This window comes from Pinus tabuliformis, chromosome 8 (assembly GCF_031772625.1).
Source record: "Pinus tabuliformis cultivar Carrire ecotype Pingquan chromosome 8, CPIR1, whole genome shotgun sequence".
Lineage (NCBI taxonomy): Eukaryota > Viridiplantae > Streptophyta > Pinopsida > Pinales > Pinaceae > Pinus > Pinus tabuliformis.
The window spans coordinates 1,897,753,522-1,897,825,610 of NC_142294.1; the positions used below are offsets into that span (position 1 = coordinate 1,897,753,522).

General features: G+C 34.7%; 1 protein-coding gene across 1 annotated transcript; it reads left to right on the forward strand.

Moving 5' to 3' along the window:
• The first annotated feature begins 21,989 nt into the window (after positions 1 to 21,989).
• LOC149243976 (peroxidase A2-like) lies at positions 21,990 to 24,973 on the forward strand. The gene is made up of 4 exons (XM_089367894.1): positions 21,990 to 22,226; positions 23,626 to 23,817; positions 23,945 to 24,110; positions 24,564 to 24,973. Exons 1-4 carry the CDS (start codon positions 21,990 to 21,992, stop codon positions 24,971 to 24,973), a joined length of 1,005 nt encoding a protein of 334 aa, XP_089224020.1.
• The last annotated feature ends 47,116 nt before the right edge of the window (positions 24,974 to 72,089 follow it).

Sequence of the window (72,089 nt, forward strand, 5' to 3'; positions counted from 1 at the left end):
GATCACTTATGGGCCCAATTTTTCATCAATTCAATTTCAGGGACTGGAGAAGAAAATGGTAAGAAAACCATATGCTGGTGTGGGAGCCGGGGCAGGGGCTGGAGCAGCACTTGGAATGCTGACTGGATTTACAGCACCAATTACCATGCCTGTCATGGCAACCTTTGCTGCTCTTTTAGGCACTACTCCAGGACAATCTATGGTTGACAACGCTGACTCACTTTCATACAGTGATTCAGAACGTGGGCAACATAAAGACACACAGCATGCATTAGCTGTATCAAGATCTACATATGTTACCTTTTCCGGTGGAACAGGGCATTTGAAGCACGAATATCTTTTTGGCTCTGTTGGAGATGATTGTCATTTGCTCATATGGGACATGCGTACACCTGCACCTAACAAGCCTCAACAATCAGTTGTAGCTCATCAGAGTGAGGTTAACTATTTTGCCTTTAATCCATTCAATGAGTGGCTGTTGAGAAAATAAAGCTCAAGACAGTCAAAGTTTAGTATTGAAACTGCGATTTTTGGGAACAACTCAGCAGTTTCGTAGCGCGCTACGAAACTGCTGAAGCTGCATAATTAATGATCAGTGAACCAAATTTTGAAGACTTTCCTATCAGCATTAAAAAAGTTTTTGTGTCAGCACACATGCACATGGGAAAAGCTTACAACACACGAAGGACGTGGCACTCATGACTAATTCAAGAAAATCAACATGGCTAATTACTTCTGAATATCTTTGAGGAAAACAAAGGCATAAAAATAGGGACAGTTTCCTGTTTCTCAATAGAGGTAAAGGGATACGACATTAAGGACCAGTAAGAAGCTTCGAGCATCCATCACAGCTAAACTAAAAAAAGACCAATTGTCAGAGAATGAGCCTGTTTTCTCCTTTTTTTCGTAGGAGCACCATCTTGATTGTAATAAATGCTATGTTCAGCATGATGTTGAATTAGAATCCTAATTGTTTTAGGCTTCTAGAGCTGTCAATTAGTAGTCAGTTGTATTTATTAGTTAGTTAAAAGGGTTAATAAGTGTCATTAGAAGTAGTTTTCGAATTCCCCTCATGCTTGAGGAGGAATCTCGATCAGTTAGAATAAGAGCTCTATATATAGCTGAAACCGCAAGGTAATTGGGGTTGGAAAATGTTAGAGAAAAAGACTACTTTTGTAAATGCTATGCAGGGATTGATATATACAGAAGCAGTTGGACTTTTCTGAAGCTGAGATTCTTAGTGTACTTCAGTGATCTTCATCTTTTATCTTTGAAATTCTTTACTTCCGTAGTCTTAATGCTTACTTCTCAGGATTCATGAAGGATTTTTTATGTTCAGAATATGTGATGTTGTCCTTTCCTTAATTCTTACAGTGGTATGGATGTATAATCACTCAGAATTCACTGAATGTGCTCTGACTTCCTGTATACATTCATAAACTGTGTGGTCCCATATGAGTTTATGTTCTGAATGTTTAAATGCTGAATTCCCTGACTTCCATGTAGGTATTAAACTCTGATCTATCACTTTAAATTCTTTCCTTTTGAATACCTTGATGTATCATTACTCAGAATTCATGCCCACATGCTCTGACTCCTATGAACTTCAAGTTATTGAGACTTTCTTGAATGTGTCACTCTTTCATTGAAGTATATACAAGCCTCAGTTTTATAAGAAGAGCTATTTGTTATCCTTATCTCTGTCACTGACTCCATAGCCCAATGGTAGCAAGTCTCCATCTTCCAATCTACAAACATATAAAATCACAAACCATAGAGTTAGCCATCTATCCATATCTTTAATCAATATCATTAACCCTTTGAGAGAGCCCTCTCAGGCTAAGGAGGCTAAGCCTTAGCTAAAAGATTGGTTTGAAATAGTTACACTGAGATAGTCTGATCAGCAGCCTATTAGGGTCCTATTTTGGTGATAACATTTTGGTGCGTCTGCCGGGAGCCTGAAGATTATTCATTCCCGAAATCATGAGACTGAACTTCTGAAGGTAGCAGGAGCTCAGAAGAATTTTCGAGGCTGCAATCTACCTTGGCGACTCCATTGCTGAAGAATTTAAAATTCATACATTCATGGTGGTTCCACTGGAGTTATGAAGGACCCAGATGCTACCATTCTTATTTCAAGGTATGCATGCATAAATTTTTCAGGAATTCATGGTTTCCCAAATCATTTTCCCAAGGATGCATATTTTCTAAGGAATGGTCCAAAATTCAACGGAGAGGATTTGAGTTTAACTTTGAAGCATATATCAGATTTCTGTGATTTTACTGAGCTTCTTAGAGTTAAACATGAGGATGTTTGCATTATGTTGTTCTATGATTCATTTCAAGGGAAATGTAAACAATGGATTGAAAGTTTTCCTACCAAATCCATTAAGTCATTTGAAGACTTTTGGCTTATTTTTTTGGAGGAATGGATAGATAGATCAGATGCGGTGGCAAACTCTCCTTCAATTCAAGGTTTCAAACAATGGAATAATGATCATAGTAATGGAGAAACAAATGAAAATTTTTCTTTGTCCTTGTCCTCGTATCTAAAATCATTTGAGTGTAAGGCAGAGGATAAGATGAAATTTTTGGATGAAGTTGCTGAGGACATTGAGAAAGACATTGAAGGTTTAGAAGGTCAAATTCAGGCATATAGTTTTCATAATCATGATCATTATTTTCAGAAGCTTTCTATGGTAGAACACAAGGAGAGAGTGTTGCTTCCTTTCTCTTTCACGATTGAGGAACTGTACACTGTTGTTGAAGATCAATTTGCATAACCAGAAAGTTACAAGAATCATCAAGCTAATCATGTATTCTGGGATCCTATAGCTAAATACATGGAAGAGTTTTACTCTCCAGTATTTCAGCTTTTCTATGAAGATCAGAGGCAATTTCAAGGGCACTGGTCATCACAATATCATTGTGGCTCTGAACTCCGATGCAGTCAAAAAACTCAAATATCAGATAAGACAAATGAGTGGCTACATTGGAAATTTCACATTGATTGAGCTGAAAGAAGTTTGAATTGTTAGGGTAGGTAGGTAGGAAAATGCAAATAAGCTCAAGGTTGACTGAGCATTTTTTCAGTAGATGTAGATTTCTTTCTCCTACAGTGATCATCAAGCTTAAGCCCGAGGTGAAGGCCCAAGACGCTGGAAAGGGATGTTTGTCAAGCAAATTTCCGTTTGTAAATAAAAAGATAAAGCACTGGTTCTACGAGTTCTTAGTGTACTACAGGAGCACACTATCCCAAGTGGAGCCACTGTTATCACTCAAGAAAAAATTTTAAATCGTTCACATCAGTTCGATTGTTTGTCAAAGGGTTGGTGTCAATTTTGGGTCCAGTCTTTTCATCTGGTTTTAGAGTCTAAACAGTTTAAATAGGAGTCTTGTTAAGAGTATTGTTGGTATGTCTAAAAAGGTCAATTCTCTGCTTTAGTATGTCGAAGCTCATTTCAAAGATCACAGTGCATAAACCCTATTTAGGTTTGTGTGAATGTGCCCTTTGTTATCGCAAATGCAACAACTTTAACACATGCAGCATATGAAGGGGAGGATGTGTAGTCTATTTTGTATAAACTACTCATGGTCGCTGATTTCAATGTTAAAGCTGTTCAACAGGCATTACTTAAATTGCTAGAAGGAACAGTTGTACATGTTCTAGAAAAGGGAGCTCGCAAACATCCTCGTGGCGATCATATTCAGATCGATACAAAGGATATTCCCTTTATATGTGGCAGGGTTTTCGTGGATCTAGAGAAAACGATTTCTGAGAGACGGCAAGATTCTTCTATTAGCTTTGGAACGCCTATACGAGCTAATATGAGGACTGGTGGCCTGACAAATGCTGCGGTGACATCATCCTTGCTAGAGTCAGTTGAGAGTAGTGATCTTATTGCATAAAAGGCAACGTAGAAGACATTGGTGATGTTATTCGGGAAGGTGGAGGGGCTTTTGCAAAAGGACTCTTTCGCGGAGTTACAGGTATTGTAACAAAGCCACTTGAAGGTGCCAGATCATCTGGTGTGGAGGGTTTTGTTCAAGGTGTTGGCAAAGGTATAATTGGAGTAGCAGCTCCACCAATGAGTGGAGTTCTTGATCTTCTGTCGAAAACTACAGAAGGTGCAAATGCAATGAGGATGAAAATCACTGCAGCGATAACCTCTGAGGAACAACTACTTCGTTACAGGCTTCCTCGGGAAATTAATGAAGACCATGTTCTCTGACCTTATGATGAATATCGAGCTGAAGGCCAGGTTCTGCTACAACTTGCTGAGCGTGGTGCCTCATTTGGTCAAATAGACATTTTCAAAGTTCGTGGAAAGTTTGCCTTATCAGATGCATATGAAGACCATTTTAACCTACCAAAGGGAAGAACTGTTATAATTACCAATCGTCGAGTCATGCTGCTGCAAAATCCAACACAAACAAGTGTCCAGAGAAAAATAGATCAATTAAAAGATCCTTGTACAGTATTATGGGATATAACATGGGCTGATCTCTCAAAAGTAGAACCAAGGCATGGGAAAAAGGATCCTCCAGGTTCCCTACCTTCACAATTGGTTGTTCACTTACGGACTTCACCTCAAGACTCTAGAATATTTGATTCGAAGGAAACAACCCGTGTGATCAAGTGCCATCGTGAAACTCGACAGGCAGAAGAAATATGTTCTGCCATTCAGCAAGCTATGATCACTTATGGGCCCAATTTTTCATCAATTCAATTTCAGGGACTGGAGAAGAAAATGGTAAGAAAACCATATGCTGGTGTGGGAGCCGAGGCAGGGGCTGGAGCAGCACTTGGAATGCTGACTGGATTTACAGCACCAATTACCATGCCTGTCATGGCAACCTTTGCTGCTCTTTTAGGCACTACTCCAGGACAATCTATGGTTGACAATGCTGACTCACTTTCATACAGTGATTCAGAACGTGGGCAACATAAAGACACACAGCATGCATTAGCTGTATCAAGATCTACATATGTTACCTTTTCCGGTGGAACAGGGCATTTGAAGCACGAATATCTTTTTGGCTCTGTTGGAGATGATTGTCATTTGCTCATATGGGACATGCGTACACCTGCACCTAACAAGCCTCAACAATCAGTTGTAGCTCATCAGAGTGAGGTTAACTCTTTGGCCTTTAATCCGTTCAATGAGTGGTTGTTGAGAAAATAAAGCTCAAGACAGTCAGAGTTTAGTATTGAAACTGTGATTTTTGGGAACAACTCAGCAGTTTCGTAGCGCGCTACGAAACTGCTGAAGCTGCATAATTAACGATCAGTGAACCAAATTTTGAAGACTTTCCTATCAGCATTAAAAAAGTTTTTGTGTCAGCACACATGCACATGGGAAAAGCTTACAACACACGAAGGACGTGGCACTCATTACTAATTCAAGAAAATCAACATGGCTAATTACTTCTGAATATCTTTGAGGAAAACAAAGGCATAAAAACAGGGACAGTTTCCTGTTTCTCAGCAGAGGTAAAGGGATATGACATTAAGGACCAGTAAGAAGCTTCGAGCATCCATCACAGCTAAACTAAAAAAAGACCAATTGTCAGAGAATGAGCCTATTTTCTCCTTTTTTTCGTAGGAGCACCATCTTGATTGTAATAAATGCTATGTTCAGCATGATGTCGAATTAGAATCCTAATTGTTTTAGGCTTCTAGAGCTGTCAATTAGTAGTCAGTTGTATTTATTAGTTAGTTAAAAGGGTTAATAAGTGTCATTAGAAGTAGTTTTCGAATTCCCCTCATGCTTGAGGAGGAATCTCGATCAGTTAGAATAAGAGCTCTATATATAGCTGAAACAGCAAGGTAATTGGGGTTGGAAAATGTTAGAGAAAAAGACTACTTTTGTAAATGCTATGCAAGGATTGATATATACAGAAGCAGTTGGAATTTTCTGAAGCTGAGATTCTTAGTGTACTTCAGTGATCTTCATCTTTTATCTTTGAAATGCTTTACTTCCGTAGTCTTAATGCTTACTTCTCAGGATTCATGAAGGATTTTTTATGTTCAGAATATGTGATGTTGTCCTTTCCTTAATTCTTACAGTGGTATGGATGTATAATCACTCTTAATTCACTGAATGTGCTCTGACTTCCTGTATACATTCATAAACTGTGTGGTCCCATATGAGTTTATGTTCTGAATGTTTAAATGCTGAATGCCCTGACTTCCATGTAGGTATTAAACTCTGATCTATCACTTTAAATTCTTTCCTTTTGAATACCTTGATGTATCATTACTCATAATTCATGCCCACATGCTCTGACTCCTATGAACTTCAAGTTATTGAGACTTTCTTGAATGTGTCACTCTTTCATTGAAGTATATACAAGCCTCAGTTTAATAAGAAGAGCTATTTGTTATCCTTATCTCTGTCACTGACTCCATAGCCCAATGGTAGCAAGTCTCCATCTTCCAATCTACAAACATATAAAATCACAAACCATAGAGTTAGCCATCTATCCATATCTTTAATCAATATCATTAACCCTTTGAGAGAGCCCTCTCAGGCTAAGGAGGCTAAGCCTTAGCTAAAAGATTGGTTTGAAATAGTTACACTGAGATAGTCTGATCAGCAGCCTATCAGGGTCCTATTTTGGTGATAACAGGTTGTATATTAGAGATGCTCGGGAACATTACATACTCAACAAAAAGTTGGATTAATGGTAGATGAATGAAAGAAATGATGCATATTCAATCCAGATAACCACTTCTACTATGCTTAACCCCAGACATGGGTGAACACCCCCAGATTACAAGGCTTTAGACCACCAATTACTCACAGTTTTAAAGAAAATGTGATGATGGAGAAGACTGACCACACTAGCAGATGCACAAGACCCTGTGATGGCCAGCTGCAACTAGTTAAAAGTTCTGTAAATCTGTTTTCTAATACACAGATAGGATGACAACTCTCTAGCATTAAAACAATAGAAACCTGCATGCAAATTCAATGATACATGCTAAATCCTAACACTGAGGTGGGATGACAACCCCTCTAATGCTAAACATTAACAGCACATGAATAAATGCAAAACAGGCACAGTTTGGAACAAGAAGAAGAAGTTGACAGTGAGCAATTAACAACAAAAGAAGCTTGCATTAGCTAAAAATGAAGACCAGACGCTGCAGGTATCACAGCAGTTACAATCTCCAGAAGTTGAACATTACAACAAAATAACACTCATCAACCTATTACATTCTATCTTCTGTATATATATAGAGTCTGTTTACAAAATTGCTCTGCTAGGCTACGTGTGGAGGTGTCTTAATGGACCACCAGCCACATTTACATTCAGATATGGGTCGCTGCTGCAATTTAACTGCTTTAATGAACAAAATCGGCCTTTCTGGTACTCTAGTGTACTCCTGGAACAGGTGGAATGTTTCATGAATAAATATCCATAACCGCTGAATGAATTCAACTGCTCAAGGCAGTACTTTCTCATCCTTGACCGTGTTGTTCTTTGAATGAAGTTGTTGAGGATTAAATGTGCAGATTGCTGGGTCATCTCTTCCTTCTTCACGTGCATGGGACAAGCAAAAAGCTCTAAAAAAATGCATTGAAAATGGATGAAAAGCCGAGAAATAACGCTGGCCGTTGGATAGCTCAAATGGACGGCTGGGATCAGAATGCGCGGGCCATCGGAAGACATATGCAGATGGAAGAGTCTGGGCTATCAGATCATGTGAATGAATGGTGGAGATTCTATCTGAGAGGTTATCGGGCAGGTAGGCGAAAAGGAGGATCGAGGGTCGTCCGATTGTGGGATGGAAGATCGGATGGGTGATGGGTGACGGAGGTAATCAACAGTTAATGGGTGGGGGAAACCACTTTCCCGTGGGCTAACGGTCGAGTGATTTACGGGAGCGAGGGCTGCGAACACCATTGGATCTTCACGGATGGCTGCGGGTGAATGCACATATTTCGGGGTAATGTGACAAGTAAAGCCACGACGGGTTGTAATTTCCTTTGTATGTGCGTGTTATAAATTATATTATATGGACTTTAGAATTAAGCGGATAAAGGCTTTAAACGAATAAAGGGACCTACATAGGTTTAATAATGTTAAAACAAAAATGCGCGGGGACTAAAGGGAAAAGGGGTAAACGGGGTTTTTATAGGTTTTAGACAAAAAGAAGCCCGGGAGCCCGAAAAAGGGTTTAAAAGGAAATAAGGGGAATTTATGGGAAAGGAGGAAATGGAGGTGGCGGGAGCTATAAGGGAATAATGCAAATGAAGGGGAAGGAATCAAATAAACTGCTACTAGCCCCTCCTTTTCAGAAAACACCATAGCCAAGCTGTCCTTGACCCTCAAAATGCTCAAACATGTAGAAGAGATAACATTTCCTAGACATCTCCTTACTCGACACGACATACCGATACACTGTCAAGATTTAGCGGAAGTTTAAGAAGAAGAAGAAATACTTTGGATCTGCAAATCTAAAGCAAGGAAAATGCACCCCCAAACCACAGAGAAAAGGCCAAATCCAAGGCGGGGTGACCCAGGACAACTGGCCAAATCTGCAAGCAAAGAAAAACACCTCGAAGACAAAGAAGGACACAGGAAAATGGTGCGAGTTCTATAAGAGCTCCACTCACACCACAAGTGAGTGTCTGGCCAAGAAGTCACTAGTGGCTGAGCTGAAGGATTCCAAATTAGACGCATTTTCTAAATCCGAGTCAAAACCTGAAAAGGGGAATGACAAAGGGAAGAAAATCATTGATGTGGAGCCTAGTGCCACCATGGCCACCACCAAGATGTAGAAAAATGAGCCTGAAGATCTAGAGGAGGGGGAACGCCTCTTCCACTCATAAATGTGGGTGAAGGGTTCTTCGGTGCAGTTCATTATTGACAGCGGGATCCAAAAGAACCTCATATTAGCAAAGGTTGTGAAATGACTGGGCCTACCAACGACAACAAATCTGCAACTATACACCTTCGGGTGCCTTCATCAAGGATGAGATCTCTGCATCAGCCAGCAGTGTTGCCTTCCCTACAACATCAAGACCTTCACGAATGAGGTACTATGTGATGTTGTTACTCTTGAATTTTAAATGTATTATTAGGAAAACCATACTTTTAGAAGTGACATGCTATATATGAGTTTAGACCTCACTTCATGATTATTACTTTGGGAAATAAGTTGTACAATACCTTAGGTAGCCCTGCTTACCACCATCTCTTTGATCATTGCAAGGAAATGCAGTAAGATCATTTCCAAGACTAGGAAATTTTTTTTCCTTATGATTCACCCTTAGGGAAAGAAGAAGGTTGTCCCCACAACTTCCAAATAGGGCTCCTCTGCATAGTAGTAGCAAATGGATAAGGTCGTGGAGGAGTATAGGGACATTTTCACCTCACCTATAGGGGTACATTTGTGTTGTGATGTCAAGCACTCCATCGCTTTGACCCTGGGCGCGCCGCTAACCAATGGACCAATCTATTGATGCTTTGTCCTGGAGAAAGATGAGATCAAGAGGAAGATTTAGGAGCTATTGCAGAAAGGGCACATCAGGCCAGGCTCATCACCTTGTGGGAGCCCAATTGTATTGGTACAAAAGAAGGATGAGACCTAAAGACTCTGTATTGACTATTAGGTGTTAAACAAGATCACTCTCTAGAATAGGTACCCAATCCCACAAATTGATGACCTTCTGGACCAACTCAAGGGGGCCAAATATTTTAGCAAGATTGACTTGAAGTCTGGTTATCACTAGGTGTCTATCAAACCCTTCGATGTGTGGAAGGCTGCCTTCAAATCCTAGGAGGGCCTTTTCGAATGGTTGGTCATGACTTTCGGATTGACGAATGCACCCACAACCTTAATGATATTGATGGACAACATGTTGAGAACATTCACCAATGCATTCATGGTGGTGTATTTAGATGACATCTTGATCTTCAACCATAGTTGGGAAGAGAACCTCCATCATATTCGATAGGTCCTTCAAATCTTGCGACAACACAAGATATGTGCCAATTTGGAGAAATGCACTTTTGGCATGACCCAGGTTTAATATCTGGGGTACATCATTGATGAGTAGGGTGTGCATGTGGACCTAGCCATGATACAAGTCATTTAGGATTAACCAACCCCAACAAATCTAACAGATCTCTGCGACTTTCTGGGTCTTTCCACTTTCTACCTCAGGTTAATGTTGGGGTTGTCTCATATCACTTGGCCTTTAAGTCAAATCACCGAGGGCAGAGTGAAAGAATTTTTTTTTGGTTCGAAACTCAACAGAAGGGGTTTGTCGAGTTGAAGCATCGCCTCTGCTTTGCACCAATGCTCACATTACTAGACCTGAAGTAGCAATTTGAGATTGAGACAGACACCTCCGACTATGCTATTGGTGTAGTTCTTACTCATCATGGGAATCTAATGGCTTACCATAGTGAAACACTTTCTGACATAGTCCTAAAGTATCCCACTTATGACAAAGAAATGTATTCCATTATGTAGGCCTACCGTCTTTGGAAACACTACATTCTGGTGAAGGAAACAGTCATCCACACAGATCACTAACCCTTGCAATTCATACATACACAAGGGAAGTTTCAGAACGATCGTCATCAGAAATGGTCCACATACCTGCAACAATTCCATTTGAACATTAAGTACAAGAAGGGAAACAACAATAATGTTGCATACTTCCTTTTCTGACCACCAGTCATGGTGCTTATCACTGTGCTCGACTCCTATGGGCATGAGACTTCGGGGTGACGACATATTTACAAGAGCAATCCAGAATTCAGTAGCACATACCAAAAACTCCTCGAAGGTAAGAAAGTTCCAAAATTTCACCTCTAGGATGCACTATTATGCCACCTGGGATACATATGTGTTCCTTCAAGAGAGCGTGCCAAAATGATTTGGGAGGCGCACCATAGTCGGGTCACTGGACATTTTGGGGTAGAGAAAATAGTGGAAGTCTTGCAAAAGTATTTTTATTGGCTGACCCTTCATCAGGATTTTGGAAGGTACATTAAATCCTGCATTGCCTACACCATTGCCAAACCAACCATCAAGAAGAAAGGCCTATATACTCCTCTTCCTACTCCTAGTCCACCTTGGGAATCCATCTCCATGGATTACATGTCAAGCCTTCCTTCTTCTAAGAATGACAATGACTGCATTTTCAAGGTCATTAATAAATTCTCTAAGATGGCCATTATCGCACCCTACAAGAAGAGTATCACAGTGGAGGCCACTACTAAACTCTTCTTTGAGCAAGTGTGGGTACACTTCGGGATCCCACAGTCCATTATCTCAGATCAGGACAAAAAATTCTTGAGTGCATTTTTGTCAAGTCTCTAGTCGATTTTAGATACCAAACTTACTAAGTCCACGACTTTCCATCCCCAAACTGATGGCCAAACAAAGGTCGTCAACATGTTGATCATACACATTTTGCGCATGTACAACTCGAAGAATCCACGCACATGGGATGAACGCCTCCCATATGACCAACACAACTACAACATAGCTCTCCACATCTCAATGGGCCACAACCCCTTTCAAGTAGGGATAGGATTTTAGCCATTATGTCCCATTGTTATGCCTATACCATTTGCAGCATTGATATGGCTATACCATTTGCAGCTACTCAGGCATATTCGACTCACATCTAGTCTGAAGCCGACAGGGATGACAACTTCATTGAGCGCATTCAACACATCCGCTAGTAGGTCCATGATATGTTGGACATAGTTAATGCTAAGTACAAGTAGCGCCATGATCAACATCAGGTTCTGCACAAGTTCCAGGAGGGCGAAAAGGTTTGGCTACATTTGTAGAAGGAGCGCCTCGCTAGACCCCACAACAATCTTCATCCACTCTGATATGGGCCATACACCCACACCAAGGCTGTGGGAGAAAATTCATTCGAGCTCAACATTCCACCATTCCTAGGTTTTCACTCAGTGTTCAATGTAAACTGCCTTTGACCATACTTTCCACCATTGTTGGACATATTCGAAATTGTAGAACAACTCACACCAACAGAGCTGAACAAAAACTGTATGGAAAAAGCCACAACTGATCATATCATGTATGCACATATCAAGAACACTCGCCAACAGAGGATCCAGCTATATTGAGTTGTCAAAGTAGGCCAACTCCTTCACCAGGGCATGTGGTTCACCAGGGACCAGATTCAACATAAATTTCCTCACCTCATGGAGGCTCTACACACAATGGGGACCATTTCTTCCTAAGAAGGGAGGACTAATCTAGGTGGATATTGGTGGCCACCCACCTATTCCACCTAGACCTCTAGTTAGTTTCATATGTTTCGTTGTTTATTTCATCATTTACTATTTTAAGCAGTTTTTCGGGTCCTAAACTTCCAGAGCAGTTTTGACTCCCCAAACGATGCTTTTTTGAGGTCCGCAATAGGTCCATAGCCATAGGTAGGGGCCTGCTGCAAATCCTGTATTACTTGAAGACACATTTCCAACAAGGTATTGTATGCACCAAATAGAGATAATATGACCAAGTTATGATCCTGGGAAGTTGGCTGCCCAACTAACCCCAATGGGGCCCACAAAATCTTGGCATTCCATCTCTTGGGGCTAGGGTTTTGGTTGTTTAGGGTTTTCCATTGTTGTTCAATAATAAATAGGCCCTTGAGCCTAATTGTAACACAATTTAGAGGCATGTAGCTGCCACATCTCTTCCCAGAGATAAGATGCCATCACCCGAGTTAGTTTATTTCCATTATGTTTGTAAGCTTATTTCAATATTATGATATGAATGAAATAAAGTGTAATTTCTGGTACATCTCTATATTTATGGTTATATCTATAATTTGTTGCATTCCTATTTAAGTTTAGATCATGCCCTGAATCTTTTAATAAGTCAGGTCACATGATGCCATGTTTTTGTACTTAGATGTCACATCCACAGAGAAAGAGTTCCTGAGAAAAATTTCACTTTCCTCATAATTATATAGTCTTGGAGAGTTCACTGTTATTAGAAACATGTTGTCTCAGACAATTCTTATTCTATAGAGATATATTGTTTCAAATAGTTCTCATTCTTCAGGAAAAACATTACAAAGATTCAATTGAAAGAGGGTATACAAACCATATCTTATCCTTATGTGTTTTGGCCTTCATTATTTTTGTATTTTTTAAAGATTGATAACATGGTTTCATATTATAACTTCCTTGGGATGCTTGAATTGGTTCAGTCCTCAGAGATGAGGAAGCTTGGATTTCCATAGATATATAATTGATACTTTCCATGGCATTGAGTAAGAGTATTCCTTTATCTCAACAACATTTATTATCTTGGCCTCTTAGGTCTTCTTGCATACTAGACTCTTTTTTCCATTTTCTTTCAGACTTAGCCCTACTTAGGGCTTCTTCAATAGTGCTTTGATCTTAACCATAACACTGATACCATGTTGAGAAACCAAATGTAATCTCATCTAGAACTTGATTCATCTACTTAATATTTGCTTGTGAATTTTTTTTTTTTCTTATTGCTTATGTCCTCTTCAACAAGCAATTATACAAATGTTCAATCTTATAGGAAAATATAGAGATCAAAAGAGACAAGAGACACCAAAATTAGGTTGCTAGCCAGGGAAAAACCCACAATGGGAAAACCCAACAATCATTCTCTTATAGAATTATATCAAATGATAGATATCCAAGACCAAGTCAAATACCAAACTTCCAACAACATACCAAGTCCAACCCTCCCCCAATTCACCTCCAAGAGTCAAAGTCAATTCTGGTAAAATATACTTCAATATGGTAAAAAACAAACAATTTTGGTCCTATAATTACTTCAGAAATCTTGGCCTCTTCTATAGAAAGTTAGCCCACATGTGCAACCTGTAATAGGTTAGAAATTCGGTCAATAATGGAATATTATTTTATGCTTTGAATTCTCTTCTCTCTCTCTCTTTTGACGTGGCCTCTTCTCTCCTTTGCTAGGTTAAAAAAATCTTCTTTTTTATGATAAATGAATGTATTCCAAGTAGGTCAAAATTTTCCTTTATATATAGCAATTAAAGAGGGCCGGATAAGTGTCACTCTAGAGGGCTAGGCTGACTTGTCCAAGGACAGCCAACTTGATCCAGGTGGGTATTGGTGGCCACCTGCCAATTCCACTTAGGACCCCACCATTGTTTCTTTCAGTTTTTCAGTTTCCTTAATTGTAGCACAATTTACTATTTTTAGCAGTTTTTCGGGTCTTGAACTTTTGGAGCCGTTTTGAGGCCCTAAACGACATTCTTTTGGGAAAACTAGGAGCAACATTGGGGAAACCAATGTTCTTCATACCAAAGTTGTAGTCCTCAGATAGATCTTTCTAATGAAGTATTATGCATGTCAAATGGAGATCATATGCCAAAGTTACGACCCCGAGAAGTTGATGTACCAATTTACCCAAAACGGGGCCCATAATTTGGCGCTTCATCTCCTAGGGTTAGGTTTTTGGATGTTTAGGGTTTTCCATTGTTTCTCAACAATAAATAGGACTTAGAGCCTCATTGTAAGATAGTTCAGAGGCATGTAGCCGCCACATTTCTTCTCTGAGATAAGCTACCATCGCCCGAGCTAGTTTATTTCCATTTTTGTTTGTAAGCATATTTCAGTATTTTACATTAATGAAATGGAGTATTATTTTTGTTGCATCTATGTATTTATGGTTATCTCTGTAATTTGTTGTGTTCTTGTTTAAATCTAGATCACAACTTGGTCAACTTGTGGACTTATGACTCGATATAAAATTTAAATTTCTTTTTATTACAAATGTCCAAATGGAACATGACTTAAATAAATTTTTCTTTCTGATTCTTTTGACTCTAAGCATGAAGAACATGCTTTGAAAAAATATAAATATAATAAATACATCAATGATAAATTTATATTATGAAGACTAAAACTAGTTCCAACTTCAACAAGCAAGACCTTTATCAAATGGGTATGACATATACTTGACCTAGTCCCCTTTTTCTTTTCAAATAATTTGTATACAAAATACCAATCACGTTAGCCCCTACTTATTATTTTGAAACCCAACCTAATATATCAACATAGAATTTAGAGTATCATACATACTATGGTATATAACTTGCATACTTTTCTTTTTAAACAACAAACACAACCCAACTCAAACCTTGCCTACTTTTACTTTTTTAACAACAAACACAACCCAACTCAAACCTTGCATACTTTTACTTTTTAAACCACAAACACAACTCTACTCAAAACCTATACTTTTTCATTGTATCCTCAAGTTGGAGAAGTAAAACATTTCAAATTTCAATATTTAACCATATATTGTAAAACCATTTATTTCTTTCTTTAACAACCATAACGAATTCCTTTACTACAAAGCCAAGAATTGATTACGTGAAGTAAACAAAATGGAAATACGTGAATATGGATAAATAATGCTTAGAATATAAACATGATATCAATAGCCCAACCATGTTTAATATTTAGAAGACAACTCATTTTACTTTCATAAAATTCTTTCAAAGAGGAGAAGAATGTAGGAAAACATGTTGAAGCAACAATGTAAGTTTAACATCAAACCATGAGATACATAATAAGTGAATCACGATACTTTTATCTCTTCAAGCAAGAGAAGAAGATTGGGAAAGAAAACTCAAAAATGGTGTGCTAACCAGATCAATCTAAAACACTTTATTAACAAATTCATGCTACAACAATGCTAAAATTAACCACACAAAGTACTCACCTTTAAGTCAAGCCTTCTTTTATTGTAGAGTCTAAGCTTAAATCTCTTCCAAAACTTGTGCAACTGCCAAGATTCTAGTCAACTCAAAAATTCAACAACAGAACTTAGAGAAAAGCTTCTACAATCTAAATAATCAAATGGGTAGGGAACATTATGCCTAACAAATTCCAATACTGAGTGGTGAGTTGTAAAACTAACACCATTAATGCACCATTATACCAAAATTAATGCATAGTGGGTGATACCACCTTCAACTACAATCACGACCAACCTTTATCATCTATCAAAACTTTGTATATAATATGCCATATACTAAGCCAATGTTATAATTATAAATATCATATATAACATAACCCTATCAAATTCCATAAAAAGTTGAAAGCATTTACCATAATTCTTAGCTATAAAACTTAATATATATATTCTTGCCACCATATATTTTTTTTTTAATCAAATATTATCACAAGATGTGCACCCTGGTTATACCATAATTCCATAAATCCATATGTTATCATAGTTTTTTCCATCATAATTATCACCTTACTCATGATTATACAAGACATCATTATACCAAGTAACCAAATGTAAATTCAACACAACACTTGCCATGTGTTATTTAACATATATTTCTTAGCTTAAAAACCTATTCAAACTTTGTTTTAGTATTATAACATGTATGATCAATGTGCTTTGTAGGATATTCACCCAAATTTTGTAGCCTTTCATGTGTGCCAAAACTTAGTATTATAACCTGTATGATCAATGTGCTTTGTAGGATATTCACCCAAATTTTGTAGCCTTTCATGTGTGCCAAAACAACGATACATATGTAGACCAACTTTGTACCATGAGCCACTAGTTTTAGAAATGTATTCTGAACTCTTAAAAATTGAAGCAATATACATAGGTGATGAAAATAAACCCTCAGTGATGCCAATGTGAAACATATAATGCTATATAATGATATCAGCCATAAAAACTGAAGTTAATCATTCATACTATGATTAATGGAGCCCCACATACTTCATCTTAAGAATAACACATGGATATTGAGCTTTGCAATACTTTACAAGCTTTAACACAAATGAGCTATATATGGGTCAACACCATCCACATCAATGAAACCTATTCATTCATAAAATCATAGTTCATAAATCATAGTTAGTAAGGGGTATTAACTTGTAGTTTTTTAATAGTAGCATATAAAAAGTTAGGTTCCCCATAGTTTTCTCCCTCACACATTATATTGAAATCTTTTGTTGTACATATTAATAAATACTCGGGAATAATTTATGATATTTTCATTGAATTAGGAGGAAAATGTATTAATATTAAAATTTATATAGAAGTAGTGGATGATTGAATTAGATTAGAACATGCTACTTAAGAGAAATTAAACCTATGTGATGGAATATGTTGTATTGTTCCACCAAGTGATGAAATTTTCACATGATCGCAAGATTGTTACTATTGATCAAATAGAGTTTTGTTATCCACAACCGTTCAATAAAAAAAAAACATTTTACCTCTAGTAGATTTGTTATCCACAACCGTTCAATAAAAAAAAAAAAAAAACATTTTACCTCTAGTAGAAGGATAGGCTATACCCAATTATGTTAAAATGGGGTCTAGTATTTTTAAGGATTAATATTTATTTGGAATATTTCAAGGATATACCTTGATGATCAATTAAGTTGCAACCTTACCAATGTACATGATTTCAATCTCTGACTGTCAGACATTGAAATTATCAATTTGGAAACATGTACACATTTTGATTTAGTAGAGGGGAATTCAAAGTGTGGTACTAACATGATTTGGTGGAGGGGAATTCAAGTGTGGTGCTAACATCCTATAGTGCAATTTATCATGACATTTCACACATATTCATTGTTTCAAAGCATATCCTATTTCTGACCCTTCTCTAGAGTCGACGTTTCTCAATGATGAGTAAATAGAGAAAGCACCATATAAACTTAATTCATCTTGGAATTATTTCCATCCTATATGTTCTTTATATTTAGTGATAGAGAAAGCACCATATAAACTTAATTCATCTTGGAATTATTTCCATCCTATATGTTCTTTATATTTAGTGAGCCTTAGTTCCACATCAGATTAGTATACTATTGACACTAAAGATTTCATCCACGCAAAAAGTCTTGAATGAATTACAAAATCTCATTTAAGCTACTTTTTGGTGGGTCATGTCACGTGTATTTTATAATATGGCGTACACAATTATGACTTACTTGGACAATTTGACTATTGAGTGAAAACAAAGAAACCAAACCAATACTTACATGATTTATGAACTATTTTTTAATGCCTAAATAAACAAGCATGGAATAAAGCTTGACCATTCAAGATAGGACTTCTATATTACCAAACATTTGTTAGGTTCAAACAATTTTATAAATCTCACATATTTAAATTCTTTAAAATTCCAACCCACTTTGCAATTAAAATCTCTTCGTACCATTCAACAATCACAAAGCACACAAAGCAACTTTGCAATTAAAATCTCTTCGTACCATTCAACAATCACAAAGCACACAAAGGAAATGCAAATTTTATTACACATTTTTTTCTTGATTATGCTGCCATACTCCATAAGTTTTACAAAATTTTACAAGAACATAATCCTTTTTAGGATAGTATATTTGATTATGTTGTTTAAACCTTTCCAACACAATTAGTTAACACTGATAAAGATCATACTTTCTAAAGCCATTTTAGATTAGAATTGAACTACAATAATGAATTTACACTACTCAAGGCCTTTGTTATTAAATATTTTTTGACCAAATAAAAATAGTGGGTAATTCCAACTCCATATTTCACATTTTTCTTAGGGAAATGTCATAGTGAAAAAATTGCAATTTTATTTTATTTTATCATAATTTAATTAAAATCTGATTTTATATTAATACAAATGATTTTTACTAAATTATTAAATATTAACCAATAGAATTGTATTGAAAAATACATTTTATAATATAGTATGAGTGTAAAGTGTAATTTTTTTATGTTTAACTTTCATTTATAAAATGAAATATTTTTTAAATTAAAAAATAATGTTATTTAAAAATAAAAATACAAAAAAATGAATATATATATTTAGTTAATTTTAACTAAAAATATTATAAACTACTTAATTTATTTTAATATCAACTTTATATATGTATATAGAAAGAGAAAAAGTGTATATATAAAAAATTATGTGTGAGAGAAAGAACTATAATAAAAAAAATTAAAAGCAAAAAATAGTTAGTTTTAATATAAAATTAATATGTAACATTTAAAAAATATTAATAATAATAAAAAAATTCAATGTGCCTTAAAAAAAATAAATAATATTAATATTTATTTAGAAATATATAAATAAAAAATACTTTAATACCATTAATATAATCCATAAATAAAATATTTCAAAAATATATATATATATATATATATTAACAAAGGCCATCCCGAACGTAGACGTCTGATTTGCATACACCGTACTGGAGAAAGCTCAGAGAAATTACATGGGCGTGGATCTGCTGAATCACCTTGAAATTGTGGCTCAGGATGCCTTAATCACATGGAAGACCGCGCTCTGGTATTGGAATGTGAACGACGATTGCCACTCCACTGATACATGTGAATAAGGATTCGGGGAAATAGAATGCAATGGCGAAAGCTGACGAAGTTAATGACCACATCACTTATTATACCAAACGTGAGATTAATTGGTGCTTTATTGTGTTTATTGTATTTGATTATTATTTTATTTGTTCGTAAAAATCTTATGAGATAAAGAATCAATTATATAAATTAATGGCTGTATAAGGTGCCATAAGAATATATAGTTTATTTGGCTCTATTTACTTTTTGTTATAAAGTTGATGGGTCTGTAAAGCCAAGGAGGTTAGTTACAGGGTATTTTTAAATGTTGTTAAGTGTGTAAAAGTTTGTATGATTAAATTTTGGACACTTTCAATGTTATACAACTATTGTAGATAACTATGAGATATATTTAGCTATGTCATTTGACAGATGGGAGCTTGTCCATAAAATGGTTTATTACTTGGCTACTTATCTTATCCATCAGATGGTTCATTACTTGACTATTTATCTTGACAGTTACAAAGAGCTATGCAATTTCGCAGAACAAAGTGTGTCAATATTGTTGATCTTTAAAGTCGTGAATGATGGTAGAGGCACTTCTGTCTTAAATGAGTCAAGAGGGAAGCTCAAAGATTGTGGTGGTGAAATAGCATTGTCCGCGAGATTGCAGAGTGGGGATAAGTGTTGAGGAAGACTAATGAGACATATGTGACATGTGAATTGCAATTTGTCATTTTTGTGTAATCTCGGTGATAAGTGTTGAGGAAGACCAGTGAGACATATGTGACATGTGAATTGCAATTTGTCATTTTTGTGTAATCTTCGTGATGTTAATTTTGATATGTAAACATTAAGGGAAGGACTTGGAGATAATGTTCACATGATAAGTTTAGAGTAAGTTTGGGATTTGGTTGAGATAATATCTCAATCCCTATATTCATATTTAGAATTAGCTGGATCTCAATCCAACTATGTATGTGTATCATATTTGTGTTTGGATGTGTGAAAAAATAGTTTTTGTGTATTTTTCAAATCAATTTAATGCCCCCAAAGGTGGCTCCCATCTTCAATCGCTCCCCACAAGATTTGAACCTGTGACCCCAAGTGTATATATTATATAAAGCAATTGCAAAAATAAATTCTTATTGTTAAAATGTTTCAAGTAGTCTCACTATTTTTTTTAATATTTCAAGGTCAATTTTCAATCCACTAATTTTTTTACTGGAATGGCATGTTTAAATTATATAGTCTACATAATCCAATTACTCGAAAAGTTTTACAAGGCCCCATATATATATATATATATATCCATTTTAACCACGGACATATCAGGGGTTGAGAGGGTTCAGATCTCTTAAATGCAAGCCTTTTTAGTTTTGCACTCTAAAAAAGTTTATACTCCGAGAGATTTGATCCTTCTCAATACTTACTAAATCAGTAATTAAAATAAATCTATATTAATTTTTTTTTTTCTAATCTATATCTATATATAACTTTATTTTTCCTCTCCTAAATCATTTATGCCTAACTTTATTTCACCCATCTAAATCTTTAGATAAAAAATGCCCAAAAAATGCCAAATCCAAAAGAGTTTAGTAATTTCATTTGTTGACACATGAGTCAACTCTACCACTATCACCTTTCACACTTAGTTGGCCGTGTGTACAACACCTTCCAAATACATTCCTCCCTTCAAGTGGATTAAAAAATTTCCTTCAGGGTTAAGTCGATGTGTTTAGGATCTATGCATCGGTTGTGAAGATTAAATCTCATCAACAGCCTCTTAAATACAATTTACTTAAGAAAGTTTACTTATTTAAGGATCAAATTGATGTGTTACTTATTTAAGGATCAAATTGATGTGTTAAGGATTAAACCTCATCAACTTCCTTTTTCAGTGTCGATAATCTAGCATAAAAAATTTGTGACCTGACTTTCACCGAACTTTCCATTTCCATTGGGAGAAACCGTGGCAACAACCATGAAAAGATCCTCAACAACTTGACCATTAAGGGTGATCCCAAGACTTTCAGGCAACATGCAGATCACGAAGGATGATCCCTAGACTTTCAGGCACGATATTCGTTGAATACGGACCTTTTGCAAAGTGCCAACGTCAGTTTTTCGTTTTATTTGCAATAACAGCAATTTCCACCACTGCTGTAACGAATCAGAGCGGTGAAGCACCAGTGCGCACCAGGGGAGAAGCTTGCAATTGTCGGCATATGAATGGGTCTATGGTGGCCTTTTAAGTTTTATATGATTTTTTCTATCATTTGTCAGAAGCAAATCTCACAAATCTCAGTTCAAGGACAATTCTCATATTCCTTGAAACATGGATCGAAGGATACCAGGACAAAGTCAGAAGCTAGAGAATAGAAAACACATATATCTCAAATAGATAATGAAATCCATTCAGTTTTGTACGTGCTCAGCTAACCAGTGTGAAGCCCTGACATTGACCAGGCTGCACACCATGTGAACCCCAAAGCAAAATCCGGATCAACGTCTGGGTTACGAAAGTTTTCATATAAATAAGGTCTTTGGGCATCTCAAGCATATCCATTGTTGTATAACCAACTGAAGAATTTCTGAGAGATCTAAGACTTTGATGTGATTTCTTGACATGGAGAGGATCTCTAACATGGCAGTTGTTCTGAGAACCAGCTTTGTTTTCATGTTGATTTCTGTAGGTGCAAGCACGAAAACATGCCTTAGTGGATCATTAAAGCCTGATTACTATGCATGGACTTGTCCAGAGGCTGATGCAATTATTTTCGCTGGAGTTGAAAAGGCTGTGATTCAGGAGGCACGCATGGCTGCCTCTCTACTTCGTCTGCATTTTCACGATTGTTTTGTTAATGTTGGTAACTCAAGCTATATCGTTGTCATTGCTTCTTGTGTGCAGAGTTGAATTGTTTTTTCTTACCAATATTCTCGTGTGTGTTTCTCCAACAGTAACGTTACGTTTTTGGTAACCATTAAGTTGGATTTATAGTGATAGTCACTAGTTTTTATATAGGGCTTAGTGTACATCAATTCAATGAAGTATCAATAGTTATGAATTACAAAAAACATGACACATTGAGATTAGTTTTTGATAACTTTAACTAATGTTTTTGGGTAACCATTAAACTAGAGTTAGAGTGATAATCAGAAGATTTGATCTGGGATTAAATGTAAATCACTTCAATGAATTACAATAATTATGAATTTAAAATAAAAATATTGAGATGATTTTATGTGCTTTTTCATGTATGGTTGGTTGACTTTTGAGGTCATTTGCCTTCTCAGTTATGGTTGACTTTTTATTGAAATGAGAGAGACAATAAGAGGTTGCATCTGAAGTTATTTCCTTATGGTTTAGAGTGATAATCCCTAGTCTATATCATTTCAATGAAGTACCGATATTTATGATTAAAGAAAACTAAAACTAACACATTGAGATTAGTCAGTATATTTGAATTTGGTTACTTCAATTAATGTTTTTTTTGGTAATACTTTAGAATGGTAATCAGAAGATTTGATCTGGGGTTTAATGTAAATCATTTCAATGAATTTCAATAATTATGATTTAAAAAAATAACTAACCCACATTGAGATTCTTTGCTGTGCTTTTTTTTGTGTGGTTGACTTCTGAGATTATTTTCTTTTTCATATATGGTTGACTGTTTATTGCCATGAGAGAGTCTATAAAAGGTTGGCATTTTAAGTTGTTTCTTTAAGGTTTATATAAATCGACTGAAATTTAATAAACATATACTTCTTGGTAAGCATAATGTTGGGTTTCCTTCATAAATGAGGTTTTTTTTGGAAAGTTCTTGGATCATGGATTATTTTTACTTCATTTATACATGGGATTTCTCACTGGCATTTATATCCAAGTAGTTTCATCAACATAGAGTTTGCTGGTTCTCTATTTCTCAGTTAAAGTTCTTGGTAACATCATACTGGACTTGCTGTTTCATCATCATCATATACACATCTTTTTTCGTTGATGTCACAGAAATTCTCAGGAGCCATCATGATAATGTTTAGCCTATTCTAATTTGCATTAATTTCGCCAGCTTAGTGTTTATTGGGTTAGGATGTTAAATCTGTTTTGAAGAGAATGGGCCTTATAGGCCAAGTAGATACCTTTGTACATTTGATCTCGCCCTGAGGTCTACGCTGACCATCATTCTAGAGAGTTTGATATTTAAGGGATTATATTTCATAAACTTGTTATGGATAATTAATGAAGAAATGGAAGCTATTTGCAGGGCTGTGATGCTTCTGTGCTGCTGGATGACACGGTCACTTTTGTGGGAGAGAAGACAGCAGTTCCTAACCTCAATTCTCTCCGTGGTTTTGAAGTTATAGATGCCATTAAACAAGAACTTGAGTTTGCATGCCCTGGAACTGTTTCCTGTGCTGACATCCTTGCAATGGCAGCCCGGGACTCGGTCGTTCTGGTAAAATATTGTTGTTATTTTTCTATTGTCTTTATGATTTAAAATACCATTTATCTAATTCAAAGTTTTATGAAGATACTATAGTAACACCAGAAATTGTCTTTTCCCTTTTCTTGATTATGGCCAGACAGGAGGAGCATCATGGGAAGTACAATTGGGAAGAAGAGACAGCCTAACAGCAAGCAAAACAGCAGCAAATAACAACATTCCAGCCCCCACATCAAATGTTGCAACACTCAACTCCAAGTTTCAGAATGTAGGCCTCACTGAACAAGACATGGTCACACTCTCAGGTCCATCCATGATCCATTCACTGTTCGTTTTATCTATGATATATTTATAACAATAAATAGGACAGAATATATAATTATATATCAACACTTCAGCACTAAAAATAAATCTAAGCATAAATTTATTTGTGTTAAAAAGATTCAGATTTATAAATTTAGATTTTTTTTCAATTTACTTGATTAGACTAAGTTGCAGGCATATCTCTTCTCTCTGTCCAACCTGAGCAGTATATACACTTCTTTGTTGGAGGTTATTCTTATAATACCAATTTTGTAATACACAATTTTTTGGTGTTAGCTTGATTCACTGAGATTAAATTTTCAATCTTATAATTTACTTTATAATATGGCGATCACCAATTTAGCTGAGGGCATAAACTTTTGTAACACAGAAGTTTTGACATAAGCTTTTGTGACACAAAAGTTTTGACATCAAGTGATTGATATGTTTCGCAGGAGCCCATACAATAGGAAAGGCGCGTTGTGCAACATTCAACTCTAGGCTCACGGGACAACCGGATCCCACTCTTCAGAAAGAGTTTTTGACATCGCTCCAACAAATCTGCTTTCAAGGGCTAGCCAGTAATAACAACACCGTAACTTCACTAGATGTGGAGACTCCTGTCATTTTTGACAACCAATACTATCAAAACCTGCCTTCTGGTGAAGGCCTACTGAATTCGGACCAGGTGCTCTATTCCACTGGAGGAACGACAAGGGAGTTGGTGGAATTTTACATGCAGAACCAGGAGGCATTCTTCGAGAACTTCAAAACCTCCATGATCAAAATGGGAAACATCCAACCCCTCACGGGCACAAATGGGGAGATTCGTCGCAATTGTCGATTTGTTAATTCATTAGGATGATGCTACACATATGGCAAGCTATCTATATAATAAATTTATATATACCATTATATATTAGAGTGTCTTTACGTAAAAATATGTTGAAAAGATTGCATGTGTGGTGAATGTATTGCAGTGTTATGTTGTATTCATGAACGTATATTATTATGTAGCTCAAGATAGGATTGCTATGGCAAATAGCATAGTGTATCATCCCACCTGGATGTAAGGTTGAATATTGAATAATTTGTTGTATGGAATACATATAAAAATGTAATGGAGAGATACCATAATGTATCATCTCACTCGGATGTAAGGTTGAATATTGAATTCGTTGTTCAGTGGAATGCGTATCAGAATGTGATGTCTCATCTCAGATCTATGTAACCTTGAATGTAGTATAATTTATAACTTTGTCGTGTGAAACACATAGAGGAATGTAGTTTATGATATTCATGTTTTAGTCCTGCCTTTCTCTTAATATTTGCTGGGTGGTGATGGTTTATTTCGATACGCAGTTGCAGTGAACAAGTAAGGGCCAAGTGAAAATCTTAGCGTGTAAAGTAATGTGATTACCTCGCAATAACAAAAGGCCACTCATCTAGAAGTAGAATATAAGATAATAGAACCTTTGTGCAAATTTTCTTTTAGAAAAATTATCACAAATTTTAGACATATATCCCTCCTCTTGTCGTCCAAAAATATAGTATTCCTAGAAATATTTTCTTGTCTATTTTAATTTTTATTTTTTTTATGTATGTTTTGATTCTCACATTTCCCAAAAAGGGTTAGGGTTGTACTTAGCTAATGTTGTCATAAATTAGTGAGATGAACTTGCCCATAAACTTTTCTACTTTAATTTCCATTTTTTAATGTATGTTTTGATTCTCACATTTCCCCAAAAAGGGTTGTACTTAACTAATGTTGTCATAAATTAGTGAGATGAACTTGTCCATATACCTCTTCCATTTATTGGTCAAAGGAGGATGATATGAGTAAAAACAACATGATTTAGTGGGAGATTCCCCTCAGCAGCTTTATTTTTTTTGGTGGAATCATAGACCCTAAATGTTATTATCTTATTATCTTGTATTTTTATTAAATCAATTTGTGTATAAATTACGATGCTAATTTTTCCAACCCCTTAATTAGTATAGGCTTTTCTACCCCAATCATAGTGCCTAACCAACTTACATAACATACTTATATTGCAAATTATGGAGATAAAATTGGGATGTTACAAAGAGGGTTTTAGGTATTTGTGAGGTGCTTCTAAATATTCTATTTGCCATCATAGTGATGTTTTAGGGGAACCACACTCAATATATATGTGTGTGGGGATTTTGATTAGGTAAGGGATGTAGATAAAATGAAATCTACAACTAGATACATGTTTTAATTGTTTGATGGAGTAGATACATGTTTTAATTGTTTGCTAGAGTAGTGAGTTGAATGAACAAGTGATGAGCTTTAGTCACTTTGTTCACTAGAGGCTATGTCTATGGTCGATACTCATGCATATAAGGAGACCATTTTGACCATGAAACTATGTTCATAAGTAGCATTGAGTGTGAAAGGAAGTATAGGTGTGGAATACACTTTCTACATCTATGAAATAATAATGTGCAAAAATTAAAAACATAATAGTTGTAACAAATATAAATGAACAATAAACCATTAACAACATGATATTTTAGGGAAAACCCTTATAAGAGAAAACCTCCACACTTGAAAGCACACTCAATGTATCATTCAACAATTAAATGGTTACAATAAACAGTCTTTGGGGTCTTGACAAGGGTATTTAGTTTTAGCATAATTATCGAGAAATTTCAATAGCACAACAGTAAGATAAAACACACTTTCTATTTTCCTCCTAACCCAACACTAAATAAAGACACATATAAGTAAACCATAATCCATTTATGGTTTTCAATTTATTCTTGCTAGAAATCACTAGTTGTAGGTTTTAAACTTGTACATAAATTATCTGCAAACAAGTTCTTAAAAACAAAAATATACAATGTTGAGTACAAAAAATATATACATATTTTTCTCATGAACCCAAAATCAAGAAAATCAGATTGATTTTTCATTATATTGTTTTCAATGTTGCAATACTTATATATATGTCAAAGCATTCATAAACTCCCAATCCATTAACCCTGGATTAGAACATAACCATAGTTTCCTTGACCAGATCTACAAAATACCATGGGAAAAATCATCATGCATAAAACCATGCGTGGGTCCCCCTTTTTTTTCATTATTATTTTTTCAGGGCATTGACCCAAACGCCATGTAGGGGGGGTTTCCACCCCCCTTGTGACCCCCCACTATGACCTACGCAACGTAACAACACATGGAACTAATTATGCAAAGAATATAACACATATCCAACATTCTCCCACTTGTTTTCTTTGCACACAGGGGGCCACAGGAGTAAACAATCATCAGTCCAAAGGCCACAACACCCATTGTTTCTCTACACCAAGAAAAATTCTCAGTGTTCACATACTTTGTCAATGCATCTGCAACATTTTTCAAAGTGTCTACCTTTACCATCAACACTTTTTTGTCTTCAACCATATCCCTCATAAAGTGATATTGAACATAAACATGCTTTGTCTTCAAATGATAAGCAAGGTTCTTTACCAAGAAAATTACAATTTGTCTATCACAATCTATCCTTATAGCTCATTGTACCAACCCCATACCTAAACATAATCTCTGTAACAAAAATGATTCCTTGCTTTCATGGGTGACTACCATGTATTCAACCTTTGCAGTGGAATGTGCCACTACAGACTGTCTCTTCCTTATCCAACTAATTGCTCCTCTAAATAGGTTAAAAACAAACCCACCTATAGATCTTCTCTGATTTAGATCTCTAACCTAGTCTGCAACAAAAAACCCATGCATGTCCAACACTTTGTACAATCCTGGTCTTTCTTGGTAGCACAAACCATAATCACTAATGCTATGCAGATAATTGAAAACTTGCTTTATTGTTGTCTAATGCTCCTTCCCTGATTTTAACATAAACCTGCTCAATAGTCCCACTGCATGTGCAATGTTTGGTCTCATATAGACCATTACATACATCCAACTACCAACTGCACTCACATATGGAAAATGAGACATGTCCTCTTCCTATTCATGTTTCTTGGGACATTGTTTTGTAGATAGCTTTACACCTATAAGAATATGAACCTTCATTGGTTTACTATCCTGCATATTAAACCTCTATAATATTGTCTCGACATACTTCCTCTGGTTTAACCAGAGCTTCTTATTTGCCCAATCTTGTTTAATTCCCATGCCCAAAATGAATTTTGCAACACCAAGATCCTTCATGTTGAATTTAGAGGACAATTGGGTCTTCACATCCTGCATAATTTCTCCGTCATTTCCAATCAATAACATCATCCAAAAAGAAGACCAATAAATAACATGATCACCATTTAATTCAAAATACACATAGTGATTCACTTTACTCCTTGTGAAGCCAATTCCTTGCGTATATGTATCAAATTTTTGATACTACATCCTTGGTGATTGTTTTAACCCATACAAAGAATTTTTAACTTGCCTATTAGTTATTCCTTACCCTTCACTACAAATCCTTTTGGTTACTTCATGTATATCTCTTCTTCTTCCCATGTCTAAATTCTATCTTCACATCCATTTGTTCTACCTCAAAATAAAAAATAGTAACAACATATAAAAGTAATCTAATAGAACCTATCTTGGCAACAAGAGACAAAATATCACCAAAATCAATTCGTGATACGTGGGAATAACATTTTTCTACTAACGAAGCTTTGTATTTCTCCATTTTTCCTTCCGCATTCATATTCTTATTAAACACCCATTTGGTGCCAATGGGTTTTCTTGCACCTGACAACTCCATGAGATCTCAAGCCTCATTCTTGTCCAAGGCTTCCATTTCTTCAACCATGGCCTTCTTCCAAATTTTGCCATCATCTGAATCCACCGCCTCCCTAACAGTTCTAGGATCATTATCAGTAACAAATAAAGAAAAAATTGAACGGAAATTAGATGGAGTATACCTCTCTAGTTGCCTTCTTTCCCAAACCGATCTCCTCAAAACTGGAGCATGCGGTTTTTCTTATTCTAATTCTCATTTTTCTGTGGAGTCAGATTCTTCATCCTTCAGTTCAAACTTTATCTTCTATGGTTCATTTTCCCTTGGTAGGACTTCTTGTTTCATGACATCCTTCACTTCTAAAAACCCATCTTGATTGTACACAACCTTCATTGTTTTTGGGTTCTAAATCTTATAACCTTTTAAACTATCTTTATTCTCAATAAAGGTGAGAGTTCCTAACTTAACGAGAAATGTATCCTCAAAATGAGAACTCTAACCCAAAAAACCCTTATTTTGTGCAAAAAAAAAATGAAAAACCACCCCGAAAATGAAAAGTGTTGATGTTGCATCAACTTCTTATATATATATATATATATATATATATATATATATATATATATATATATATATATATATATTATTTTTCGTGTTAAAATTATAGATATATATTTTTTAGCAATGACATTAAAAACCAAAATTTTGTGCAATAAACATGGAAAAACACTTCGAAATGAAAAGTGTGTATGCAACTTGATGTCACATCAACACTCTCTTTTATTTTTTATATTAAAATTCCATTTTTTTAACAATGACATAGAAAACTAATTTTTTTGTGCAATAAATATGAGAAAAGGCCCAGAATAAAAGTGTTGCTGCTACATCAACATTTTTCTTTTAAATTCCAACATTTTTTAACAATGGCATAGAAAATAAAAGATTATTACTTTGAAAAACCTTAAAATTCCAATAGATTTTGATGATAATGTTAAAGATAAAATATCACAACTCAAAAAAACCTAATAATTTCAACAATTTTCAACCATGGCGTTAATTATAAATATCATGATTTTGAAAAACCTTAGAATTTTGACATTTTTCAACCATACCATTAATATAAAATATAACAATTCTGAAAACCTTAAAATTTCAACATTTTTCAGCCATGGAATTAAAACCAAATATCATGAATCTAAAAAGGCTTAAACTTTCAACATATTTCGAGACCAAATATTATGACTAAAAAAATTTCAAAAATGAATACCTTTATCAAATAGTCATTATATTAAATGCTTAAAGTATAGCGCTTTTAAAATCTTAGTCTTAGATAAATCGACACATTGCAATAAAAACTTAAAAATCAACCATCAAATTGACACGCAATGGGAAAAAACTTGACCTATTGCAATGGAAACTTAAAAATCAACTATCAAATTGACACACAGTGAATGTAGACTTTAGCCATTGTAATGAAAACTTATAAATCAACTATCAACTTGACATATTGTGAGGCTAAGTTGCAAGTCAAACATTGAGACAACCCCTACGCCAAAAAAAAAAAAAAAAAAAAAAAAAAATTAAATAAATAAATTTTTTTTTTTAAAACGAAAAAAAAAATAAAAAATTAAAATGAAACAAAAAAAAAGTTAAAAAAAATAAAATTAAAAATTAAAAAAAGGAAGTTAAAAAAAAAAAATTCAAACATAAAAAATGATTATATATATATATATATTAAAAAAGCCAAAAATAACGATAAAGCCAAAAAAATTCAAACATAAAAAGATTTAAAAATATATATATAAAAAAAGAAACAAATTAAAAAAAATTGTAAAAAATTAAAAAAAAAATATTAAAATATAATTTCTAAATTATTTTTAATAAAACCTAAAAAAAGAAAAAGAATATATATATATATATATATATATATATATATATATATATATATATATATATATATAATTCAGGTGCCCCCTTGTCCCAATTGCCCTACAAGCGACACTCATTAGGAGAGTTTTGAGGTCTAAAACGAGCCTCCTAAGGAAATAATAAAATAATAGTGGAAATAATGAAATAAGATTAGACTACATCATCAAATTTTAGAGGGAAAAAAGAAAAATCTATTTTTTCAACTCGTATTTTCAACTTATCTCCCTATGGCTTTACTCAAATTTCGAGCGGAAACACTCGTTGGATGCAAAATTTGATTACTCATCCAAGTAGTACCCATGTTTCATAGTTTCAATGGACCCTACTACACGAAAAATGAGAAATACATGAAAAACGTGACTGCAATCACATTTTTCCATGTATTTCTCATTTTTTTTGTAACAGAGTCCATCAAAAGTATGCAACATGGGTACTCCTTGGATGAAGAATTAAATTTTGCATCCAATGAGTACTCTCGCTTGAAATTTGAGTAAAACCTTAGGGAGATAAGTTGAAAAAGTAGTTTTATTATTTTTTATTATTTTTTCTTTTTTACTCAAAAAATGGTGAATCACTCCCTATGGTTGAGGTCATCATCTTGAATCATACTGGTTCATATAAAGTTTATTTTGGTTGTACATTTTTCTTAGGTGGTCCATTTTAGACCTCAAAATTCCCATAATGTTGGCGTTGTGGCTAGTGATGGGGGTTGATTCTAAGAATCGACCCCTGACCCTAGTCGTGACACCTAAGGGCCGTTGAGACCATCCCAGAGGGGGGCAGGCAACATCGAAGGGCCGCTAAAGCCATGCAGGGGGGGTGGGCACAACGCTTAAGGTCCGCTGAAGTGAGGCAGGGGGCCTCCCATATATATATAATTAGTGCCTTTCTATTAGATAAAGTTGGTTTGAAGGCCAACACCTTTTACAACGGACATCCGATCTTCTTCGACATTGCACAAAAATGTACAAAAAAATCTTAAGACACTAACTATCCACTTACATACTAAGATTATGATATAATTAAACTTATACACATTACATTAAGCTCCTAATATTTCTACATATTTGCATAACATATAAACTAAAAGAGAATTTTATTCTTCCACCATTTTTTCCGCAACAAGAGCATCCTCGCTTTCAACCTCATCGAGGTTCTGGAGACATAATGTATTGACCAAAGTCTCGTTGACTTCATCAACCATGTTCACTTGTCACCCCAATGCCTCCACCTTAGGTCTCCTAGTCTCTTCATGTTTCCCTTTCTCATCATCAACCAATGAAACTGCTAAACCTAGAATGAGATGGTCCATCTTGACAATTAACCTGTCAAAGGCTATTTTCATGCACTCCATTTTATCTTGCAACCATCCAATTTTTCGATGCAATAACTCTAGTTGAGCTTGGTCACTTTCTTTCTTCATATCCCCTTTCTCAACTATCCAATTTAAAATAAACTCCATTGTCTCCCATGATTGAACCAAGTGTTGAACTAAAACATTTTCTTCTACTTACAGTGGCTCCATTTTGCAATTTCTATTTCTAACTTTATCCTTAATTATAATATGACTTTGGAACCATACTTTCATATTAACAATGCATATCACATCCTTTTTTATGGTTGATGACCAATCGCATTGGACATACAACCTGTGATGGGACTAAGTTCCATCGTGCCTGGTACTTTCCATTCCTCATGTTATTATTCCCAACCATGATTCTTTTGTCAAATTCAACTTGCTCCATTAAATTCTGAATCTCTATTGCGGACTGACATGTCTTGGAAGTGGAGAGAGTGAGTAATCATTGTCTAGAAGATTTAATTGTTGGATTCTTTCCTTTGCCGATACCCTGCCTCAGCATCATCTGCACTCCCCCACACTCGAGTGATTTGCCACTAGAGTTTAAAGTCATTAATACATCAAGATCGACACACGACTGTGTTACTCCAAGATTTCATCTAAATGATCGTTGTCACATTACATATCTATCTTTTGCTTTGGATTGAATTGCACCTGGACGTCATGCAATCCTCCACCATTTGATCGTTGGCCAACATACTGCTAGACTACTGTTTCAATTTATTTAAAAACCATTAATTCAAGGATTGAAACCTCATCGATTTCCACTAGAATTTAATATTATGTTGATGGGATTTGATGTTCATCCTTCTCCTTTTGATTTTGATGATCTACCTTTGGCATTGAACCATAAGCCAATTATCCGTTATGCCTTCTTTCAAAACTGGGTTCAAATTTAATTGATTTAAGATTTATAAACTTATGGAATAAATTTGTTTAGGATAGAGCCATCGATTTTCATCACTCCTACTCCTAGATTGACTCCACTATTGGCCATTAAATCAACTTCCACATTGAGTTCCCTTTTGATACAAAAGAACTCAATTACTTCAAACTTGGAGATTTTTAAACAAATTTGGTGCAACATTGGAGTTTGCCTTGACATTGGGTCTTTTTGGGCTTTATTTACTTGTTGGATTACTATCATGGAGTCACAGAAAACCATCAACTCTTTGATTTTCCTTTCTAAAGCCAATTCTAACCCTTGCCATAGAGCTAGGAACTCCGCTTGATTATTGGTTAAGATTTGTAGCCCCCAAGCATATTTAATCTCAAAAAAATTGTCAAGGCTGAAACAAACCCCTCGTTCTCCAACCTCCTCACCCACTCCCCGCCCACACATATATATGTTTTTTTAATATTTTTTTCTCGTTTTTAATAATTTCTAATTAATTTAAGTTTCATTTCATATTCATATATATATATTTTTTAGAATTTATATTTTAATAAAAAAAATTATTATTTTTTACAAATTTGTGTAATATATATCATCTCTATACGTATTTGTTTTTTATTTCTTTTTTCTAATTTGCTAGGTATTTTATTTTTATTTTTAACGACATTTTAATTTTAATTAAATATCTATGTTTTACTAATATTTGTTTTTTATTTCTTTTTTCTAATTTGCTAGGTATTTTATTTTTATTTTTAACGACATTTTAATTTTAATTAAATATCTATGTTTTACTAATATTTGAACCGCTTTGTTTGATATATATATATATATATATATATATATATATATATATATATATATATATATAATTCTTTTCTCTTCTCCTCTTTTCATTCCAATTTTTAAATAAGTTATTTATTTTAAATAGTTTATAATTGTTTATTTACTTATTTATATTTATATGTTTTTTTTCATTCTTTTAATTGTTTATTAATTTTTCCTTTTAAATTTTGTTTTATATTATTTTTTCTTTGATTTTTATTTTGTTATTTTGTCTTTTTGTTATTTTTATTAAAGTTCTTTAATTTTTTTTTACTATTTTTTTTTTAAATTTTACTTAAAATTTTATATCAATTATTATTTTTGGAAAAAAAACTTTAAATATTATCATCTTTGAATATAAAATTAAAAAAAAAAAAATCACAAAATTTGCTATTTTTTCAATTTTTGTTATGTTCATTTTTTTCTTAAAAATCTTTTATTTACATGTCATTTTTAAGGAAACAACCCTGAAATGCGTATTTTTTAAAAATTATATCTATTTTCAAAATATGTATTTTTTTTTAAGTGTTTACAATTATTATTTTTTTAGTGACAATTATTTTATGTGTAATGAAGTATTAATTAATGGTACATAAATATATAAAAAAATCCAAACTTCAAATTATTAATTTTATTATTTTTTTAAAACTTTGCAAAAAAATTGAATATTTCATTACAAAACAAGATTGCAAAGAAAAACAAAAAAACATAAACTTGAAAAGCCCTTATAAAACAAACATTTCAAGAAGAAAAAAAGAGAGAAAAACATGACAACTTGAAAAATGGTTAAATAACCAACATTTAAAGAAAATGTGCATATTAAATGCATAAGAAAATTTAAAGTGTAAAAAATATGCCCCTGGAAAAAAGAGTTGATACTACATCAACACTTTTCAAAATCAACATGAAATTCATTAACATTTTACTTTTTTATTATCTATACTTAATACATAAAAAAATTTAAAATGTAAAAAATAAGCCCAAAAAAAGGGGGTTGATGTTGCATTACCACTTTTCAAAATCAACATGAAAATCACCAACATTTAGAAAAAAATATCCATACTTAATACACATGAAAATTTAAAGTGTCAAAAATATGCTAAGAGAAGGTTGATAATGCATCAACACTTTTCAAAATTGACATGAAAATCATGATTTTTTGCAACCTATAAAAAAAGAGAATTCGATATAGTTCTGGTTAAGTTGGTAACTTTGTTAAAGATGCACCTTGGTTCTTTTCTCCTTTGGAACATGTACATATGTATCACAACCAAATACGCTAAGATGCGAGAGAGAGGGTTTCTTAGTAGTTGATATCTCATGTGGAGTCTTATCCTCCAATGCTAATGAAGGTGATCTATTAAATATGTAATATGCAATGGCCACTACCTTTGCCTAAAATTCTGGTTTTAATTCAACACCATTGAGCATGCTCTTTTCCTTTTCCATCGACGTCCTACAAAACTCCTCAAATTCCTTCTTTCATAACTCTCCACTATTATTTGTCCTCAACACCTTAACCTTCTTTTCTAACTAATTTTCCACCAGAGTCTTGAATTATTTAAACCTATCAAAGACTTCATATTTCTCCCTGAGGAAATATATCCATATATTCTTCAAGAAGTCATCTATAAACGAGATGTAGTACATAGATTTACCAAGTGATAGAACTGACATAGGTCTAAACACATCACTGTGCACAAGTTCTAATATTCCTTCTACCCTCTTAGCACCAGAGGAAAAACACACTCGATTTTGTTTCCCATATACACAATGTTCACATAAATTAAAATCCATAGAGAAATTAAACATACCTTCTACCATACCATTACCATGTAGTATTCGAAGGTCTTTCTCTCCAAGATGTCCCACCCTTTGATGCCACAACGTAATATTTTCACTAAAGACTACAATATTTTCTACTCCGTGTTTGAGAACAACAATACTATTACACCCATCAATAACAATATTTCCTAGAAGATTGTACAAAGTTTTGATCCAAAATCCACTCATCAATACCATTGCTCGTCAAACCATCTTGCAGGTATCTTTCTCAAACATTGTTTTTACACTTGCATCATCCATCATGCTTACGAAAATTATAATTCTAGCCAATCTTGGAATGTGCGGAACACCGAGGAGTGTTCTAATCATTCCGCTTATCAATTTTAACTTAAATTTTCCTTGTCCTATGATTCTGGTCTTCCTGTTATCACCTAGGAAGACATCAGGAGCATCATATTTCTCATACTCACATAACCACTCTGTATGGGGTGTCATATGAAGGGATGCACTTGAGTCAATCAACCATACCTCATGATCCGCATGTGTACTTGAAGAAGCCAAGTACACATCCTCACCTTCATTTGAGGTGGTTTTCGCCTCTGTAAAAGGAGCATCATCATATCCCTTTCCTTTCTCAAGAGTTTTGGATCTACATTATTTCTTATAATGCACTTATTTTTTGCATTTCCAACATAACTTTACAAATTTTGCCGAAGATTTAGATCTCCCTCTAGATTTGGGTGAATGCATGAAGATGGGTTACACTTTTGGGCTAAATGTGGCGATGAAATTTCAAACTTTTACTCTTTTATCAAATTAAAGCCCTCAAAATTCATATAAGCATTGTGAATTTTGATTTGAAGTAAAAAGACAATTTGTGGAGAATTATATTGTTGTCCTAATGATATTTTTTGCAAAAACAATTAATGTCATTTAATTAGTCAACTCTACATTAAATAAAAAGTTTGTCCTTGCAAATTTTCGCACATCGTCGAAGGTATGTGTGTGTTCATGTAGCATAACTTAGTTTATATATATAAATAGAGAGAATTAAGTTGTGCATATTAAAACTTTATTCTTTTATGCAAAATTATATTTTTTATTATTTTTTTAAGTTGGTGAATTAATATTTGAATTGCATTTTTTAGACACGTGTTTTCGTAAGATATTTTTCTACTATTTAAATAAATTCAAAATCCAAGAGCACCCTTTTGAAGAGGACTTGTAAATGAAGATGGTATTTTTTGAATTTGTTTTGTTTTGTATATTTTATGTTATTGATTTTAATTCAACCCCTTTGAAACTGTCCAAAACTTTTTGAAGCATAATGTTTACAAGAAAATAGATGAAAAATATCATATGAATTCTAAAATCTCAAACTCATATGCTATTGGGTAGAGTATTCCTTCATGAATACAACATGATCAACTCCACCACCCAAGGACAAACACTGCCTTAAGTCTGCTAGGCTACAAAGTGGTGTTGCAGAGAAATCAATAGAAGGGAGCTAAAACTTTGTTTTCCTAGGCTCTAAACAACTTAATTGAGTGCTTAAAAATATTGATTAAGTGTTTAAGGTAAAAATTCAAATAGCTCGATCGAAGGTTTAAGAAACCCTTTATCGAGGCCTTAACATGGTTAAACAATGGCTCGATCAAGCCACATTTTTAATTATGTACCCAAGATGTATTGGGGGGAAATTTTAAAAAAATTACTCAATTGAGCCCATAACCTTGGGTTACACAAAAGCTTAATTAAGGGTTTGTTTTAATGCCTGATCGAGCAATCTTTAAACCCTCAAATAAATCGATCAAAGTCTTAAAGATCACTCAATCAAGGACTTAAAAGGCTCAATCGAGCTACTTTTTTTTCATCCACAACATGCCTTGACTTGCCAAAAAAGTGTAACCTAACTCCATGCATATACCCATTTAGATCTCCCACTTGAGGGCTTATTCCTATTTCTAGTCTAAGAGTGTCCTCTTATAGAAAAGACATCTCAGTTCTATATCTCCATGTTTTTCTATCTCATATCCTTCAACAATAAGGATGATAATGTTTAATCAATCTTTAAGGTAGTTATATGACTACCTATGGTAATAACTAGACTATCCCACAAGTTTGGTAGAGAAAACAACAAACTACTGCACTTATTTCCATCTAAAATTTTAATATAAACAAATAAAAAACTAACTTACCACAATATTGAAGGTATTATGATGCTCTATCACCTAATCTTCATCCTTCATCCTCAAGTTATATAACTTTTTCTGCAAGAATAGTTTGTTCACCAGGGACTTATATTGATACAAAGCCTCTAAATTATCCCACAAATCCTTTGCCATAGCTTCCCCTAACATATTCAATAATACTAAATCCAAGAGACACAATCATATTGTGCTCTTTTCCTTCTAATCAAATTTCGTCCAGCCTTTTCTTGGCATCCCTATCAGTGTTATACCTAGATCAACAACAATCCACTAATCTCTATCCACCAACATATCCTCCATCTTGAGCTTCCATAACTCAAAACTCTATCCATTGAATTTCTCTATCTCTATCTTTCCATTGTTTTCCATTTCCTTTCACCAAAAGAATCGATCTTGTAGATCTCCCACTGTAACAAGGTCTACCATAGGCCCAAGAAAAACCCCTTAGTCGCAAAGGCATTCCCTTGAAGCCAAAATTATTGTGATACCAAATGTAGGTTTTTTACCCTATACAAAAATTACTTGCAAATGAATTCTTAAAAACAAAAAATATACAATGGCAAGAAAAACAAATATATGCAAATATTTTTCTCCTAGATCCCAAAACTGGGAAAACCAGATTGATTTTTCATTATATTCCTTTCAATTTTACAATACATTATATACATGATGCCCCCCCTGCAAACTTCTCAGCAAGGGGGGGGTATCTCCCCCCTACAACCTCCTCATTTGAGCTAGTTGTGCAAAGAATATAACACATACCACCATTAGGTTATTCCCTATCACTAATATACATTATTCTCTACTCCATTGTAGCACTGTAATTTTCTCTACTCCAATACTACAACACTGCAAACTTCTTACATAGCTTTGCATGAATAACTTTTCACTTATTCTTTGCCTCTTCGATGCATATATTTTTTCTATAACTCTATAAGGAATATTGCACATCTATCACAACATCATCCCACTTTTTTTATATCTTGCAAGGCTAAAAGGTAGAATTCATTGAACTACAAGATAATTGATAGGGCTCATAAACCCCATATACTCACAACAACACCTAGATTTACATTTTCTCACTAGTTTTATTAATGCAGTTGCAATATTATGTAAGGTGTCAACTTTCTCTAGTATAATCTTTCCATCATCTACCATGTCCCTAGGGAAATGGTATTAGATACCTATATGCTTTGTTTTTGGATGAAATGTTGGCTTCTTATATAGAAAAATGACACCGTTACTATCACATTAAATTGCAATAGCCATTTGACTTAGCCCTACTTCATAACATAGTTTCATAATCCATATGACCTCCTTATAGGCATGAATAATTTCTATACACTCTATATTTATAGTGGATAGATAGATCAAATATTGTTGCTTACTCATCCAACTCATTTCTCCACCAAACAAGTAAAACATGTATCGACTCATAGATCTCCTTCTATCTACATCTCCTACCCAATCAAAATACACATGCATTGAGTGTAGGTTCCTTGAAGCATAACTATGATAGAAAATGGAATATGTAGAGGTACCTCATAGATACTTGAATATCCTCTTCAATAAAAGCTAGTGTTTACATCTATGATTAGCCCCGAATTAACTCAAGGTCCTAATTTCTACTTAGGCAATATATGGTGTAGTACAAACCATAGCATGCATCAAATTACCAATTGCACTAGAATATGAAACAAAACCACATATTCCATAGGTATTGTAGGGAATTTCTCAACCAAAATTTTAGTTTCCATAAATCAAAATGATTAATGTTACACAATCTTCCATGTAAAAATATTGCAACACATATGTTACATACTTACTTTAGCTCAACCAAAGTCTTTTATTTGCTATGTCTCTCCTAAAATCCATTCCTAAGATATATTTTATATCCCCCAAGTCATTCATATCAAATTGTGCTAAAATTTGAGACTTCAAATTGAAAATAACATCTTGACTATTACCAAAGAATAACATATAATTTACATATAAAGTGATAACAAGAAAATGATCACCATGTTGTTTGCAATATATATAATGATCTAATTTGGATCTTAGAAAACCTAATCCCAAGAAAAAGGACTCAAAATCTTGGTACCACATTCTAGGATACTATTTGAGACAATATAAAGACTTTTATGACCTTTTACAACACAGGTTTTTTGCTATGTCATATAGATCTCCTCCTTCAAGTCACCATTTAGGAATTTTGTTTTCACATATAATTGTTCTATTTCCAACTCAAAGGTAATTTTATGAATAATGGGAACCTAATAGATGTTAACTTAGCATATGGGAAAAAGATATCACCAAATCTATCCCCCTGACCTAGGAATATCCTATTGCAACCAACCTTGCCTTGTGATTTTCAACACTACCTTCTAAACCGATCATTTTTTTAAACACCCATTTACAACTATTGTTTTAATCCATTAGTAAGTGGGTCTAAATCCCATGTATTATGATTTATAAGTGAAACAATTTGATCATCCATAACCAATCTCTAATATTCCTTATCTACCACATTCATTGCCTCTTTCATAGTCCTATGATCATTGGTTTTAGTTAAAGAAAAATATATATGAAATTACAACATCTACAATTATACCTATATGGTTTCCTCCTTTCTTGAGTGGACCTCATTAAACTTTGAGTTAGATTTTTTTCCTCTTTCGAAATATTTGAGACCTCTTCCTCATGAGGTCCTTCATGAAATTATTGTTCACTTTTTGGTTAGATTTATTAGCCTTGGATGCAATAATGTGATCTACCACAATAATCATATATGTACAATTTCATACAATTTATAGATAAAATATTTATCTATTTATTCCAAAACCCACATGGATAGGTTGTGATAGAGCTTAGAGAATAATTCACTTAGTAATAATATCTTGAATTGTTGCACATCCCTAATCATGCTGACCACCATCAACATGTGGGGGACCACTCTCCTCTTAACCCTAAGCTCAATTGCACCATATCCTTCTACAATTGGTCACCCTTGAGCCTTGAATCTACCATTATGCCATAATTTATTAGGCTATTGTCTCAAGCCAAATTTATGCCTAAATTAATTTCTTCTCCTTATTTATATAGACTCCATCCATGATAAATAAACCCATCCCTAGAATCCCCTCATAATTACTTAGTTATTTATTAACTTTTCCTTTCCCATTATTATACTTCATTTTTCTTTTTGATAAGTATAAAAGTTCTATTGATCAAATAGAAATAAAATTACATCATTTTCCATCATGATTATTTTTTTTGGCACAATATGCCCTATACTAATCATATCAAATCAGAGATGAATAATAATGAGAATAAAAAAGTAGACATAAAAGGACAGGCGAAACAACTAGAGAGGAGAATCACCCAAATTGGGGCTAATCCTCAAGGCTACCTTTCTTTCCTTACTTTTTCAAAACCTTGACCAAACCTTCCAAAGGTAATTTGATCAATGCGGCAGAGTGATCTTTATGAACAAAGGTTTCATAGCCTGTTATGTAATGTATGAAATTTTAGATAGCATGAACAATATCTAAGAATTCATTTTCAGTTACAATGTAATTTAACTCAGGGGATTCAAATTCTTACTTGTGTAATAGATGGCATAGGGGATCAAATCTTTTTGTCCTAATACAGCTCCCAGAGATGTATCTGAAGCATCTGTTGAAATATGAAAAGGTAGTTTCCAATTTGGACCTCTTAAGATGGGTGCTTCAGAAATTTTTGCTTTTAAAGTCTCAAATGCCAACTGGAAATCAGGATTCCAATTGAATTCACAATATTTGGTGAGTAATTTGAAGAGTGGGGATGCTAGTTTAGTGAAATTTTCTATAAACCTTCTATAGTATCCTGTGAATCCTAGAAAAATTCTAACATCCTTTTGACAACTTGGAATTGATAGTTTAGAGATGACTTCAACTTTAGATTTATCAACTTTAATTCCATCTCCTGAAATGTGATGTCCTAAAACAATCCCTTCTGTAAACATCATAAAACATTTTTCATGGATTAGTGAAAGGTTTGCTTCCTTACATCTTTTAAGAACTTTTTCCAAATTTTCTAAAGGTTCTTCAAATGTATTTCCATAAACTGTAAAGTTATCCATATACACATATACACAATCATGTATTAGATCAGAAAAAATTCCTAGTACTGCTCTTTGGAATGTTGCAAGTGCATTGCACAATCCAAAAGGAAGTACTCGGTAGGCATAAGTTCCCCTTGGACAAGTGAGTGTGGTTTTATCTTGATCTTCAGGTGCTACCTAAATTTGATTGTAACCACTAAAACCATCCAAAAATGAGAAATACTTCTTACCTGCTAATGTATCTAACACTTGATCTATAAAAGGCAAAGGAAAATGGTATTTTAGGGTAGCTTTATTCAATTCTCAATAATCAATACTTACCCTCCATTTACCATTCTTTTTAGGCACAATCACTAGAGGAGAAACACACTTGCTATTTGAAATTGGGTAAATTAAGCTTACATTCAACAATTTTTGCAACTCCTCTTTCACAATTTCCCTAAGATTTGGATTCATCCTTCTTTGAGGTTGTCTGATAGTTTTACAATTTTCCTCAATGTAGATGTGATGTATACAAGTCTTAGGACTAATTCCTTTCATGTCAGTGTATTCCCATGCATATGCAAAAGAATGTTGTTGTAATGTTTTGATTAGCTTTTCCTGTTGTAGTTTTTCCAAGTTATTGTTTATGTTCAACGTTTTCCCTAGAAAGATTTCAACTGTAGAGCTACCAAATTCTTCCATAGAATAAAGAGACATCTGCCTAGATGACAAATATTCAATATTGGATATTTCTTGAAAATGATCATGTTCATATTCTGGAGATTGTTCAAAATTTTCCATTATATTTAAGATTTGACTATCTTTACTAATGGTTGAAATAGTAAAGAGAGGCTGAATGTCATTTTCATCATCAATCCATTCTTTGTCATCCATCTCTGTGATTGTTCTTGCTGGAGGATATAGAGTGAATTTCTTAGTTGAGTTACCATTAGAGATATACATATCACCAAATTTACAACTAATGAAAGCATCAACTATAGCCAACCAAGATCTTCCTAATATAAGTGGATGTCCTCTTAGATTGTTCCTAGGGGTTAAGATCATAAAATCGATAGGGTAATCCAAAGAGTCTAAGGACACTGAAATATCTTCTAACACATCATCTGGTTTGATTACAGATCTATCTGCCAATTGCAGTAATGTAGGTGTATAAATAAGAATAGGAAGCTTGAGTTGTTCCATGGTTTGTTTTCTCATGATGTTTATTGTTGCTCCTAAATCAATCAATGTATTCGGAATTTAAACTCTATTGATATGTGTTTTTACAACTCGACTTCCTCAATCTACATATTTTTGTATGGAAATTTTTCCCATCATTATGTCTGCTATTTTTCCTGCCAACTCAATTCTTTTTATTTCTTTTTTTTTCTTCATGCTCAACTCCTTTATTGTTTTAGCTAGAATTGGAATCTCCTTAATGGCTTGTAACAGAGGGATTTTGATACAGACATTTTTCAATTCATCTAGAAAATCATAATTAGGCAACATAATATGCTTTTCTACCCCTCTATCAACTTGTAATCTTTCAGGAAAAGGAGGTGTAGAAGTAGACCCTGGTGGTTTCTCTATGATAGGAGTTGAGTTTATTGGTTCTTTCTGTTTTTCATTTTCAGTATTCTAGTTTCGAAGAGATGTTCCTTCAAAAAATTTATTTGGTTGTAGAGAATCTTCCTCGGAATTGCCTTGTTCTTGAATAACTACAGAAGGTTTTTTCTTTTCTAATATCCTACCAGATCTTAGTTGGACATCATTGAGATCTAGAGGAGTGATCATATAAGTTGGAAATTGTTGTCCTTCCACCATAGGTATTCTGAGGATTTTTATTGTTGGGGTTTGGTAATGGTTGGGTAGGTAACTGATTTGGTCTCTGTGGGAATGACAATGAAAGTTGAGGATTTTGGTTTTGAAGTTGGGGCTGTTGATTTTGTTGAGGAATTTGTTGGGAAGGATAGTTTGGATATGATGGAGGATATTTATAGTATTGAGAGAATCCTCCATATGGATTTTTCATTCCTTGAGCCCAAGGTTGAGATTATGATTGATATTGAGGCCAAGGTTGCTGCCAATAATTCTAATTTGGTGGGGGCTAAATATACATTTGGTTGTTAAATACATGGTTTTGTGGCCCCTGCCAAGGTCTTCTGGAGACAAAGCAAAGAGATTCCGTTGGATTTGAAAATTTTTCCTCTTGAAAAATAGCCTTAAGACCACGAATTGAAGGACAAATCTTGGTCTCATGGTTTTCTGAACAAATCACACAAGTCTCTATGATTTTTGCATCTAAAGGGCATTCTCTTAAAGCATGCTTCTTTCTACATTTGGGATAGAAAATAGCTAAAGCATCAGTCTCGGATTTCTGCTTGTTTTGTAACTTAAGGGTGTCTATATGTTCACTAAGGCTCCCTAGAATATTTGTTTTAAATTCATCAAGCATGTTTCCAATTTCTACCCTACTCACTGATCCAGTTGCAGATTTATTCACTCTAGCAAGAGAAGGATCTCTTGGACCTTTCCCAATTTTGGATTTTCCTCTTGAGAGATGAACACATAATTCTCCAATGTCATTTAATGGGAGTTGAGAGATATCTCCGTTCCCCATCATGTTAAGGATGTCTATCCACTCATCTCCAATGGCTTTTAATAAAAGAGATTTTAAAGTATCTTGATCTAAGTTTTCCATTTTTTCTCTTTTTAAGTTATAGTTGAATCTTTCAATTAAATCCTCCAAATTTTCATCCTCTCTTTGCATCATTTTAAACACTTCATATTTGTGATTGATAGGCATGCAATAATCCAAATACCTGTCCAAAAATTCTTTCTTCATGTCATTCCATGTTCTAATAGACTAAGTGACCAATCCCATGAACCATTTTAAAGCAGCTCCTTTCACTATTTAAGGAAACAATTTGAGTTTTTGAGAGTCTTGTAAATAATCATAAGTTCTGCACAAGACTTCAAATTCAAATAAAAAGGTTTTAGGATGTTCACTTTTTAATCCATGAAAATTTGGGAGGACAGAAGGTGAGATATTTTTCATTATGGCATCTGTTTCTTCATCAACTATAGGGAATCCAAAAGAATTGTCAACTTCCCTATTTCCTCTACCTTCTCCATTATTTCCTCTACCTTCTCCATCATTTCCTCTACCTATTCCTCCTCTAAATGGTGTAAATTCTCCATTCAGAACTCCCTCTCCTTCTTCTTCTCTTCATGCCATTATAGATTCTTCAGGGTTAATATAAGATTCAACCTGCAAGGTTAATTTCTCTTCCTCTGGTTCCTCTATCAATGGTATGTGGAAGAAAGGTTATACTTCTCTCTCTCCACTAGGTATTTCTAATTCTTCAACTAAAATATGTTCCCTTGTAGAGGTGAAAAAGGCTACTCCTTCTATTGGAGATCTAAGATTTTCTTCCTCTAGGACTGCCTTAGTAGATGAAGTAGGAGATCCTCTTAATTGGATTTCTGACCTTAGAACTTCAGGAAGTCTATGGCTAGTGAAATGTGGAATATGAGTTTGAGATGGAGGTGTATCTCTTCTTAGTCTTGGTGGAGTAAGTGGTGTTGTATGAATTAAACTCCTGCCTCTAGCTATGAATCTACCCCTAGAGTCTCTTTCTCTACGCATATCATTTTTTAGATGTAAGAGATAAGGTTACATAATTACACTTCCCCGGCAACGGTGCCAAAATGTTTAGTCAATGTAGTGTCCTAAATTGCTTGCATAAATTATCAACCGAGGTTTTTAAACTGATGAAGTGTGGTGAACTATATTGCTTAGTTAACCTTTTCCTTGCTTCGTTGTTTTGTATTTTATGTTGTTTTTGGGGGGTTTCTGTTCTTTGATGTATTAAAATGTACAACCTAAAACTATGAGAAAATTTAAATGAATCTAATGAATTTTAAATGAAAGGAAATGTTCCTAAGTTAATCTAATTTCCTAAAAATGGGCCAAGAACTGTTGGCTAGTTAAAACATAAAAAAAACAAAGCATCTATCTTATCCTACCATTAGTCCTAATGCATAGATCTAATTCTTAAAACCAAGAATGAAATTGATGCAGAAGGTAACTCAATAATTGCATTCATTAAACATTCAACCACTCAATTTTGGAGTATGATTAAATCATTCTCCTTGAAATGATTTTTGGGAATATCAGTGATGCAACTAAGTGAGGATCTGAAAGAAAAAAGGTAAAAGCATGTAAACCTAACTGTAAACAACTAATGTATTTTTCACTTTCTCCAACTTTGAAATGTGAAGTATTACCCTCTTGAAGTGTTGTGCAAGAAATCAATTACACCTGAGTTCCTAAGTTCCTAGGAAAATAACAATGTACTAAGTAAATTCAATCACTGTATGAATTAGACATTTAACCATTTAGTTTAGGATCATCATCATCTTGAAATGGCTTTTGAAAACATCCATTAACACAATTAATTGACAATTTTTTTCTAAGAAAATGAGTGACAAATAAGTAAGGAAACTAAGCAATTGGGTATTCTTATTACTTCATTCTTAACTTAGTTTGGAAACACAGTCATTTTTCTCCACGAAATTTCTTAGAAGAACAAGGCTGCATAGTTGCGATTTATCATTATGCTATTGATTAAAAACTTAAATGAAATATGATTAAATCAATCTTCTTGAAATGATTTTTGGGAATATGAATGATGCAACTAAGTGAGGATCTGAAAGAAAAAAGGTAAAAGCATGTAAAATTAACTATAAACAACTAATGTATTTTTGACTTTCTCCAACATTCAAATGTGAAGCATTACTCTCTTGACGTGCTGTGCAAGAAATCAATTATACCTTAGTTCCTAAGTTCCTAGGAAAATAACAATGTACTGAGTAAATTCAATCACTGTATGAATTAAACATTTAACGATTTAGTTTAGGATCATCATCACCTTGAAATGGCTTTTGAAAACATCCATTAACATAGTTAATTGACAATTCTGTTTTAAGAAAATGAGTGACAAATCAGTATGGAAACTAAGCAACTATGTATTATTATTACTTCAATCTTAATTCAATTTGGAAACAGGGTCGTTTTCTCCATGAAATATCTTAGAAAAACAAGGCTGCACATTTGTGATTTATCATTATGCTATTGATTAAAAACTGAAATGAAATATCATCCTAATTTAGAAAATAGATTTGCTAAAATCAGAGTAATGGAAATTGAACTAAAAACGACAAATCAAAAACCTCCTTCAGTGCAAGGGCCCTCTGCAACTGACGTGGCTAGAATGCTAGCTAGTTGAGGATGCACTTTAAACGATCATTGGTAGCACGAAGTTTGTATTATAAAAAAATGAAGTCTGAATACAGAATATCAACAAAAAGCCTGAAGTTAATGTAATTCCTTCTAACTTCTCTCGATTACATGCAACCGATATTTAAAGGAAAATAACATAACTTTTTATGAGATAAAATTGCTACAAGTGGCTAATTCGAATTAAATGTAGCATGATTGTTTATGAGATAAACTTGCTACAGGTGGCTAATCAAATTGCAATAGGACTGTTTAAACTTTTGATTAGCTACAAGTGGCTAATTCGAATTAGATTTTCAACAGAACTGTTAGAATCTTGATTAGCTACGAAAGAAAAAATCAAGAGTCCTACTGCTTTCAGATAAAATACTTTGACTCCATCTTTGACCATGACTTTAGGCTTTCTTTTCCATCGATCTGGACTGAGTGAATAGGATAGAATCCATGTGGAGATGATTCTAGAAATGCCCATGTGTCCCAATTCTTCATTTGACATCTGGAACCTACCAAACCATGAGAGTAGCTACGGAATCCATAGTTAGCTATAGAATAGGTTGCGTTCTATAGCTAATTTGAAAAAATATATTCAAATAGCAAGAACATGAAAACATAATATGGTGATGATTTTAATGCTTTCCTTAAGACAAAACCTAGCATTTATCATTGATTGGGTCTATAATCTTATGAGAAAGTGAGGGAAAAAGGTCAAAAAAAATGTCAAGGAGAGGGTAATTCTGAGGTTCAACAACTTCCTAGTCTCATATCACACCACTTTTCCCTTGTGCATAAGGACTCCACCAAGTCCTTTTTTACATGCATATGTACACACTACAAACTCTTTATCTGGATCTGCAATCTTAATGACTAGAGCATTGGTCAAGAACTGCTTTAGTTGCTTAAAACTAGCTGCACATTCTTCTGTCCATTCAAACTTCTTATATTTCCTCTGCAAGGATTTCATTGGATATGCAATGTGTGAGAAGTTCCTAGTGAACCTCCTATAGTAACTTACCAATCCTATGAATGATCTCACCTCATCCACATTCTTAGGAGTTTCTTACTCCATGATGGCCCTTATCTCTTGTAGATCTATTGTTATTCCTTCCTTAGAAACAACATGTCCCAAGTAATGCACCTCTGTCTAAAAGAAGTTGCACTTGCTAAGTTGGGCATACAACCGATGCTCTCTTAGCAATCTCAACCTTTCTGCTAAATGCTCGGCATGCTCTTCTTCATTCCTTGAGTATATCAAGATGTCATCAATGAATATAATAACAAACTTGTCCAGATAAGGATGCAACACATTATTCATGAAACATATAAATGTAGCTAGGGCATGAGTCAAACTGAATGGAAATACCACAAACTCATAATGCCCATACTTTGTCTTGAAGGCAATCTTGTAGATATCCTCTTCCTTGATGCGTACCTGATGGTATCTTGATCTCAAGTATATCGTAGAGAACATTTTTGCTCCCTTCAACTGATCAAACAAATCATCAATCCTCAGTAATGGGTACCTATTCTTGATTGTCACCTTGTTCAGTTGCATGTAATCAATGCACAATCTAAGAGTACCATCTTTCTTCTTTACAAACAACACTCATGCACCCAAGGTGATACACTTGGAATAATTTATCCCTTGTCAAGCATCTCATTTAACTGCAATTTCAAATCTACTAGATCTAAGGTACTCATCCTATAAGGTTCCTTCGATGTTGGTGTTTCCCTTGGCACCAACTCAATAGAGAAATATACTTCCTTGTGAGGAGGTAACTCTAGAATCTCTACTGGAAACACATCCTGATACTACTGCAATATAGGTTACCTACTGAATACTTCTGCATCCTCAACATCTTTACCCTTGTCACTAGATATATGCAATGCAAACATCACACAAACTTTTTTGCAACTACGCTTAACCTGCATAGCAGTAACCATCCTCATTGATGCAGTCTTCTTCTTTCCCTACAAAATTCTATTTTCCCCATTATCATCTAGGCATTCAATGGCCTTGTCAAAGCAATCCACTTTGGTCATGTGAAGCTACAATCAATCCATATTCAAAAGCATGTTATATGTGTTTAGTCAATTTAGTGTTGTCTAAATTGCTATCATAAAATGTCAACCAGGGGCTCGTAAGCTGATGAAGTGAAGGTGTACTATATGTACTTAAGCAACCTCTTAGATCTTTTTGTCATTTGGGGGTGTTGTTTGTGGTCAATTTAACTTCCTAAGATGGAGTGATGATTTTATAAATAGATGAGTGATAGTGTGTGTAAGGTGATTTCTAAATGAGTGAGTGTGTGCAACTAGTGTTTTCTAACTACCTTCTAAACTTTGCAAAGAAAGAGATTGAAAGAAATAAACTTGAAATGAAACTGAAAGCAAAGAACCACTTTCTAATGGCACTATTCACTACTCATGCTGCTGCAAATAAAAAGGTAAGAAAACTACTTTAAAGACCAATGATAATGTTCATCTCTTCCTAACACTCTGCTTCCAACATATAGTACTATGTAAAACACGATTAAGAAGTAGTTAGAGATAAGTCTAAAAAGTGATAAAGCTCTAAATGACAAATTATAACACCACTGTGCCTTTCTCCAGCATTCTGCTTCCAACATACATTGTTATGTGTAACAAGTGAAGAAAGAGTTAGTGATATAAGTCAAAAGCTACTCAAAGCAAGCTGTACTATATTAGTATTCTGATCTCTTAAAGATGAACAATTTATGATAAGGAGACCATCAATATGTTAGCATACAACTTGAGAAACTAAACTAGAAATCAGGCTAGAAAAACAGAGTAAAGGCAGCAACTATGAATATGACAACTGAAAATACCATCAGAGATAAAGCAAATACAACAAAGACACACAATCTCGGGCTAAACCTGCAGAAAACAATCCTGATCAGTTTAAAGTAAATGCTGGAAATGAAAGTAAATCAAAACTGTACATGTGTTAAAGAAAAGGAAAATTGCTGAATTCGAAAGAAGGAAATGGCAAGAACATGAAGGTAAATTTACTGTACAAAGGCTGTTATGAATGGGGGCCCTCCATCCACAAAACCCAAGGAAAGATCAGCTACTAGAAAGAGTCAAAACAGCACAGTCTTCTATTAACTCATATGCAGAAATTACAGTAAAAAGTGCTGAAACAGCAGCTTCAAAATAGAGTTTCTGAATACGCTAAAATTGCAGCAATTACATAAACAAAATAACTAAAGACTAATCCTTAAGCGTGCGCAGACGTTGGATTTTATAGGCGTATGATCAACTGCCTACTGCGTAAAACATGAAACTGGAAATTAACTAACAATCATGCTAATTAAATGGTTCAGCAACACGTAAACATGTCCGTGTGCGTTCTGGAGGGTACGGTCGTCATGGAGGTTGAATCCAAGGTTGGATCCTGTCTCCCATAACCTGCGTAGCGTGGAGGAATCGCCATCTGGAGTGACGTGACCTTTCAGCTTACGCAACACCGTTTGAGCTGGCTCTGTTGACCGAAGTTTGCTCCACGTTGACCGGAGGTGTGCGTGGCGTTGCTGACTGAACCAATAGCATAGGAACCTTTAACACCTTCATTCCCACGTTCCCATGTGATTCTTTTTGCAAAATGACACGTGGAACATAGAGATCAATGAAAAGGCTGCGGAATGACCAGATAGCCGCGGAATTGCTGAATGGCTGCGGAATTGCCAGACAGCTGCGGAATCTCTGTGCATATGTCAAAAATCTAGACAAACAGTCAAACATTAGCAAAGTTAACCAATCATGCTTAAAGACATCAAATGTAATGATCTGGGTAGGTTTATGAGGAAAATAGGGCAAAAGAGAGGGATAAGTGAGGAAAAGCTGTAGGTAATGATAGATAATTAGCTGCAAGTTAGAGGCTCTACAATATGATCCCAATGGAAGTACATTAAAATGTGTTGTTGTATACATACCATTTAACTCAAATGCACAAGATCCTACCTAATGGTGAACTCTCTTCTTTGTACCTGTAGCCAACTGTACCAACCAAGATTTTGCATGCACTTCTTTTCTCAAACCACACTGATCCACCAGGTCAGGATTAATATAACTATAATTAGATCCAGAATCAATCAAAATAGAAACAAATTGATCACAAATCTTACTATCCATCTCAATGATAGATTCCTGATGATCTTCCTGCATATTGTCCACAACTGCATAAATCCGAGGAATTCTATGACCAACATCCCCAACTGTATGTGCCTCTTGAGCACTATAGATCTGGGGTCTACCACCTTGATACTATGGAAAATCTCTCTTATGATGATCCTTGCCACATATCCAACACTGTAACAATTCTCTACCATCGTCTCTAGTCTGATGCTCTCCATATCCCTTCTCAATTGTATTAAACTTCTTTTAAGGGACCACAATTTCTTTCTCAACTGCATCTTGAGGTCTTACCCACTTTGGTGGCTATTTTCCTTTAACTTTCTCATTTCCTTACTTAGGCTCAACTTTGTGCTTTGAATACTCATAAAAATGTTTCATCTTTTAGATGGAATCCTCCAATGATCTAGGCTCATCAAACTCAATCTGGTCTTTTTATGTTACTAGCAGTCCAATGATGAATCTTTGAACCTTGGCCTTCTCCTCCTAGAGGTAAGGTACATATCTCAACAGCTCCAAGAACCTTCTAGTATACTCATCATCTGTCATGGAACATGTCTACAACTCATAAAAATCCTTATCTCTGTCATCATAGTACCTTTCTGACAAATACTTCTTCTTGAAGAGCCTCTCAAACTCATTCCAAGTCAAGTCATCCTCCTAGATACCGTTAAAATTCTTCACATCCTTCAACCATATAATTTCCTTCCCTTTAAGACTGAAAGTGGCTATCTTTGCTTTCATGTTCTCTATATAGATATGCAATCTAAAGAATATATTCAACCCAATCAAACATTCCTCAACATCTTCTGACTTCTTCATCTCTCCAATGAATGTAGGCGCTTGACTTTCTTAAACTCCTCAGGAAAGTACTCACCCTTCCTGTAAGGATGATGATGATGATGACTATGGTAATGTCTCCTAGAATATGAACTAGAATGATTCCCATACATACCAATCCTCCTTTCAAGTGTTTTCGATGATCTGCCACCTCTAACGGTGTCCTCTTTTTCCAACATGTGTCGGGGTCGAGACTTGCTATAATAGGCTCCAATTGTATTTTATTCCTTCTCCTGGCTGATCCTCATCTATCCATGTTTTTGTAACTCTATTACGACATGAAGGATGGCTACATTAACCTCTATCTACTTCTCCTAAGACCTTGCAAGTCTATATTGAGCCTCAACCAACTTGTCATTATCTTTCTTGCAACTTTTGATTTCAGTGCTCAAGCTCCTCAATGTATCTATCATACCAGGAGAATGCTCATCTCCTTGTTGCCCAACTAATCTGTAAGGAGAGTCATTGGAGCTATAGTCTACCATTTTTCTCCTCATTCTTGATTCTCTTCTTCTTGCAAGTATATCATGTCAGAAAAAACCAAATAGATACCAAAATAAAATCCATACCTTATTGTTATTTAGGGGAGGCTTATCTCATATGCAAGATCAATCCACATTATCATGTACATGTATAAACATAAGCATATATGGATATGTAAAATTATTAACACATAACATCATGCATGACCATACCAACAATATACCCTGATCCCATGCATGACGACAATGAATTTGACAACATCAGACCTTTCCCATAGAGAGTGCAACCCACTTTACCACCCTGTAACAATGCCTTCCCTCATATATGCCCACTTTCACTAGCTTACTTAGGGTAAACATGAGATGAGGGGCTATTATGACAAGACCCAACCTCCTAAGTCACCTTAAGGAAATGGAATTGATGGAAACACGCCACACAAACTTTCGACATCAGTAACAGAACTCCCAGGAGCCATCCCAACCACTCAAGTAACCAACCCTTTAGACCAACTAAATTTTTAGTTCATCAAACCCCTAGATGCTCCCTTGATATGGACAAGGGTGGATGTGGGAGGTTCTAGAATATCCCATAGAAATGGAAAGGGATCTTCTGGGGAATTGTTTTCCCTAGTGTTGTGCATGTGACTTCGGGATTTGTTCCAATTTTCAAACCTGGAATCTAGGTCATTGCCCAGAAACCCCTGTAGCTTTCAGAATCCATAATTTACATGACAACAAGACTTTCAAGCCAAAAACCGGCTTTAGGGCTAGGCCTGACCATCCCCAACAGAGACTGACATTCTGTCAAACACTTGGCATCAATGCAATCTATACAACATGAATAGAAGACATATCATAAATGACTGATAACTCATATGAGACTTGACAAGAAGGATCACCACCCTCTTCCCTTAACTGTTTTGACATCAATTAGGATCATCACCCTCTTCCCTTTCAGTTACAAGTAAATACATGAAATAACCATGGCTATAACTAGTCATATAACCATGCTTATAACCAGAATTAAACCATGTGAGTAACAATGAGATAACAACCATTAAGGCCACATAATAACAAGTACAAAATCAAGAGAAATTAGATTTCATTAAACATAGGCAAGAGCCATCTAGGTTTGGGCCTTCCATGTACCACCCAACCATAAACATGGCTGAACAAAATATTTCTTTCAACCAGTCACCCCCGTGCCATATTCCAAGCATGAATGTGGTAATCTCATGGATAAACTAGTCCAAAAACAAGCAAGGGAATCCAGAGGTTAAACAACCTCCACCCTCACCAAAATGTGATCTTGGAATGCCTTCGGACCCCATCATTATCCTTGAGGAATTTTCCCTCTCCCTGTCTCTCAGCCTTTACCATAATCAACACCGGATCATTAGGCCCTAAACTGAGACTCTACCCTTAAGATTTACCATGTATCCCGCCAAAACGGCTCAAGGGATTCCTAGGCCTTTTGGAATTTTCATGAGACCACCAGTGCCCCAGATTCCAAAACCATCTAGAAATTACAAAGCTCAAAACCGAGAAACAATCCCATCACACCATGGCTATCCAAAAAAAGTAAATGAAAGGATGGAAACCATTGTCATAACCTGGCAAGACCATGCCATCGACAGCAAGAGAGCCAAATACCAACATGAAAAGTCATGCATTTCAAAACCAGCTAGGAAATCACATATGCAATATGTTACATGCAATTAGTCCTATTGAAGTTGCTTGATCCTACTCTTCCTTGCTTGCTTTTTTCTTTCCTTATCCTTCCTTTGCTTGCTTTTCCTTTCCTTGGTCCAAATTTAGAATGCTCCAAGAAAACTCGAAGTGTTCAAGAGTGTGTTAGAGAGAGAATAATAAGATAGCTCCAAAACTGAACTGAAAAAAGGTTACAAACTGATCCTCAAAAGCCTTTTTATCAATGAAGACTCCATTTTCTTCATTTTTCATCATTTTCCTTAAATTTCCTCCTCACATGCAACCTGTGACCTTTCACCTTCCTTTTCTCCTATTTTTCTTTATTTTCATAAATAAATGTGCCAAAATAACTTTTTACATTTTTAATGCCTTAGCCATTTCCTTTGCCAATTTCCCTTAGCCATAAACATATCCAGTGATTCCCACTAGGATATCTTTGCCCAACATTCAGCTTGGAATAAGTGTCCCTTAACCATGGTCTTATGTTTTCTTTATTAACTTTTATTACATGAAATTTTAACGAGGGGTTGTTACAATTTAGCTCTAGAGAAAGAGGAAAACAAAGAGTGTGAGTTTGACCTTACTATTATGTTATCAAAATTTCTCCAGAATTGTGCTCCTATTAAACACTTGTGTTGATAGCATAGATACTTTTTATTGTAACTATTTAGTTTCTAAATAATATATTGTTTGTGATTTAGAGAGTGGAGTTATAGGGTTTTTCTAAGGATATCATGTTGTTAATGGTATACTTTTCATTTATTTTTGCTATAATTGTTATGTTTTTAATTTCTACGCATTCTTCTTTCATACATAAGTGCAGCTACTTCCTTTAATTTGGCATAAATCCTTATCACCTCTAATTTAAGGTATTAGGTAAAAGGTGTTTCAACCTAATATTTGTTTGAGTGGGAGCTTACACAAAAGGAATTCATGTTGCAAGGAAATGTCTAGAACATATATATTCGAGATGGAGAAGTTTAAAGGCACTAAATTTGAATATGGAAGCCCAAGATGAAGGATATTCTCATAAATCAAGATGTATGGGTTGCAATATCTAGAACGAAACCCATTGGTATTTTTATATGAAGAGTGGGCGATGTTGGAAAGAAAGGCATGAAGCCTTATTAGGCTTTTCATGTCCAATTTAGTATTATTGAATATTTTTGAAGAAAAATTTGCAACAACTCTAGAAGAAGTTAAGGGATTTGTCTCAGGCTAAATCCTTGGTCAATATTATTTTCTACAAAAAGGTTATTTTCCTTGAGAGTTGGTCATATGGGGATTATGTAGTTGATCTCAATTGGAGTGAATAAGGATGAGGAAAATCATTCTATAACCCTTTTGTGTTCTTTACTAGATCCATGGGACAACCTAGTAATGGCCACTGGAATCACTACAAAGACATTGGTGGTTGATGAGGTCATGCATACTTTAATCTAAAGAAGGTGAGGTAGAAATATTTTGGATCTAGCGATGAAGCCTTGCCTAATCATGGAAGATCAAAGGAGAAAGGAAATAAGAGAGAAAAGGGAAGAACCAAATCCCATGGGAGACATAAGTCTCCTACAAATTCCAAGAAAAAATGTTGGAACTATGATAAGGTTAGGAACTACAAAAGGGACTACAAGAAAGAGAAAAAGAAGAATAAGAAAAAAGATAATGATTATGATTGTGAATCTAAAAAAACTTCTGAAGAGCATGGTGGAGATGCCTTTGCTACAAATTTTACAACCCATGGAGGCTAGAGTGCATGGTTAATAATATGTTGTTTCCTTCCATATGACTTGCCAAGTTTCCTATTACTTTTCCCCGCCCCTCTTAAAATATGGTTGGGGTGAGAGGAAATAATAGAGAAAATATTAAAAATCCCCACCAACTATTAAGGAGGGTGTGAGTCGATAAAAATACGAGAGGAAGGAAGAAAAAATTATGTTTCCTACATTATTTTCCCCCACTCCCACTAATAGTTGAAACCTTAAAAAAAACAACAACAACAACAATAAATACTTTTTTTAGTGTTTGCTCCATTATTCCCCCTTCCTCCCCCCCCGCCCACACCCTCTAGTTTTTTTATGTGTCCTTTATTCTTTACCCCCCACCCCCACTCCCCATGACTCTCCTCTAAACATTGTTGGTCTTGGTATAGTTTCGATCAAATTCCCCAATATAAGAGTAGGGTAGTTTAATGGATTTTTGCACATTCTGGGTCTAGCATGAAACCTACTATAAGTAAGAACACTTCATGATGTGTGTGTGCAAATTATTTTCTTTAAAAAAGGGTTCAAGATGGTCCAAGGAGATATGGTACTTACTAAGGGTTTTTATGTGGGAACTTTGTTGTAGATTGATCTATGTTTTATTGAGTGTAATATTTCATCAATTTCAATAGTGAAGAGACCTATATGATCACGGTGAAAACCTTGTAAACAAGTTATTTCTTTAGCATGACACTTACAAAGAAGACAATGTTATGGCACCAAATATAGGGCCATATAGGTAATTTGGGCATATAAACCTTGAAAATTAAAAAAATTGTTGATGGATTGAACTATTGTGCTCTTGAATTTGATTTCTATGAACATTACATATATGGAAAATGGAATTGATTTCATTGGTATTCTTATTGTCATAAATTTTATAGGTTATTGGAATTATGTAACTCTAATGTATTTGGTCCAATTAAAGTTCCTTTGATTTCTAATGCTATTATGTGTTATTCATTGATGATTATTCTAGAAGTACATGAGTATATTTTATTATAACTAAATATGAGGTTTTTAGTTAGTTTAAGGAACCTAAGGCTCTCTTAGAAAATTAGACTAGTAGGAAGATTAGGACTAATAATGGTGGTGAGTTCTTTTATAAAAAAATTGATCAATTTTATAAAGAGAATGGAATTAAAAGACTTGAAGAAAAATCCATATACCTGTCAACAAAATGGAGTTGTAGAATGAAAGGGAAAAACACTAATGGAGAGAGCTAAGAGTATTCTTAGTAGAGTTATCTTCATGTTTTTTATTATGATTCATATGTTTTTGTTCCTAAGAAGAAGTAATCTAAGTTGGATAAAAAGGTAGTTAAATGTATCTTCATCATCTATGGTGTTGGTGTGAAATGATATAAGCTTTGGAATCCTATGGCTAGAAAAGTTTTGTATAGAAGAAATTTTATTTTCAAAGTGATTAAGCCTTCTCCCATAGTGGTATAGCATAAAGAGGATTAAAATGAGTGGGTGGTTTAACTACCACCCAATTTAATGCCTATGTTTTTTTGTTTTTTTCTGAACTCACCCACAAGGGATTAAAGTTAGTGACCTATCACAAGGAGTGCTTTAATAGTGCAATTATTCACCATCAATCCAAATCCTTATGGGAAATGTAATTCTCATGGTCCTAAACAATTAAAATAATAATAAATAAATATATAAGAAAAAATAAAGTTAAAATAAGAAGAAAAAACAAATCGGGATGGAAACCCTAGCAATGGTGGCAACTTTGGTTCAAAGCGTAATCAAGAGCACCTCTAATACCATAGAAAATGTTTTGGAATCTCATGTTGTAACAAATTTTGATGTCGCAAGGTTAGAGGACCTTGATCACATGGTTGAAACTTATGGCAATATGTAACTTGATTCAAAGGAAATTAGAGGCTCCCATAGAGTGATGGGGCAAGGAACCCCTGTGTTGCTACTTTCTTATATGTTGTTGGGAGACCATGTGTTAGATTCACCAACTTGGTATCAAATATTTTTCAAGCTCCCCTCTAGGTAGTCACTATAGTTAGGGTTTTCTCCTCAGATCTGGTTTGAGACATTAAATTTTATTTAGAGCTCTGAGTGAGTATTCCCACAGGCATGTAATGCTTGTCTTTTCAAGGTAAGAACCTGGGCAATGCTTCTCCTCTCTCAGTTTACAACATTGGTAAAGATGCCATTATTTTAATGGTTCTTCATCTATGAGGGGGGGATTGGAGGTAAGCCTTCATCCTCTCAGAATTTTTCTTATAAATATGTCATCCATGCTCGGTTCCCCCTAAGGAAGATCAGACCCAAATGGCTTCTGAGCCATTTTTGGTGGAAAAATCTGAGGAAGATCCCTCCCTGGAAATATCTCAATTAGATATGGAGGATCTACATCATCTATATTTAGAGGTATCCCTAATATATCGTTTTAATTACTTATGTCCCCACATGGTCGATTTCTACCAATGTATCCATTTAGTATGGAGTAAGAATTGCAAGGTTAATTTCTACTCAAAGGGCTTCTTCATTATGTTATTTTGGGAATTAGAAGATTATAAATTTTTTTATCTAAAGAGCCTTGTTTTTGGGGAAATGTTGGACTATTTTTAGCCCCTTTGTTCCCATATTCTGACCCTTCCACATTTGTCATTACCAAGCTTCCAATATGGTTCAAGCTTCCTAATTTGCCATCTCATGTGTGGCACTATGCAATATTTCATGGCATTAGAGACTCTCTAGGTTATTACCTTACTATTGATGCCTCTCTTGGGAAGCTTGGTGTATACACCTATGCTAGAAATTGCGTTGAAATTGATATTAGTAATTGGATTCTAGATCAAATCAATTTAAATGTCTATGATTTTCACTAGACCTAGGCTCTAAACTATGAGAATATTTATTTTCATTTCCACTTCTGTCATCAAACAATCCATTTACAAAATTCATGTGTAGTGTTTGATTCTCAATAGAAGTGGAACTTCTATAATTCCATATTTAAAATTTGGAAGCCCTACATCCCTCCTTCTATGGAGGGCAAGGCCTCCTCTACGTAGAATAAGGAAGATGAAGAAGCTAATAGAGACTCTTGGTGTGAATCATGTTCCTTTGACAAGCGTAGAGATATTGAATAGTAATGCTTCTATGGGTATATTTAAATGAGCTAATGATTCATCTTCTTCGAACTCTGATAAGGAATATGTTTTAATAAACCTATTACTAATGGCAGAGTTACAAGATGGTTATTACTCCTACAAGAATGCAACATTGTTGTTCTAGATAGACCTGGAAAAAAAAACACAGTTGATGATTTCTTGTCTAGAATTCAAAATATCAAAGATGACACTCAAGTTGAAGATAAATTTCCTGATGAATATCTTTTTGCATTAACTACTCAGACCCCTTGGTTTGCAGATATTGCCAATTACTTAGTCACAGGAAAATTACCTTCACATTTGTTTCCTAAGGAGAAAAGAAAAATCATTCAAACAAGTGCAAGTTACTCATGGATTACTAATGAATTGTATAAAACATGTCCAGATCTCATGGCCAGAAGATGAAATGCATGAAATTCTTAAGGCATGTCATGACGAACCTTGTGGTGGAAACTTTGCTGACAAGAGGACAGCCTATAAAATCCTTCATTTATGATATTAATGGCCTTCCATCTTCAGAGATGCTAAAGAATATATCAAAAGGTGTGATAGCTACCAAAGGGTAGGAAAACCTGCTCATTCAGATGAAATGCCACTACAAACTCAGGTACTCATTGAAACTTTTAAAAAATGGGCCTTGGATTTTGTTGGACCAATTAATCCTCCATCTAAGAAAAATAAGTATATTTTGGTATGCACTGATTATGTCACTAAATGGGTAGAGGCTAAAGAATTACCTTTTTCTAATGAAAAATCTGTAGTTAGTTTTCTTTTTGAGGACATCTTCACTCGTTTTGGTGTTCCAAGAGAAATTGTGACAGATCAAGGATCTCAATTTACATCTAAAATGGTGGAAAGGCTTGTGGAAGGTTACAAGATAATACACATAAAGTCTTCTCCTTATCATCCACAAGAAAATGGTCAAGTTGAATCTACCAATAAGGTGATTGAAGGAATTCTCACTAAGACTGTACATCTACACAGAAGAGATTGGGAAAAAAGGCTTCCTAAAGCCTTATGGACCTACAGAACTACATGGAGGAACACAACAAGACATACTCCCTATGAGATTGTTTATGGGAAGCAAGTCCTGTTCCGTATAGAGTTTCAAATCAGAACCTTCAAGATGGTAGTCCAACTGGGACTGGATTTATCAGAAGCACAAAAACATAGATTGGAGCAACTCAATGAGCTTGATGAAATCAGGCAAGATGTAGTTCAAAGAACCAATATAGTCCAGCAACAAAGGGCTAAATGGAATGATAAGTATATCAAAGAGAAGAAGTTCCAAGCAGGGGGTTGGGCACTTTTGTTCAATTCAAAATTCAAAAATTTTCAAGGAAAGTTTCAGACTCATTGGCTTGGGCCATATGAGATCAAATAAGTCTTTAATAATGGAGCAGTGAGAATAAGGACAATAGATGAAAGAAAGGTACCTCTTCTTGTGAATGGTGATCGGTTGAAGATATATCATAAGCTAATTTCAAGAGAGGATTCTATCAAAATTTTCCAAGATAACACTAAAATGAAGTTGGTGAAAAAGAATTCTTCTTCTCCACTAACTTAGCTTTTATTTTTCATATATATAATAATAATAATAATAAAATGTATAAGTATGAAAACCAATCATTAATTGGCATACTTATACAGAAAATACAGGGTGAAAATCAGAGATTTCTGACATCCTATATTTTCCATTTCCTTTCTATAATAAGTAGTGACATAAAGCTACATTCATTTGCAGTTCATAATCTACAAATTCATTTCATTTTACAGTCTCATTCCATCTCACCCCATTTTCATTTTATTTTACAGTTTCATTCCATCTCACTCCACTTTCATTCCATTTCACTATCATATTCCATTTCCATTTCATTTCACATTCATGTTCCATAGCCATACTTCATTTTTTATCATGTTCCGTAGCTGATTCCATTCTGCAGCTAATTTGATTCTGTAGCCATATCTCATTCGGCAACTCTGGCATAATTACACAGCTTACAAACAAATGATCATTGTAGGAAATTGAAGAATCTTTTTTTGAAGACCAATATGCTGAAAGGGTACCTACGGATCAACACCAAAGAAAACAACAAACGAAAAGGTTAAGTTTTAAAAGTTAAGGTGAAAAAATTTATTTTAAATAGCAAGGTTAAAACATAAAGTATATATAATATGGATATTCATATGTTTCCTTGACGAATCATCATTTGATTTGATTGCAATCTCCATCATACTACATATCCTCCACATCCTCCATATTTTGTCACATAACAGTCCATAATTAACTCCCACAATGATTATTAACGGTCATGAATATGACATGACATACTTGTCTACGTGTCTCCAGAACCCTTACCATCTATTCATTTCATACAAACCCATAGTTCCTTTCACCATATTTGCAGCCAATTCATTTGATAAGAATGGTAAGGGTAATTCTGAAGGTTTATAACTCTGTGGAGTAGAAGGCATGGGGCAAATTGTTAGATCAGAACTGGTAGGAGCAAAGTACATGGAAGGATACCCATAGCTCAAAGAAATGTTGCAGAAAGTTGGATGGCTTAAATTCATCAAGAAATTTGATGGCTTTCATAAGGAGATTACAAAAACATTTGCTCAATCTTTTGATGGCATAGAGGTAGAAATTGGATATATCAAGTTTACAGTGACTAAGTCACTCATGACCGAGGCTATAGAACTTCCAAGGCATGGTGAAAGATGGTTCAAGAACAAGGAGTTCCACAATGAATCATGGAAATTAACACTCAAAAACCCAGGTATGGATGTCTCTATTTTTAGAAAAGGTATTCCCATTTCAGTTCTTAAAAGTAAGTGGAGGAACATGCTCTTGGTTTTACAGAAATTTATCACTTGTGAGGGGAGGTTTGGTTGCATGTATGTCTACCATATCCATTTACTGATGAATTTCTTAGAAAATGGAGAAATCAATCTTCCTTTCTTCCTGCTAAATAGTTTAAGAAGGATGGCCTTAAATATGCAAAAGAGAATACAGTTCATAGATACAACCATGCATCATCATGAGCTGATAAAGATATTGATTGAGTTTCATTTAAAAATCATAGGAGATACTTGGGAGAATTTCCTTATTAGAAACCATTTCCAAGAAGCACCAGAGTCACCTAAAGAAGATAATGTCAGAAGAAATAGAAGAAATAAGACTGGTATAGCTATTGAAAACAGACTTGAGTCTTCATTGCAGAAAGATGATGAAAAGTTAATCTCTGAAGAACTGATAGAAATTAGGAAGAAAATCAAGGCAAGAGGGAAGATAAGAAAGGAGAAAAAGGTCACAAATGAGGAGAATGTAAGTCCTCCACAACTTAGAAGGAGCTCTAGACTCCGAGGTTTGGTAAAGAAAACATCATCAAAAGGGATAGAGTTTATAAATTTAGATGAGGAAACCCTAGAACCATCTCTTGTTAACATCTCTTTTGCACACAGTCCTCAAAATTCTCTTGTTCATCATTTTGAAGGTAGCCCAAGCAAAAGATCTCTAGGCATAGACCCAGTGCAACAATAAATATATAACTATATAGAATCACTGGAGAAGAAAAGTGTCTGAATGGACCCAGAACCTTCTGTCAATCCACAAGAACCTCTAATTGATGCTCTTAAATAGGAAATTTATGAATTAGAGATATTGAATAGACATCTCAAACAAGAGAATGAGAACTTGAAGGAACAAAAGAAAATGGACAAGGCAATTCACGATAATACCATTCTGCATCTAGGACCGTGGTATAAGAAAAATAGGAAATTAAAAAGAAAGAATAAGATTTTGAACAGAGCAGTCATTAACCTTAAGTATAAGATTTTTATGAGAAAGCCCGGAATCACAGTCACTTCAAAGAAGAACAAAAGAAGGAAATTGGATGTACTGGCAGAGGTGTTTGAGCACATGCATTAGGGAGGAAGAACTCACATTTTTGGCAAATTGCATGAGGACATGCAATGATTTTTGTCTTAAGGAAAGCATTAAAATGATCACCATATTATATTTTCATGTTCTTGCTATTTGAATAGATTTTTGCAAATTAGGTACATAATGCAGCCTATTCTGCAGCTAACTTTGGATTGGCAGGTTCTAGGTGTCAAATGAAGAATTGGTCCACATGGGAATTTCTAGAATCATCTCCACATGGATTCTATCCTATTCACTCAGTTTAGATCAACGGAAAAGCAAGCCTAAAGTCATGGTAAAAGATGGAGTCAACGTACATTATCTGAAAGCAGTAAGACTCTTGATTTGCCCTTTTATAGCTAATCAAGAGTCTAACAGTTCTGTTGCAAATCTAATTTGAATTAGCCACATGTAGCTAATCAAAAGTTTAAATAGTCCTATTGCAATTCGAATTAGCCACATGTAGCAAGTTTATCTCATAAACAATTATGTTATTTTCCTTAAAATATCGGTTGCATGTAACCGAGAGAAGTTAGAAGGAATTATGTTAAGTTTAGGCTTTTTGTTGATACTCTGTACTCAGACTTCGTTGTTTTTATAATACAAACTTCGTGTTGACAATGATCGTTTAAAGTGCATCCTTTACTAGCTAGCATTCCAACCACGTCAATTGCAGAGGGCCCCTGCACTGAAGTAGGTTTTTGATTTATTTGTTTTTAGTTCAATTTCCATTACTCTGTTTTCAATAAATCTGTTTTCAAAATTAGGATGATATTTCATTTCAGTTTTTAATCAATAGCATAATGATAAATCACAACTGTGCAACCTTGTTCTTCTAAGATATTTCGTGAAGAAAAACGACTCTATTTCCAAACTAAATTAAGATTGAAGTAATAAGAATACACAGTTTCTTAGTTTCCTTACTGATTTGTCACTCATTTTCTTAGAATAGAGTTGTCAATTAATTGTGTTAATGGATGTTTTCAAAAGCCATTTCAATATGATGATGATCCTAATCTAAATGGTTAAATGTCTAATTCATGCAGTGATTAAATTTACTCAGTACATTGTTATTTTCCTAGGAACATAGGAACTGAGGTATAATTTTTTTCTTGCATGAAAATTCAAGAGGGTAATGCTTCACATTTGAATGTTGGAGAAATTCAAAAATAAATTAGTTTTTTACATTGAGTTTTAGATGCTTTTACCTTTTTTCTTTTAGATCCTCACTTAGTTGCATAACTGATATTCCCAAAAATCATTTCAAGGAGATTGATTTAATCATATTCCAAAATTGAATGGTTGAATGTTTAATGAATGCAATTACTGAGTTACCTTTTGCATCAATTTCATTCTTGGTTTTAAGAATTAGATCTATGGATTAGGACTAATGGTAAGATAAGATAGATGCTTCGTTTTTATTAGGTTCTAACTAGCCAACAATTCTTGGCCCATATTTAGGAAATTAGATTAACTTAGGAACATTTCCTTTCATTCAAAATTCATTAGATTCACTTAAATTTTATCATAGTTTCAGGGTGTACATTCTTAGACATTAAAGAACAAAAATCCCCCCAAAACAACATAAAATACAAAACAACGAAGTAAGAAAAAGGTTAACTAAGCACATATACTGCACCACACTTCATCAGTTTACAAACCTCGGTTGATAAGTTATGCAAGCAATTTAGGACACTAAATTGACTAAACAGAATTTGAATGAGCATGAGAAGAACTACGTGACTCATGATCTTGAGTTGGAAGTTGTTATTCATGCCTTGAAGATGTGGAGGCATTATCTTCTTGGCAGGAGATTTGTATTGATGAGAAATCACACTGGGTTGAGATACTTGTTTGACCAGTCGAATCTAAATTCCAGGCAAGCTAAATGGTTAGCTACCCTTAGTGAGTTTGATTTTGAGATCAGATACATTAAGGGAAAGGAGAATTGGGTTGTAGATGCTCTTAGAAGGAAGGTATATGTGAATCATATAACAACTATGAGCTCTTATGGGACAAATTTATAGGATAGGGTCTTGTAGGCAGGACAACGATATGATAGGTATATGAATATTATGCACATGTTACAACATAGTATAGGTACATGTATAGGTACAAGTATAAGTACATATACAAGTACATGTACAAGTATAGGTGATCAGGATATAGACTATCATTTCACAACAGATGGTTTGGTGAGATTCAGGGATAGGATCTATGTGTCGAATTGGAGTGAGCTCAAGAAGCTTATCTTGAGGTAGTTTCATGTCAAGCCATGCTCGGGTCACCCAGGATATCAGAAGATGTTGATGATAGTGAAGAATTTTTACTATTGGCTGAATCTGAAGAAGGAGGTGGCAGATTTCATGGCTAGATATTTGGATTGTTAGCAGGTAAAGGCATAATGTAAGCATCCAGGTGGTCTACTACAACCTATTCTTATTCCAGAATGGAAATTGGAGGTCATTTACATTGATTTCATTACAGTTATTCTGAGGAAAGTGAGACAACATGATTCTATTGTGGTCGTGGTCGACATGTTGAGCAAGGTAGCTCACTTCATTCTAGTGAAGACTACATATTTAGCTCGTGAGGTGGCATAAATTTTCATTAGGGAGACCGTGAGATTACATGTTGTTTTGAAGAATATTGTGTCAGGAAGGGTTGCGAATTTAACTTCCTAGTTTCGGAAGGAGATATTTGTAGGTTTGGGTACAGAGTTGGCCTTCAGTTTAACCTATCATTTGCAGATAGATGGATAGACAGAGAGGGTCAACAGTATCTTGGAGGATATGTTGAGGATGTACGTGATGCACCAACAGAGCAAATGGGAAGAGTATCTTCCATTGGTTGAGTTTGCATACAACAATGATTATTAGGAGTCATTGAGGATGAGTGCTTTTGAGGCACTATATGGGCAGAGTTGTAATACTCCCATCAGTTGGAGTGATCTAGTGAACATGGTACTTATTGGAATATATATGTTGGTAGACACGAAACAATAGATAAAGGTTATAAAGAAGCATTTAAAAGCACCAAAGGATAGACATAAGAGTTATGCGGACCAACATAGGACATTCAAGGAGTTTGAGGTTGGGGAGGATGTGCATTTGTGCATCAATCCCAAGAATAGCTCTTTGAGGATTGCCTCATGTGCCAAGTTGGCACCACGGTATTGTATTTGTGGGCCTTTTGAGATCCTTAAGAGGATTGGACCAATGGCCTATCAACTTGAACTTCCTCCAACAATGAAAGTCCATGATGTTTTCCATGTTTCATTTCTTAAGAGGTATACAAAGGATGATGATTGTGTTATTGATTGGTTTGTATTGCAGCTGGAGCAAGAAGGAGAATTCTAGTTGGAGCCTCAGTGCATATTGCAGCGGAAGCAGTGCATGCTTAGGAACATATCCATATAAAGTTAAAGTGCATTGGAAGCATTTTGGGCTCAAAGAAGCTACAGGGGAGATGGCGAATTAGATGCGGGCCATCTATTCTTCTTTGTTTATCGGTGGAGGCAAATAAATTTTGATATGATGTTTGGTATATGTTTGGAATATGTTTTGTTGATGTTTTGGTATATGTACATATGTATATGTATGTAGATAATGCCATGAGCTAAGTTATAAAGCTCCAATAAGTGGTATGGTTGTTATCTTGTCATGTTGTCATGATGTTTTTCTTTTGAGTAGGTCATTCATTGTAAATACTACAACGAGATAAGTTATACAACTCCATGAGAAATATGTTTTATTTTTAGAGATTTTTCTAAGGTCTAGGTGTGGTTTAACACCAAGGATGGTGTTGCCCAAGGGGGAGGGGTCTGTAACAAGCCCTGGCTAAAATTTCATGTAATAAAAGCTAATAAAGGCAAAATAAGACCACGATTAAGGGACACTTATTCCAAGTTGAATGTTGGCAAAGATATCCTAGTGGGCATCATTGGATTTGTTTATGGCTAAGGGAAATTGGCAAAGCAAATTACTAAGGCATTAAAAAGGCAAAAAGATATTTTGGTACATTTATTTATGAAAATAAAGGAAAATAGGAGTAAAAAAAGGTGAAAGGTCACATGTTTCATGTGAGGAGGAAATTGAACGAAAATAATGGAAAATGAAGAAAATAGAGGCCTAATTGATAAAAAGGCTTCTGAGGATCAATTTGTAACCTTTTTTCAGTTCAGTTTTGGAGCTCTCTCATTATTCTGTCTCTCTCACACTCTTGGACACTTAGATTTTTCTTGGAGCATTCTAACTTTGGAGCAAGGAAGGGAAAAGCAAGCAAATGGAGGACAAGGAAAAGAAAGGAAATAAAAGAGAAAGCAAGGAAGAGTATGATCAAGCAACTTCAACAGAAATGCTTGCAGGTAACATATTGCATGTGTGATTTCCTAGTTGATTTTGACATGCATGGCTTTACATGTTGGTATTTGGTTCTTTGGTTGTTGATGGCATGGTTTTTTCGGGTTATGATATTGGTTTTCAGCCTTTCCTTTCCTTTTTCTAGATAGCCATGGTGTGATGGGATTGTTTCTCGGTTTTGAGCTTTGGAATCGCTGGATGGTTTCACAATCCATGGTGGAGGTGGTCTCAGGATAATTCCCAAAGGCCTAGGAATCCCTTAACTTGTTTTGGTGGGATACACGGTAAAGCCTGAGGGTGGAGTCTCGATTTAGGGCCTAGTGATATGGTGTGGATTCCGGTAAAGTCTCAGAGACAAGGAGAGTGAAAATTCCTCAAGGATAGTGATGGAGTCCGAAGGCATTCCAAGTTCAGTTTGGTTTTGTGATCTCAGTGCCAGTTTTGGTGAGATCAAGGTGGTGGAGGTGGTTTAACCTTTGGATTCCCTTCATTGTTTTTGGATTGGTTCATACATGAGATTCCCACATTCATGCTTGGAATATGGCACAATGGTGACTTGATGAAAGAAATATTTGGTTCAGCCATGTCTATGGTCAGGTGGTACGTGGAAGTTGTGAACTTGGTTGGCTCTTACCTATTTTTAATGAAAGAAAAGTTCTCTTGCTTTTGTACTTATTATTATGTCGCCTTAATGGTTTTTATCTCATTTTTATTTACATGGTTTAATGTTGGTTATAAGAATGGTTATATGAAAGGTTATAGTAACGATTATTTCATGTATTTACTTGTTACTAAAAGGATAATGGATGCAAGATCTAATTGATGTCAAAACAGTTAAGGGAAGAGGGTGGTGATCCTTCTTGTCAAGTCTCATATGAGTTATCAATCATTTATTCTCTATCTTGTATTCATGTCCTGTAGATTGCATTGATGCCAAGTGTTTGACAGAATGTCAGTCCCAGTTGGGGATGGTCAGGCCTAGTCCTGGAGCCAGTTTTTGGCTTGCAAGTCTTGTTGTCATGTAAATTATGGATTCTGAAAGCTACATGGGTTTTTGGGCAGTGACCTAGATTATGGGCTTGAAAAGTGGCACAAATCCTGGAACCAAAGGCACAACACTGGGGAAAAAAGTCCCCAGAAGCTCCCCTGCCCTTGTTATGGGAGCTTCTAGAGCCTCCCAGATGCACCCTTGTCGATATCAATTGAGCATACAGGGGTTTGATGCACTAAAAATTTAGTTGGTCTTAGGGGCTAGTTACCTGAGTGGTTGGGATGGCCCTTGGGATTTCTGTTGCCGATGTGCAAGGTCTGTGTGTTGTGTTTTTGTCGATTCCACTTCCTTAAGGCGACTTAGGAGGTCAAGTCTTGCCATAGTAGCCCCTCATCTCATGTTTACCTAGAGTAAGTCGGTGAAAGTGGGTAGATATTAGGGGAGGCACTATTACATAAATGAATAAGTCTAAATTGACCTTTAAGAATTGATGGTTTTGCATGTCTACTTGCTTGAAAACAACCAATAGATTATTTCTTTCCATTGCTCTACATTGTTCTTTGCTTCACTATAGCACTGTAATGCTTTCTACTTCGGTTACTTCTTTCCATTGATCTACATTATTCTTTGCTCCATTATAGCATTGTAATATTCTTTGCTTCAGTACACCACTACACTATTCTGGTTGCAACTTTTCTCTTATTCTTTGTCATTGCTTTGCATAAATTCTTTGTATAGCTTTGCGAGGTGCATATCATACCTATCTCAAAAAAGTAATAAAGCCATTATAGTTCAGTGTGATAGGAACAATGCCATTTTCTGCTTAAGAACACAACATTTCATGTGATATATATATATATATATATATATATATATATATATAGATATATATATATATATATATATATATATATATATATATATATATATATATATATATATATATATATATATATATATATATATATATATATATATATATATATATACACACACACCATTTTGTTAGGAACATAGTAGAGGGTGAAAATGTGATACTAAAGAAAACTGCAGATGCATTGAAGAAACTTGTGAAGAATTATTTGGTGGTTTGTAGCATGTTAGAATTTGAAAACCATAATTGGTTTATGATTTAGTTATGCTATTTAGTTAATGTTAAGGTTATAGGACAATAGTATGTAAATTTTAACTTAATGTTATGCCACCAAAATTTCTCTAAAGATTTAAGCTATTGCCAAAATTTCTCTTAAATCTTTAAGATACTATATAAACAATCTTGTTGAAAGCACAAAAAATCTCTATTATAAGCATTATTTCTAAATAATGCATTAAATATGATTTAAAAAAAAAAAATCTTTTAAAATTATATCCGCAATTATTTATTTACAAATGTTATTTTCAATTTATACATATTTTTCTTTTATAAAATAACATAACAACTCTACTTCAATTTTTTAATAAAATATAAATTATAATTCTAAATAAATAACAATTTATTGCAATGTTAACATGTATCATGAAATTGAAAATCATCCTTTTTCATCTTTCTTCTAATAAGCGCAGTGCTAACAACCCATCACATACTTAGTATTTCAAAGGAAATATTCCGAGACTAAAAGCTCACTTATTTTACTTAAAGATTCATGGAACTCCATTATTCAACGACGTAGTCTAAAAAAAGCCCACAAATTAGCTCGGAAAATAATGGAAATTTTGGCTAGATTATGACAAAATCTGGCAGAAAATTTTGAAAATATGGGTTACAGCTGTCAAACTTCAGGATTTTGGGTGTCCCAGGGTTCTTGATGGTGATGAATCCATTTCCACCATCAAAAAATGATTCAAAAACTGCAACATTCTGATTTTTTGAATTTTTCTTACCAATTTCCGGTAAGAAAATTGCCATACAACAAAATTTATAGCATCAATAGACTACTCCTTATTCAACTTCTTAAAATAGATGGTATGCAGGTGCTACTTTTATTCAACAAAAATGGGATAAAGAGTAGTACAATGTGAAAGAAGTGATCCTTCTTTTTAAGAGAAATAAAACGTTGGATTTCTATTAAAGAAATATAAGATCCAGTACATTGTTTGGAAATGTCATCTAGAAATTTCCATCTTGCATGACAAAATATACCCAAGAGTATAAAACAAGAACAACTTGTAAAACAAAAAAAACTAGTAAATAAAAACAACATCTATCGAAGTGGCCAAAGTTCAATTTATAGGCCAGTGCTCTACCTAGAACAAAAAACATTCTCCAAAATATCTGATATCAAAAAAGCATATGACAAACTTGTCATTTAAGGTAATATTAATGTGCACACATCCCTGATGGTGCTCTCCACAGTTAATCTAAAATTCATAAAACCAAAGGTACCTCAAAGGCCTTCCTTCGATATCGCATCTGATTCCTTGTTCGCCTCCCTATAAATGTGAGAAATTGATCTAATATTGACGTTTGCCCATAAGGAGCCCGATCCACTCAATCCATCCAGAAAGGGAGGGCGGGTCAAATTCGGTAAGACCCTGGATGCCCAGAATGGCGGATATGGAGTCCCCAAATACATAAAAATGATCAATCTACCTCTCCTTCATGAACCGGAGTGATCCAGGTGGATATTGGTGGCCACCTGCAAAGTCCACCTGGACCCCCACCATTATTTCTCTCAGCATTTTCAGTTTCCTTAATTGTAGCACAACTTACTATTTTTAGCAGTTTTTCGGGTCCTGAACTTCCGAAGCCGTTTTGAGGCCCTAAACGACACTTTTTGGGAAATCTGAGGGCAACACGGGTCCATGGACCGATGTTGCCCTTCCTAAAGTGGTAGTGCTCGGATAGATCTTTCTAACGAGCTATTGTATGCGTCAAATGGAGATCGTATGCCAAAGTTACGACCCCGGGAAGTTGATGTACCAATTTACCCAAACGGGGTCCACAGTTTGGTGTTTCATCTTCTAGGGTTAGGTTTCGGAAGGTTAAGGGTTTTCCATTGTTTCTCAACAATAAATAGGCCTTCGAGCCTCATTGTAACACAGTTTAGAGGCATGTAGCCACCACATCTCTTCTCAGAGATAAGATACCATCGCCCTAGCCGGTTAATTTCCGTTACTGTTTGTAAGCATATTTCAGTATTTTACATTAATGAAATGAAGTATTATTTCCGTTGCATATCTTTGTTTATGGTTATCTCTGTAATTTGTTGCGTTCCTGTTTAAGTCCGGATCAGTGGTATCAGAGCGGTCTTCTTTTTCTTTGTTTTTCTTTGCATGTACCCAACGAGGTCGGGATATAAGGAGTTAGGTCTTGAACTGGTCGAACCTTTGCAAGACCAGCCTCGCAAATCCTGACGGCCTCCCATGGCAGATGAGAAGAAAGACGAGGGGGCAGGAGATCCTATTAAAATCTTGCTCGAAGAAGCCCTCGAGCGACAACGGAACACGATGATGGACATCTTTGCCCAGATCCTTCAGCGGCTACCCAGAAGCAACACATCGGCTTCC

Excerpts from the sequence above, each read along its gene's own strand:
- LOC149243976 (XM_089367894.1), top strand. The coding sequence starts at position 21,990 with ATGGAGAGGATCTCTAACATGGCAGTTGTTCTGAGAACCAGCTTTGTT. Across the intron at positions 22,227-23,625 it reads TTCACGATTGTTTTGTTAAT|GGCTGTGATGCTTCTGTGCT; the intron begins GTTGGTAACTCA and ends AGCTATTTGCAG. Across the intron at positions 24,111-24,563 it reads AGACATGGTCACACTCTCAG|GAGCCCATACAATAGGAAAG; the intron begins GTCCATCCATGA and ends TATGTTTCGCAG.